We start from the raw sequence: 53,007 nt of genomic DNA, 5'->3' as shown, positions 1-53,007 counted from the left end.
AGCCTCGGTAAATCGGAATGTTACGTTTTAAGTCCCCTTGAAAGTCAGTCCTTTGAACTGGCGAAGCCTCAACTGAAGTGTCTTATCGCCAAGAAAAATGCTTGTTAAGAGAAATAGGGTTAAAGCATAGTACAGTGTGTAGGAGCGAAAACGTTTCGAAGTCTCGTTTTAAGAGTCCAGGATGAAAACATTTTCCACCATCGTTGGACCAAGAAAACATTCTGTCATCCTGATAAGCCATACCCTCTTCATTGCAAGTTTTTAAATTTTTCCAGGTGCACACGAACGTCTTGGCACAACGGATGTACAGCAGTCAATTAAAGTAAAGGCACTCTTTCCTCACGAGGGCTTCAGTATGCAACACTTAGCGAATGACATCGCCCTTTTACACCTTAGCACAACGGCCAAGATGAGCGACAAAGTCAACCCCGTTTGCCTTCCCGACCAAGGATCTCGAATTCCTGCCGGCTATCCTTGTTACATAACAGGTATGACTAGATCACAATGCAAGGTGTGATGTTAATTCGTTTTAGTTTTTTTTAATTTTTATTTTTAATCTTCTTATTTAGGCTGGGGTCGAACCGAAGGTGGAGGCAAAGTCGCAGACATCTTGCAACAAGCGATACTTCCCGTACAGAGCCACGACAATTGTTCCAAAGTAAACGACGACTTGGGACCGATAGACGAAACATCCATGATCTGTGGAGGAAGTGGTAAACCAGAACAGGCAGGTGGTTGCCAAGGTGATAGCGGTGGGCCATACGTATGCGCGGAATATGGCAAATGGGTGTTGCGCGGTGCTGTGAGTTGGGGTCATGGTTTGTGCAAGACGGAATACTTTTCTGTTTTCGCACGAATAAGCTCTTTCAGGGACTGGATTGACGCAAAGATTGAGAGTAAGAGAATGTCCTTTTCCGATAAAATAAACTCATTAAATGTATTAGACATTTACTCAGATAAAACACTTTTGCAACGACGGCTCCTCGTAACATTCTAACACAGGTACTTTTGAAATCTTACAGACAAACCAATTTTTTTTTTATTTATTTCCCCCTGAATCTAAACAATTAGAATTTTACGCTAATTTACGATAATACAAATCTCAGGCTAATATTTTTGATAAAGTGCTTTTTTTACGTAGAAATAACGATATTTGAAATGCCTCTCTGATAGATATATAATTTTCTGCTCATCATTTTCGAAGCGTATTCGAGGTGCGTGTAACAAATGGTCAACTCTAAAAACAACGTAAAAAAAATTAGTCTCTACAGGTGAAGCGGTGACAGTGGTTGGATATTTTGTGCAGAGAATTAGTAATCGCTCTTAGGGTTAATTATGTACGATCTTTGTTTATGAATGTTTTTTTTTTCTTGTATAAAGAGAGATCTGCTAGACAGGTAGCAGGATAACGTGTAGTTGAAATATTCACAGAGTATGAGGCCCAATTCAGGTTCTCGAGTTTTCCCAAATGTACAGGTCACATCCCTGTGAATAGTTGTGTGGTAGAGGTTAGATTTTTGGGCCACAAAACTTGCTATTTCTCTGTCTATCCATTACAGATATAATAAAGTTAACCTTTTTCCTAATTTCCTCTTCCCTTCTTTTATTTTTCTTTTATCAATTTAGGTGATGGAATGGGGTCCGGTGAGTCAACTTTTTCAGACACAATGATTAGATTTGCTTTAAAATATGACGAAGTTCCCAACCGGGCATTTTTTTCTTGTTTTGCAGGTATGGATTAAAAGGAGGTGTTCTTCGCAGCAGTATCTCAACAAACCGTAAAGAAAGGCAAAGACCAGTGATTTTTGTTAGATGTAGTAAAAGGGAAAAGTAAATTTGAGAAGGGTATTGGAAGTGCTGTTTTGTTATTTCATTTTGCATGTTTCTCAATTTCACCTTCGCTGAAACTGATGCGACTCTGATTTTTTTACCTACGCACTGGTTAAGTTTTACGGAGCCCTTAAGTTACAGGTAGCGAGAACCTCGAACCCTGCAGCCGAAAATTGTTTGCCATTCGTTATTCTCTGATTAATAACTTTGTTTCTCCTCACCACCCTACGGCCCAAAAATGAAGGGATATTTTAAGTCGAAATTCCTCTTTGCTTTTTTGGAGAATGAAAAGGTTAGTAGGTTGACCCTTGTATCAGATCTACAGATGGCATTGACGCCCTGCCACCTCAAGCCAAACAGTTTAAGGTAGCCACATACCATTACTTGAAGTGCTTCCATAATGATATTGTGATACCTTGATAATAGCCTGCACTTAAGTTCCTTGTAACAAAATGAAATCAACGTGCCCTTATGTTCCTAAAACTAGGTTAGACCAAGCTTCTCGATCTTCTGCCTTCGTGAAATAATCAAAATTTTCTTGGCCTGGCTTAATTAGACTAAAGTGTCTTAATAGGTCTCAATGTGGTTAACCGATAGCCCTAAAACGGTCCAAAGATTTAGCCGTTAGGCGCAAAAATTGATACATTTGAACCAATAGTCGTAAAAAAGTTGACCGTGAAAAAAGTTAGCCAAAAAAACAATTCTGGTGACAACAATGGAATGATATGAATCGTTATCTGTAAAATGACCAAAATTTTAACTGTTAGCTGTAAAAGCCATCACCCATTGAAATTCTCTCAGAGGTTGTACCCGAAGTATCTTCTAAAGTAACCATTCACTTTCAAGATTTCCAATTTCCCTGTCATTTAGTAAAATTATATTGAAAATCCGCCAACAGCAATCGCGAGAATGAACAAGGAATGACCATCATTTTTTTTTTTGGATTTAAACACCCAAATAAACGCTGATCTATAAGCTACTTGAAACCTTTAACGGCCCTCACTAATCGGTTAATGCTGGCTTTTTTAGGGAATTAAACAGTGCTGGTCAAGAGTAACGGAAAATTAAAAATATCTGATGACATTAGATATTTTGCCAGGAAAAACATCTTCATGTTTTGATATTAAGAACATTGTAAAATGTTAACGGTTGACAGCAAGAGAACATTTTAACGAACATACCAGGAGAAAAAATAAAACATTGTTTAGATTGGACGTAATGCGGAGTGCATTGACCTTCGTTCAGGTATACATAGAAGGATAGCAACCAGCTGCCTCAGATATGTCATTCTAAAGAAGCAGACTATCATTCAAAGTGCCTACGTGATCGGTTGTATAGACAAATTTGCTAATACTCTGCGTTCATGAGAACACAGGCAGCCCAAGCTCACTACTAGAAAAGCGGACGTGACTCTTACCGTGTTGCGCAACGTTTTATATTTATAAAGGTTTGTATGGGATGTTAGCGGTTTGCCTTAAAAGAGAGAAAAAAATGTCTTGTTTTGAAAAAAATAGACTTACCTTATTGCCTTGTTGTTTTCTTTGTTGATTCCTAGCATCTGAGGCCATTTTGAAGCGTTTTCGGCGAGTTAGCGCTATGTTGGTGTTCAACTGCTAAAATTGAGAACACCAACATTGCGCTAACTCGCCGAAAACGCTTCAAAATGACCTGAGACGCTAGGAATCAACAAAGAAAACAACAAAGCAATAAGGTAAGTCTATTTTATTTAAAAACAAGACATTTTTTTCTCTCTTTTAAGGCAAACCGATAACATCCCATACAAACCTTTATAAATATAAAACGTTGCGCAACACGGTAAGAGTCACGTCCGCTTTTCTAGTAGTGAGCTTGGGCTGCCTGTGGTGAGAATTATCGATTCGTGACTGTGAGCCTTTTTGTGCATGTAAACACCATTGTAAACATCTAACTAGAGTCCTTTGAAAACCATCATCGCTTCTTGCAAATCTCAATGCAAACATTTCAAGGAAATAGGAACGAATAAAAAGTGAAATATGCATGAAAAAGTTTTTGCCATGACATATCTGGAAGTGATTTGAATTAAATAAGACGATGGAATATGCTGGCGAAGAAATCTTCTTGAGATTCGCTGTGGTAGTGTTAAACAATGAAAACAGAAAACCTTAAATTTACTGAAAAAAACGTTCAGGACTGGTAAACATCGTTAATTAACAGAGAGCACAAAAAGCTTAGAAGGTGACGCTTAATGCGTTAACGTTGACTCAAATACACAGACAACATATACGTAGGGCCGACTTAGCCCAGACAACTTTAAAGAGTACAGTCCATTACTTTAAGTACTTTTATAATGATGTTTGGACACCTTGCAATTGCAACCGCACGTATGATCATGTATGTATAAACTTTACACGAAAGGGAATTTTGTCGAAGCCAGACGAAGCTTTTCGATAAGATGAAATTTCAGTTACAAGTTTTTGTAGCGGCTCTTCTCGTATAACTAGTACTTTCCCAAGGTACAATTTTTTAAGCCAAAAGTGTCAAATCATATCCCAATCTTTTCGCATTTTTTTTAGTTGGGTTCCATATGGAGAAGACTTGTTTGCATTTATGCATTTCCTCATTGTCTATTAATATTCAAGTTTTCGTTTCTCCAGAGTGCGGAAAACGCCACTTTCTCTCTCGAGTTGTGGGTGGGGAGGATGCACCGAGGCACTCGTGGCCCTGGCAGGTGTCCCTGCGAGTTCTCAGTCTAGGTGGAAGGCTGGTGCACATCTGCGGCGGTTCATTGATCAGAGACGAGTGGGCTGTGACGGCAGCGCACTGTGTGGTAGACCAGGATGATATTCCCCGAGATCCCTCTTTTTACACCGTTATTGTTGGTAAGGTTCAGCGCAGGTTCATCATCGGGTGAGATGCTACCATTTTTTTTTAATTTCAGGAGGCAAGGTTAAGTTAATCTATCAAGTTATGAAACTGTTCTCAATAAAGAAAGTAAAGGTACAATTTAAAAGCAAAAATTTGTCAAAAAGGTTGTAACTGCTGAACGAGTTTAGGATGTGAAATCCATTTTCCACGAGCGTTGGGCAAAAAGAGAGTAATGTTATTTCTTTGTGAGCTATCAACGATTTTTATTGCCTTATTTGCACGTATGTTGAACCACATTGTTGCACATTTGAAACCTCTCCAGGCGCACACGAACGTCTCGACACTACGGATGTACAGCAGACAATTAAAGTGAGAGCGCTCTTTTCTCACGAGGACTTCAGTATGCAACATCTAAAAAATGACATCGCACTTCTGCACCTAAGCCAACCAGCCAAGCTGAGCGACAAAGTCAATCCCGTCTGCCTTCCTGTCCATGAATCTGAAATTTCAGCTGGCCACCGGTGCTATATAACAGGTATTTACTATCTGGGGGTGCAAAAGGTGGGAGAGATAACACTTAGCAGTGACAGCTTTTGAAATTCTCTACCTAAATTCTTTCATTCAGGATGGGGTCTGACTGAAGGTGGAGGCAATGTCGCAGACACCTTGCAACAGGCAATGCTTCCCGTACAGAGCCACGAGCGATGTTCCAATGAGTGGGGTAGATTAGGGGTACCAATTGACAAGAAATCCATGATCTGTGCAGGGAGTGGTAAACCAGGACAAGCAGGTGGTTCTCAAGGTGATAGCGGTGGACCATACGTATGCGAGGAAAATGGTAAATGGGTTTTGCGTGGTGCTGTGAGCTGGGGTCATCGCATGTGCAGAACTGATTTATTTATTGTCTTTGCGCGAATAAGCTCTTTCAGGGACTGGATTGATGCAAAACTTAAGGGTGAGTAAATGTTTGTACGAGGTTTAACCTCACTCAGAAAAATAACAAATTTCAATCATTTCATTCCTTTGTCTTTTTTTTAGCCCAAGTACTTCAGAAAGTTTAGAAACAAACCTAGTAATATCTATTCTTTCTTCTCAGAACCTTGTTAAAACGTAGTCAGAGGGCTTATAGCTGGCCAGCTATTTTTCTCTCAAATGCACTCGATATAATTTACCATAATTGCACAATGGGTCAGCAGGTTTTGCTAAAATGTTAATTTCTACGAGCAATCGCATTTTTTGAATGTGTATCAATTACATTTTGATTTTGTCCGATGTTATCATTCCAAACTATATTCGAGTCTATATGTGCTCACTGATTTACTCTCCTTTTTTTTCAACCAATCTGCAGGTAACAGCGGTGGATGCGGTTAGTATATTCTTTTAGTAGGGTTAATAAAATTTCGAAGGATTGAGTGTAATCTTTGTTTTTAAAAATTGCTGTCTAAGAGGAGAAGCCTTTCAGATAAACTTTTAGCAAAAGTCCTGCAGAGTATACAATGCTATTCGTTTTCTCTGGCTTTGCCAGGGTTCAAATGCTAGTTCATTTTCTAAAAAATCACATTCCTCGAAAGAAGTGCCCAAGGTAAATATTCCAAACAGTTCACCTTTTTTTCCTTTTCTTTGTTTTTCATTTTTTGTTTTAAATTCTGAATTAAGTTAAATCGAAAGAGGAGTCGACCCTGAAAATTAGACCAAAATAATTGTTTAGTGGTAACCTTAGAAGAATAAGGATATGATAAAGCTTCACAGCACTTCTTCTGTATACCCTATTATTTTCCGATAGGTATGGCGTAAAGGAAGCTTGGTGACCGTCGATATCTCAAGAAATCCTACAGAGAGGCAAAGACCTGTGATTTGTATTAGAAATAGCAAAGGGGGAAAATAAAGTTTAGAAAGGGATCGAGAGTACCTTTTCATCATTTTGTTTGGAATGTTTCCGATAAATTAATGGTCTTTAATGCAAGTTTCCATCTGAAATTTCACCTTGAACAACTCAATTAAAATCTTGGTCATTGATTCTGCTGGAGGATTTTTCAAGGTAAACAAGAAATTTCGTGGCACATCGAATTTTGATCGATCTAGTGTTTCATAGAGACAATCGAAACGTTTTAATACTTACAAAACATAAAACTGTTTTTTTAATTGTACAGCTGACCTACCACTGACTTCTTCTGTGGATCAAACCCTGCTCCCACCTCCATTCCTGAGCTGTAACCCTTTACAAAATCAGTATGCAAGGTCTCCAAACTGTTCTCTATACATTTCATGGCACCTAGAAAGAGAACGTGTGTTACAGTCAAGACCTTCTTGAGTTAGTAGTGATCATTTCCTTTAGTGTCATGACCTTAATGTTTGATTTAGGGTGATACTGTCTAGAGAGAGACTAAATAATTTGGATATATCAACAAAGTTTAAACGGTAAATTGGCCACCGTAACAATTACAAAAGCTGAAGTTTCGAGCGTTAGCCCTTCGTCGGAGCAGTCGGAGCACCGACGCAGCCCCAAACAGTTTCTTTAGAAAATATCAGCCTTTATTCATTTGTAGAGAGAGACTAGATTGCTGTCAATCGTAAGGCCGGGTTCACGGCTTCAAAAGCTCCAAGAAATTTGTGCACACTGAGAAGACAATGGGTGTTCCTTCTAAAGCTAGGAATGCCGGAAGGAGTAGAAATTAGGAACCTTACGCAACCACGACGACGACGGCAACGAGGACGTGGAAAAACAAGAGATCTAATTGGCAGAACAATAGCTCAGCACGTGCATTTTGAAACTTTCTACATTTCTTAGCCGTCCTATGCAAAACAACAACGTGAAATCGCCAAAATTTGCGTCGTCTGCGAACCGAAACCGCGACGGCAAATTATTTTAATTTCCATGTGGAACTCAACGCTACTTTTATTCGTCACGCTGAAGTTGAGCTGTGGCGCTCTATGAGACAGTAAGCTCCTGCAGCCATTTTTTAAATTGTAACTAAGAGTAGAAATTAATTTTTTTAATCGAAGTCTTCCTTGGCGTTGCCGTCCTGATTGCGTAAGGTCCCTATTATCTTGGTCAAAGACACCCTCCGGTATCTTATTATTTAAACACTGTTTATGTAAAGGACATCAGTAGTGATTCACATGAATCACAAGTTTGTTTTATAATGCAATACCAGTTAATTTCTTTTCCATTAGATTTTTGTCTGAGTACAGAAGCCTCTATTATTAAAATGAAACGGTTGGATAGATTGTCAAAGCTCTTTTGCTTAGACTTCAGTTGACAACAGTACTTAATGAAGCAGGTACGTTTTTGAAGCTTGGGTAAATAGCATTGAAGAACATGATCGCAAAAGATGTCTTTTTTTGTTGTTAACGTCGCTCCATGTACTGTGCAGATAGTTATTGTTTACAGAACCACGCAAAAAGATGACAAACTTTCATATTAAATGTTTTTAGGACATCTTCTACGTAAATGAGTCTAGCAGAGTTTCGTAAGTTCCTTGCATCATGTAGATTGTTAGAAGTCACTTCCAATTTATTTTACGAAGAAATGGTCTTCAATGGCCATATCAACATTCTTACAAAGCTTATAAGAAATTTCTTGAATGTGATCAACATGTGATTGCTTTATCGACATAATTAAAAGTTTATTTTTATCTAGGATTTTGCATTTAAACGTAGTATGTCGGCAAAAAATGGAGTGCATTGGTAGGGAAATACAGGGTGACTGATTGCTCTCTGTCAACACTGCTGTTGTACTGAAAGTCGTTACAGCAATACACTCTTGGACGTATTTCAGGTTAATAAATAATCTCTACATCGCTTTTGCAGCCAAAAACCTATCAATATTGCCAGCGGATGAAACTTTGATTAGCACTAGTATGTCATCAGTCGAGGAATTTATCGAAAAAATTTCCATTTCATATCGTTTTTGTCAGCAATCAATAAAGCTGCAGTTTAAATGGATAATTGCAGAACACTTGTTTCTTAAAAGGGCCATTTCATAGAAAAATAAGTTGTGAATAAAAAAGATAACTGTTTCAAAATGACAATGGAAATTAAAAAGAGGCCGATGCCGTGCATCTGTCAGCTGAAAAAATGCCTTTCTTATAAAAGTAAAGGGTTCATGTCATCCCTCAGTTTCTGCTTTGGATAGAGTACCGCTATCATGATGTCGGTTTTCATCGCTTTCGTAGCCATTTGTATGCCCGCTCTTACTGAAGGTACGATAAATTTCATAGATTTTTCATTTTTCAATTCCCCATCCTTTTTATTTTTTATTGTAAGTTTACACATGCTAAAGCGAAGCATGATACAAAATTGATCTACGAAAGGCATTGTGTAACTAAGAGCGGCTTTTTTTGTCCGTACTCGCTGATGAGTAAATGTAAGAGTAATAGGTAACCATGTCAATATCTCTGTTTGAAGATGACAGGAAACATTTCCATTTTTCCGAAAAAAAAAAAAATTACAGAACAATGCAAATCATTTCTCTCTCGATCCACGAAACAAGTCCTAATCAGGTTATCTTGTCAATGACTAGTGACATCCTTAGCTCGGAGATAACTTTCATTTAGATCCACATGAATCTTAAGATAGGTATGTTGTGGTTTTGTTTGTTTGTTGGCTTCATAAAATGTAATCTACAAGTACTGATTAATTTCAGGGTGCGGTTCTCGTCCGCCTGGTGCCCGTGTGATTAACGGGGAAGATGCTGCGCCACGTTCATAGCCCTAGCAGATTTCTCTCAGAGTTAATGGACGACACATCTGCGGAGGGTCTCTGATCAAGTGCTACTGGGTTGTTACTGCTGGCCATTGCGTAGAAAGGAACCTAGATCCCCGAGGGTACACAGTGGTCGTTGGCAAGTGTGCATGTCGAATGATAAATTATCACTGCTAGGCCTCTTGAAATGCGAAAATAGCACTCATTATCAATTGCGGAAAAAATTTACTCGATTCCTTGAATCTTTCACTCGTATAAAGCAAATTTGTCATTCACACTCCTGAGGGACCAGCCACTATCTGTCGCCTGTGGGAGGGGGGAGGTCCTAGAATTCTGATTGTGACACGATAACATGAACCTGATCCCCCCTCAAGGCTCTGTAGTATTCTTTCGACTCCCCTCTGACAGTGAACTCTCTATAGTCCCCCTTATACTCAGCTAGCGACGACTGTTCCCCAGCCTCTCCCCCTGAAAACCATGTGATCACCCCAAAATCCTTCCCGCCCCCCTGCCAAGGGTAGCGATTAGTCACTAATATATTTCACTGTGTAGGGGCCCACATCAGAACCTGGACCACAGCTGTTCAACAAACATTCAATTTGAAAAAGCTTTTCAAACACGAAGGATTCTCGATGAGCCATCTAAAGAAAGACATTGCCCTGCTACAACTGGATGGCGAAGTTACACTCAGCGATAAAGTCAACTTGGTTTGTTTGCCAACTAAAGGAAGTAGAATTCTTGCTGTAACTGAGTGTTTTATCACTGGTAAGCTTGCTTTCCGGCTATAAACGTCTTTTTCTGTGGTATAAGTATTTGTCATCTTCATAGTTGTTAATTTAATATATTCATCGATGAGAGAATATTCCTCGTTTTCTACTATGCAGAGAGGCAGACTCTGACCTCTTAGTTCAAGTCAAAACGTTTCACAGGAATTCTGTTTTCATGACGATACCATAGCACCTTGGATTTCTGAAAATTCCAAATGTTTGAACATTTTTGGGAGAAGGGGTCGGGGGCAATCCTAAAAAATATCCATATGTTGTGAAACATCGATAGGCCGGTAAAGCTCAGAAAGAGTCAAATTCTAATCAGACGCTAATTAAATAGAACTTAGTCGGAAAAAGATGATTTTGGCATGATTTTCAAAATTTTAAAAATTCAGCCAACACTTGATGGCTGGTTTCTTCAAGACCGTATTATCTTTATTACCAGGATGAAGTAGGATCATTGGAGGTGGCCCAGCCGCAAACGCCCTGCAGCAAGCAAAACTTCCTGTTGTAGATCACAATACGTGCAACAGAACAAACGGTCAACTCGCTCCAGTCGAGGAATCAAGTATGCTCGGTGCAGGTAGTGGACAAGCAAACCAGGCAGATTGTTGCCAAGGAGATAGTGGAAGTCCGTTTGTTTGTAAAGAAAATGACGCATGGGTTTTACGAGACGCAGTCAGCTGGGGAAATGAAATGTGCAAGACTGATTTCTACAATGTGTTTGCCCGTGTCAGCAGTTTCACTGACCGACTCAATCAGAAAATGTGTAGAAGTGGGAGTAGTGGTGGCAATACCGGCAGAGGAGGTGGTAAGAATATCTGCTTCTACTGCTTTTACTACGAAAATATTTCTTTTAAAATTTACTGCTCCTCTTTTTTTAGTGTAATAGAAAAATCCGAGCCCCAGATGGGACTTGAACCCACGACCCTCCGTGATCTAGTCGGATGCGTGATCTAGTCGTGATCTAGTCAAGATGCGGATTCGCATCTTGATATGCCTTAATGTGACAGCGTGATGCTGTTAGTGAGTTTCACAGGTGCTTACCAATACTTGGCTGTGTAGCCGCGCGATGCGGTTCCAGTCGAGGCCCACAAATTGGCCCTTGCTCACCATAGAGTCTCCAGTAGCTCAGTGGTCAGAGCATCCGACTAGATCACGGAGGGTCGTGGGTTCAAGTCCCATCTGGGGCTCGGATTTTTCTAGTACACTAAAGATTGTTTCATCTTTACATCCTCTTTTTTTAAGAAGTTTTTTACGTAGTTTATGATGATTTTCTGTTTTTCCTCCCATTTAGACCAATAATTTTCAATGCTAACGCTTATCATCATCATTATTATTATTATTATTGGCAGTAAAAACTTCTGGATGCCCAGATATCCTAAACAATGATTGGGCGGCAAGCCGTAAGCAATCAATGCAACGACCAAAGTCCTTACAATTAAAATTCCTATAGCAATTCCTAATTATGAAACCCTAGTTATGAAAGTCCTAAACTTAATTGCTATTTAACAAAATCCTCAATCTGAATACTAAAAGATCTGCAACATCACTATGATAACGCTTAAATGTGATAAAACCTCTAATATCCCTTATCTCAAAATCTTAAAGCGCCTGGCAATATTGAGTGAACTTGGGATGACTGACTTCTGTATCTGCAGATTATTATGGTTATTACTATTATTATTATTATTATTATTATTACTATTATTATTATTATTATTATTATTATTATTTTTATTATTATTTCCAAAGCTAGCGCTATCCTCAGGCTCAGACATGCGCACAGCAGTCTGAAGTGACCTTTAAAAACCGGAATGATATGCAATGCTTATGAGGCCTAATCAAACGCTTAAGCAGTTACCGCTGATTGTTTGGGTTATGTTGTTGCCCAACGTGTGAAATGCAAGCTGCTGGAATGTGTCAATTTTTCTTTCATCTAGTTTTGTTTTGTTTTTGCCAGTTCTTTTTGCTCAAGAATTGTTGTTTTACTTTGTTATTTTGGTTTTGGTTTGCTTATTTTTTAAGGGAAAGTGTTGTATGTTTTTTTACATCTAAGCGATTCAAACTAATTGTTGAGTCCATCATCCTAACGGTTAAGTTCATGCCCATTCAAAGGAAAAAAAAAACAGTACGAATTTTAATCCTATATTTTCAGCATGTTGAGATGGCCACAAGAATTGTCCGTATCTAAAACAGTACTGTAGTACTTATCCGTACATCAAGTAACTATGTAAAAAGTCTTGCGGAATATGTAAGTTAATCAATATATGTACTTTACAAGAATGGGTGTAAAGGCAATAGTTTGATATTCAGATAACTCAGTGACCACTGAAATTATCAAATTATGATTCAAACCGCGACTTTGGATCAAATAATCGTTACTTTCCTCAAATAATTGAATAAAAATAGGGAAAAAAAACAGAAAAACGTGTAAAAAAGATGGTGAAACCCCAGGAATCACTTTTGATAAAAAGAAAAAAAAACTCCGAACCATCATCCCCTTACCTCTTTTCATATGTTTTCTCTCTATTTCGATATATGTTGTAATATTTCGTAACTAAGTGACTTAATAACCTTCTTGAGAACACCAATCGTGAAAAAAAAAAAGAGGTGGGGGTAAGGAAGTTCTTCACAAAACTTTTTGGCTACCATCACTTAACTCGAACAGCATTCGATGAACTCCATGAGACGGACTTAAAATCTAACCAAGGTTGTTGCAATTGCTGTCACATTTCTACGCCACGTGCAGATTGCAATTGTGTATGACACGATTCTCTTATCTACTGTCGATGACCAACGTCAAACGCTAAATAAACAAAGCAATGAAGTCCGTCCCTCGTTACTGGGTAGTTCACAACTGTACAAGACGTTCACCCATGCACATCTGACTTCGATATGATTTTATTGTTTGTCTTCAGGTGGTGCTGGTTGTATCGGGCGTGCTTATAAGGATAGCAGCAAGTACTGCCTAATATTTGCTGCGCAATGCTCAACTAACACTTACGTAAGACCGAGCTGAAATGCAAGAAGACATGTCGATTGTGCTGAGCATATGAAATCGGGTCACAGGTTAGTTAGTACTGCGGAGAGTCGTTTACTTGGCCCTCGAAAGAACAAAATAACTAACGACCAAACTTCTATTCAAAATAAGTCGGATGAACCCCTTTTTTGCTGTGTTTCAAATTTTTAAAACTACTTCTCACCAAAGGGTAGTATGTCACAAGGAGAGAAAAATTGTGGGTTATTCATTCTTTCTATACAGTTGGGGGACAGCTTACTTTATCCAAGATGGCGGACTACCTGTAGAAAAAGTATGGGGTTCCCATATTTTATACGCTGTTGGGAGTCACGTGAATTTATCCAAGATGGCAAATTTTCACTAGGTTATCATTAATCAGCCTGTTAAATTCTGTGTTTTATGTTTTAACGACTTTACCGGGTGTGACTAGACCCGAAGGTGTTAGTGCGAACGGAACACAAGGTCCATTCGAGGCACCACCCCTCCTCCCTAATTCACCCTGGATAGACACTGCACAAAGATAGACCACAACACCGGGCACTACGTGCCCTACTCTTTTCGAGGAGTGTGTGGGTTCTTTAACGTTCCACGATTTTAAATCATATATAAGGGCTTGTGAGACGGGACCTCCATTTATCGTCCCTATCCGAGAAGACTACAAAGTCTAACCGTTTGCAGATAATATTACAAATGCAGCACTTTCTACTCAGTTTCAGCCTTTACAAACTAGATTTCAAGCAAAAAACTGTTGTAAAGTGCGATCGAATTTATCTTATTATTTCAATACGGTATCTCCTATTTGATTAGGTATCCAAAAGTGGAGAGCTGTTTCGACATAAGGCCTCGTCTGGAGGAGCGAAAAATACAAGTATCTGACTCTGAACAGACAACCACTTTGCTTCGTGACACGATAAGGAAGGATTTGTTTACAACTGATATTCGTTATCATCTCCTTGCTTTGCAGGTTTCAGGACTCGATAAAAAAGTGCTATTGTGGGGTTGAAAAAATATGCAATGTGATTTCATGGTCGATTCATTATCAGTTTTGGTGTATCAATTGTGAAAATAAAGTTTGTCTTGAGGGAACTTTTATTTCTCAATTTTTATTTTATTTCTTCAGCAAACGGAACTACATAACATTTAAATCTGTGGAACTTTGAGCTCTTTACGTGAAACCAGAAAACATTCGCCGTTAACTTTAACATTGTCAAACCTTCGCTAAATTGTATAGCCCAGAAAGGTGGCGGCACTACTTTCTATTTCCCACTCCCATCCTACCCACTCCTTCTACCCGTTGAGATGTGCACGTTTATGTCAGCGTCTGTTTTGTAACACAACCATTTGGCCAGTTAGGATTTCAGAGAAGTTTCAGACCTCTGAAAAAGACGGCTTCTGAGGCGAAATACAAGTTAAATTAATAGAGTCTTTAACGGCCTTCGAAGAGTTGCACTCAACTTTACCGTCATTTGCCTTGTCTTGCAAATTGAATTCGTTGACACCTTTGCTGGAGGTGGAGCCGTAGCCTACTGAGAGGATACCTTGTGCTGGACCAACACTCAAGGTCTTAAAATAATTGAAAAGAATTTGCTACCTTTCTATAACATCAAGAAATGGTTAGATATTCTAGTCTTCTCGGATAGGGACGAATAAATGGAGGTCCCGTCTCCTGCAGGGTTGAGGTAGGAGACGTAAATTTCCCACACACGAGATTACTGTGAGATGGACGTCCTCCCCTGGGGTGGGATGGGTGGGAGGCAGGACTAGCACGAATGGTTCGTATGTTCCTTTATAGTCCTTCCCCACTGAAAATAATGTAGTGAAAATGGAGTAAATTAAGTTAAATTATTTTCAGGTTGTTTAGTAATCATTTCCTCAGTAAGGAAAGCGGTTTTAGTTTCCAAATCACGGCTTAAACCTCTTTTCCTAACATTTTGAAGTATTACCATTGGCTCCAAAATTTTGTTACACGTGTACAGGAAGATAGTTTGAGGATGCCAGGTAATGTACCATTGGAGTTTTGACTTCATCTTTTACGCGCTATCTGCAATACAGATAAAAAGTCGTCGTGAGCTTCAACAGGAATGAACTTTTTTTTCGTTATCGAGGCAATCTTCGAATTATACTTGTTGTCTATAGCCCTTGAAGCAATACTAGGAATTCCCGATAAAGTGAGGCGTCTTGATGTCGGACAAGTCAATTTGACAGCGAATGATAATTCAGTAACTAAAGCTTTATGCCAGTGATTTTTAACTTCTTAATTCAAATGTAACATTCGCTAAAGTATGTTAAACTTACAACTGAAACACTAATTTTCAAACCTGTTGCACATTCTATGTCCCCAACTCACTGCACCGCGAAGCACCCATTTACTATTATCTTTACAGAGAGATGGACCACCGCTGTCTTCTTGGCAACCACCAGGCTGATTTTTCTTTCCGCTTCCGGCACAAAGCATGCTTGTTTTGTCAACGGGGAGAATGCGGCCGTTCCTTTTTACAGAGAGATGGACCACCGCTGTCTCCTTGGCAACCACCAGGCTGATTTTTCTTTCCGCTTCCGGCACAAAGCATGCTTGTTTTGTCAACGGGGAGAATGCGGCCGTTCCTTTTCTGGCATCGGGCGTGTGTTACGATAGGTAGCATTCCTTTCTGAAAGATGTTAGCAGCAGATCTTCCCCAGCCTGTTGAAAAGCTAAAAAGATCGTAAAGCCTTTCGGTCTAGGGCGTGGGCGTACCCGGAGTATGGAAATTCTGAGTGATTCAAGTTGAATTCAAACATGGTAGGGGCCTTCCCACCTTTCAAGTTTTTGCTTTAAGTGCATTGCTTTATAACATGAAAGGGACTGTGCTTGTGGTTAAGTTGAAAGAGAGAGGAAATACCTTTTTATTGAGGTCAGGTCATTACCCTTGCTGTCGTATTAATTTCAGTTCATAACTGTTTATCTCTTACTAATAAAAGCTAATTGCTTTATTTCGCCCTGTGCTTGATCTGCAAAAATATCGCCCCCCTTTCAACCAAATGATATCAGCTGCAAAACTAGGACCAATCCTGACTTGGTCGTTCACGTTTTTTCCGCAATGGACAGGCAACACGAATTGGTTCCGCGTGCACATTTCGTTTGTTTTGATCTACTGTTGTGATTTGGACAAGAAACTCAATAAAATACTCATTGATAGGAGCAATACCTCCTTCGTTTATTAACTTATATATTTACCGGTGATATAACACTTTGATCCCACTACTGCGCTGCTTCCCTTCGGTGGGAGACAAACCAAGTTCACCTTGTCGCTCATCATTGCGGGTTGCTCCAACTCCAAAAGAGCGAGGTCATTTTTCAAATGACGCATACTGAATCCACTATGTGGGATGACCTTCTTTATCTTGTGTGATTTTTGGACAGAGGTCACACCTAACCTTTTATGTGCTCCTGAAACGCAATTAGATTGTGAGAGTCCGCTTCATTCCAAGTTTGATATTACCTCTTTCTAAAATGTGAGTGTTGAATTGACTCTTAAACTTGAAGCTGTATGCGGCAGATATTTGTTATTACTTTATTGACATGGCTTGCCATCAGAGATGTCGCTTTAAAAAAGTATTTTAAAATATTTAATGTTTAACAATTAAATGTGATAGTTGCTTTTAACATTCTGCTGATCTACAAACTGTCAACAATACAGAAGGCAAACATTATGGCATACTTTACTCGCCGACAACAACCGTATATCAACTTGGCCTGTGATCTCGGCCAACACAATGCGCAGCAGATATCACCCAGTTGCGTTTAATAAGGGAGCCCCCGCATATGTGAAATGTTCCACGGACCCTAAGGGATATCTGCCATTGCCATGAATGGGGAGCTGCGCCGTTGCCACCCAGCACACGGGCTCCTGAGATCCGAGTTCCACAACCTTAAGATATGAAAACAAAAAAGCAAACGAACCAATTAATAACTGTGCATTAATAATTTAAACCGGAAAATGAAGAAAGAGAAAAGAGTAATCACAGCTGCAAAGAGAGAAAATTAGATAATTGAATAGAATTAGGCTAGTTTTGAAATAAGGTATTAAGAAAACCATACCTTCAACAAAGGAAGCCGATCAAAGAGCTGAAGCAAAAGCCAATAATGCCAACATCGTTGTAAAGTGGGTTGTTCCACAAATGACTTTGTTAGAGATGCCGCTGTATTTTGTAGAGAAATTTCGTGTTCAGCTGACAGAGGTAGAGCATTCGCTGCATTAGCAACATGTGACTTGTCTAGACATCTTTTCAACCTTGCTTGCACCATGTGAATAAGAACTTTCCATCTTCCATTGTTATAGGTGGTTTGCACGTTACGTCATTGCCGCCATGTTGGTGGACGTAAACAGTAGATATCTCATTAGCTTCTTTTGTTCGTCCACCAGCATTTTTTCCTTTCACCATTGTTACCTGTGTATCTAGAGATTGGTTGCAAACCACCTATTGGTGTCCACAAGTACATGTTAAATTGCATTCCCGCGTTAGGCGACTAAGGTTTAAAAGCCACAGTTCAAGCGCATAAGTTTCTCTTTACTTTAAAAGGCAGGAAAGAAAGCAGAGAGGTCAATGAAGTCAGTTTTTCAACACATGAGCTTTCAAGTGCAAAATTGAAAATGTCGTTTCACGTAAGAATCAGTGTATCATTTTTTGGATGTGTAGGTTTAGATATCTGACAAAAATAGCGTCTTCTACAAATTTCTGTGCGCCAAAAAACCGTTTTTTTTTTCTATCTAACGTCTCTCCTTTGTATTTGGTGTTAGTTTGGCTTTATCACCTCAGCAGCTGTCTGTTAGATTTGTTTCTTATAGGGTCGTGTTAGCGATAGTAATCAAGTTAAATAACCTTTGTGTGCCGATGGAGACTTTTGAGATGTAATTGGACCGTGATGTTTCACCTGCTTGCCCTTTCAACCTCAAGATCCGATGAAACTCTCTTCTCTTTAGATGCCAATTTATTTAAACTAAATAAATTTTATTTGATTGGCAACTCTTAATATTGTTGTCATGAGTCTGAATAAAGGATTTCTTTTAATTTAACCGTGGTGTGAAATGTCACACCTGTCACGTGATCCACTATCAACCAATGGACTGTAAGCTTAGCCCAGAGAGCCACATGGCATAGATGCTGTAGATTTCATTTAGTCATTCTTGCTTGGATTTTCATAACCAAAATCCAAAATTTTGGCTATGAAAATCCAAGCAAGAATGACTTTGCATTTGTGGGGATAAAGTGCTCTTGTGTCACACTTTGGCCCCCATAGACTCGTTTTCTAGAGGCACTACTCCCTCATTTTAATACTGCTTGGACTTAGGTTTTCTCAGGAGGACTACTACCTCCTCTCTACCCAGCAGCACATTCATGTGGGGCATGCCGGGAAGCTCTACCTCTGCCTGCTGAGGAGCCGTCACTACCTCTGAGGAGCTATTACCTCTTTCGCATGACTGACTCTGGGCTTTAGTTTTTAGCTAGTTTATGCATGTCATATATCATGATCCAGCAGTATTTATATTGGGGCTAAAAGTGATCATTCATTTAAAATCACTGAGCTCTTTGTTACCCACTTCCCTGTTGTTTGTTTTTTCACTTACTACTTGTGTTTCATGCACCTAAGAGGAAGTCAATTAATTTTTATTTATAGTTCCTTCTATCATTTCTCTGCGAAAATTTGTACATGTATCAATTTTCTTCGGAGAAATTCCTTTCCGGCTTTTCCTAAGTCTTAAATGGTAAAATAAATGAGCTCACAAATACAAAATTGAAATTTTTTATGCCAAACACTAATCATCATAACAATTTTCACATATCTTAAGCCAGATATCTAAAAAAAAATGTAATAGCAATCTGTATTTCTGACTTAACTTCGTTCCTCATCCAACTCGAGTCTGTTTAGTTTTTTTGTGTAGAATCTTCTACAGTGTTCTTTAATAACACAAAAGGATTTTGATTTATGGAGGCAATCGGAGATGTATTAACACCAAGATCAATTGCCTCACGTTACATGTCTCTCCACTATATTTGGTGTTACTTTGCTTTAAAACCTGACCAGCTGTCTGGAATAAATTGCTTTGTTCCAATTGCTGTTCTCAATGGTTCAGCGGCTATTCTCAAGCTAAATAACCTTTTGTCCCGATGGAGACTGTAGAAATGTAAATGGTAGTGATGTTTTGCCCGCTTACCCTTTAACCCTCAAGTTTTTATACAACTCTCCTCATCTTCTGTAATAAATTTCTTATTATTTCATTCTTGAGAATTCTGTGTCAAATCATATAATGTTCTTTAGTTTGTATTTATCTTTCCTATCACCAGTTCTCTACTATTCGGCCTTTCCTTAAGGTAAAAATTGACCTTAAAATTCCATAATTCCAGAAAGTCGTAATGTGCAATGTTGCTGTCTTTGCTCGTTAAATTTACGACTCTAAACATTTAGTTAGACAGATTATTTTAAAAATCTTAGTGACCAAAAAAAAGCAAACAAACAAACAAACCGACGGTGGCACATTTATATTTGAAATTTTCTTTGAAAACTGTACGTGGAGAACAAAAATCAGCGCTGTAAAAAATTCAAGATACTACAAATTTATCATATATATTTCTCTCCTAATTTTCTTCCACTTTCTTACATTCTAAATGAGAGAGATTGACCTTTTATCTTCGTCATATACCGACTGTGTTCGTGGGCAGAGCTTTTGCGGGAAATAGTTATTCATGCCGATAGCCTCGCTTACTGAGGTTACATCACTGTGATAGTGATTGTTCAAGTTTTTACTTAAGAGCTCAACACTCATATACCAGAACTACCGTGATCCAAAAAGTTGGACGAATTATTTTATACGGTCATTTCTCGTACTAGTCGTCACGATATCACTGAATTACTGAGTTTTTTAAGACGTAGTGAATTTTTTCGCTCGTTGACAATTTCTCTTCCTGATTGTGTTATTGAAGAGATCTATATCAAATTATGTTTCTTTTCATCTCTTCAAAACAACGGTTTGTCTTCCAGATCGATTAAATCGTAGGTAGACTACATATTTTACAATGACATATATTTTAGCTAGCTATCTCTTTAATTCGCCGCAAGAAAATGTTCTGGTCAATCAAAGGCTTGTTAAAAGAACTGATCCGTCTTTTCTTTTCTGCGTTTGCTATTGCTGTTACTTCGCAAGCCCCTTCTAAGTTTGTCATGCAAATCGCTCCCTTACATCACTGGAGCGTTGCTAGACCAGCTCGAACAATATATTTGCGAAGGAAATGCATTTGCCGGCCAGTTCCAAAGGACTAGATAATTCAGATTAGCCAATAGTAAGCGCGCTCAAAAAAGGGTCTCGATGTTGTTAACTGTTAGCCGTAAAATGGCAAAATAATGTAGAGCCGGCACGCGTATGACTAATTGTAACCGTTAGTAAAAATTAGTCGTAAAATTTTTTCCTGCTAATCATAATAGAAATAAATTAAACTTTAGCCAAAAAGTGGCCAAGATTTTAACTGATAGCTGTAAAAGCCATTACTTCCATTGATACCCTCATGGTAAACTTCATATTGAGACCTGCCACGACTCTCTTAGTCAAATCTGCTTAAAAAATCCATGAAATGTTGAGCGGATGCAGTGATATTTGTTCGAGAAAATTTGGCTCTGAATTGACTAGTTTAATTTGCAGTGCAAGTGGCCTCTTTGAAAGCAAACAGTGATTTAGAGAAAAAAGAAAAGGTTGATTTGATTTTTTTTGTTTTAATATAATGAGCTTTTCAAACAAAAATATCATGATACAGATTGTAGAGCATTTGTGCGAGGCTCCAGCAATAATATCGCGTCCGCAGCTTTGTTTTTTTTAGTCGAGGATGGAGTAAGATAGATGTCACACGTTATTACACGACGTCTGCAATAGGCTGCATAGCGTCAATCAAAAACTGGCATTTTTTAATTTTACGCCATGCTTCTGGTTTAAACAGCCCTGTTCAAGGAGTATATTAGTTGTGGAAATATACACAGTTCTCACGAGAAAGTTGCAATGTATAAGCAGCTACACAGATGTTGCAAAACGATTTTGAGTAAAACCACAAGATTCTCCGCAGCAAAAGCAGCATATCGACTACGCTTCGACCGTCAACATGATATCCCTTAAGACGTATATGCTATTGGCTGTAACTTCTGTTCTTCTCGAACCTTCTTTTGGCCAAAGTAAGGGGCTACTTTAGCTTTCTTTAGTTAATCTTCCTACGAAGCACTAGCTCTTTTAGTGTCGTTGCCAAAAATTTCAGCTGAAGAAAATCTCTGGAAAAAAAAAACTTGAACTCCAAAGTTGCTCAAGTATAGGTACCAACTCTTAGATTTCAGGATATGTGCATTTAGAAGCACTGAACATGGAGCTTCTCTCAGCTAGATGGAATTTAGTACATACTAAAACAGTGGATAGCGTTGAAGGCGCGCTCTGATTTGCTAGTCAAACTCCGAATATCCTTTGCTATTTACCTCCGAGCAACTCGGGAAAAAATGGCGTCCCGGTTAACATCCGTGACAAGCGAAGAAATCACTCAAATCAATTTTTGGTGGTGCATATTATCTCACTGTTTCAGTATATACTAAAACAACTATTCCCCTCAGTGTCGGTGGTTAGTGGTGGATGTTTACCTCGCCGCTTCGCGGCTCGGTAAATATCCACCACTAACCACCTCCACTTCGGTGAATAGTTGTTAACTGTCATTTACTTCGTAGGTCACTATTTTACTTCCAAGGCAGTGACGGTTAGTTGTGGAAGTTTGTCGATAGTTTCAGTTACAGGGGTTATTTTCTTTGTTATATTTCTCATAACATTCCCTACTGTTAGGTTGCGGAGTGCGCATGGCATCTAGAGTGGTGAATGGACAGAATGCTCAGCGCCACGCTTGGCCTTGGCAGATCTCTCTACGGCACCGGGGTGGGCACATTTGCGGGGGATCAATCATAAGTAACTGGTGGATTCTGACTGCCTCTCACTGTGTCGAAAAGGATCGGAGCCCCTGGGGATACTCTGTTGTCGTAGGTAATTCAATCACTAAAATTAGCCATGAGCTAGTTATACTTAAATAACTTTTGAACTTGTCACAAATAGTACACAAAATACATCGCATTTTTACTAATCAGTAGCAAGAAGTAGCTAAAATTTGATTTTTAAGGGAGTTATTAATGCGTTCCCTTTGATAGCTCTAACGTCAGTTTGAGTCGAACACAAAAAGTTCCTATAATTTACAGGAACTAATGAAAAATTAAATTAAGTCTAGTTATTTCGAGCTGAAAACTAAAACACCTTGGAAGTCATTATTTGGTTTTCTATAAAACAATTTTAGAGTGAACTGTTCGCTGCCTTTAACTGTAGTCTGTGCTGAAGTTGATTTGAAAATTTTCTGCTTTGACAATCCTTTTAACCTGTCTGTAGAAGATATCCTTCTTTTTTCCATGGTTTTTAACAGATTTCATTTCATTTTGTTTGCAGGACTGCATGCCCAAAGGGAGCGGCCTCGTCAAGACCAAATATTTGGATTACGTCGAGTGATTATGCATGAGAGATATGGACAGTTGAATTTCGATGTGGCTCTTCTGCAGCTAAACAGGCCAATTCAGATGGGTTACATGGCAAAACCAGTTTGTCTGCCACAACAAAATAGTAGAGCTCCGGCTGGGTCGCGGTGTTACATTACAGGTACACTGACGCTGTAACCTGAACAATTGTATGACAAGTTTTCTCTTTTCTTTGAACCTAGCATCGTCTATAAACTTGAATAACTGAGTTCATTTTTGGTCTCTTTTTTTTTTTTTTTTTTTTGCCGTTCTTATAAGATTGGGACAAACGCTGTGTAACTTGTATCGCTGCCATTTGTTTTCATGCCTACACTGGCTTGTTAGATCAACCGAATTGATGAGCTTTTTTGTCTTTCGTTGAAAAAATAAGGATGGGGGCGAACAGTTGGAGGTGGATATGGAGCTAACATTCTTCAACAAGCAATGCTGCCAGTCGCTGATGACAGAAGGTGTGCTTCTGTTAACGGAAGACTCGGTCGTGTTTACAGTGATACCATGATCTGTGCCGGAGGACAGGGACGCGGAGGATGTCAGGTTACCACACAGAAACAGTTCTAACCAAGCGATAGATCGCATTATTTTAATATTTACTTACTGTATTGATCAGGTGGAAATGGCCGGATGGGCCCCATTTTTTTGGGAAATATTCAACTGGAGGTTATGACGTGTGCGCCGAGTGCAGGGAAGAAATCTCAACTTGTTCATCTGTTCATGTTGTCCTTCAGCAACATTGTTGAAATATATACAAATTAATCAAATGAAGCCTTACGCTGCTGTAAAAAGTAAAATTTTTCACAAATCCGAGCTTTCGCCGATCAAGAACATCATCACCGTTGATCGGCGTTGATCGGCATCATCGCCGTTGATCGGCGAAAGCTCGGATTTGTGAAACATTTTACTTTTTACAGCAGTGTAAGGCCTCATTAGATTAATTTGTATATATCTCAACTTATTAGTTGAAAGCGAGTTATTCTTTCGAATGCGCATGCCCAAATAGCAGCGAAGGAGGCTAACAAGTGCATGATGTGATTCCTCTTCGCAGTTTATTTTGTGTTTGTTCGTTTGTTTCTAATTGTTGTTCTGTGGGACCATAGCTGTGTTCTAGTTTTATTATAATTATTATTTTTTAAATTTCTTCATATATTTGCTCTCATTTTGTTCCTTTAAATATATATATATGTATATATTTTCAATAATTTTTTCCCAAAATCTGTAGGGAGACAGCGGTGGACCGTTTGTTTGCAACGAGGGCGGGCGATGGGTTCTCCGCGGAGCAGTAAGTTGGGGTCACGAACATTGCAGGACCGACTACTTTACTGTATTCGCCCGAGTCAGTACCTTTACCAACTGGATAAGGCAGAGGACTGGTTTATGATGGTAAGAGAACGAAGTGAAATATCTACCTGGCCTGAATAGATGTAATTTCGAACGAACTATGATGCTGAGAACTCCCAGAACTCTGCGCACCACTAGATCTCTCGCCCAATAAGTAACAGTTGAAACATAGAAGTCTTTCAGGCAACTCTTTTTCTTTAAGAGTCATATAAATAAGTTTCCGTGACAAATGACACTAATTTCATATTTATTTTGTCTCCTTTAGTTATGAACTGAAGAGGCCGAGGGTATCAGAGCAAGTAATTGTTAGTGAAAACAGGAAAGAAGAATAAAGTTTTAACCCTTTAACCTCAGTGTGCAAGTTCTCCATGCTTTTCCTTGGATACTTACAAGAAAAAATTGTCTAACAATCCAGAGACTCTTGAGTTCGCGATCATTTCCTTTATTCTCATGAAATTAATACGCATGTGCCTGGGATGTATTTGTTTTCTTTTCAGCCAGTCTCTTCCTAACGCGAAAAGAGAGCCTGGATGAGAAAAACTTATCACTGGCAATTAGATCCACCGTAAATGATGATAACATTTGGTTTTAAATTTTACCTTGGCATCTCATTGTCAAAGGTCTGAACCAGGCCCAAAGGAGTAGCGACAAAGACTAGTCCTCTGAGATGTGAGAAATGTCTTCTGTTCGGACTCTGAAAGAGGGGGTGGAATCCTTGGGTTTAGCTGTAGTTAACTAAAAAAAAAAAAAAAAATCTTGACTGATCAAGCCTCTTAGACAAGAAATGACTAACAACTAGAAATTTTCTGACGCGCGCTCGAAATAATCCTGATCATTTTTTAACGGGTGACATTTCTGCTTTTCATGAAGATTGATGAACATCGATGATAGAAAACGTTGTCATCTAGTTTACCTTAACACCTTATGCTGACTATTTTAGTTTACCTCAACACCTTCTGCTGACTATTTTAGATCAATCGTTGCGTTAATATGGGTCAATACCGGAACTCCACCTCGTACTCCGAAAACAAAGCGCCAATGCCAAATATTAGTACCTTTTGAATCAAAATGAAAATTTATTTCAGTGTGTCCTCCATGTCATTCATATGTATACAACTGTTATTACAAGCATAATAACAGAACCCAATGTTTTAGAGACATTTGTGAAAGAAGGAGCCCGGTCTACAAGGTAAAGAATGTTAACTGGATCATTGTGATAAGTCGAGAAATAGCCTTCCCTTAAAAGTAAACTATGGAATTAACAGTTCTTAAATCAATAAAGAATTTCCATTGTAGGACTCTGTTATACCTCAGTAAGTGAAAAATTTTCCCTAAGACCTTTGGTATATGCGGGCGACACTGAGAAATATATGAGACTGCGGTACTTCCTAAGAGGGTTACAGTAACACCAGCCTGACTTGCAGTGAGCGGGAAGCCTTACAACGGCAACAGCCACTGGTGACAACTATTTGAGAATTAGTAGGAGAAGCAGACATATATTGTGGACGCCTTGCGATCAACTACTTCCATTTAACATCTTTACAAATTAGGCAAAATATTCATCGATGTTTCATTTATTTATTAAGTTCGCATGATACGGAGAAAATGAATATCTAACTAGGTGTAACATTTACTATTGATATATTGTTCATTTCAGTTTTAATCTCTGTTTAACATAATGTTCAAAAAGTTACAAAGTATTCATCGATGTTTCATTTATTACCTAAGTTAACATGGAAAAGGGAAAATAAATGTTTAGCTAGATATGACATTTACTATTGATGTATCGTTCATTTCAGTTTAACTTTGGTTTCATACAATGTTCATAAAGTGACAAAATATTCGTCGATGTTACATTTATTATTTAAGTTTACATAGAACGAGGAAAATGACTATTCAACTAGCCATAACATTTGCTATTGATGTATCAGTTCAGTTTAATTTTAGTTTTATGTAATGTTCACAAAGTGGCACGTCGCGCAGCAACAAGTTATTCAGGCGAGATTGTGAGGAAGAAACTCAAATTCACGACATTTTTTGACACAATTATACCTTGAGCTCAAGCTGTGTTTGTTTAAAAGATATCAAAAACCTGTCTACCGGAAAATAACGCCTATATCATCCTGTAATTCGTGGTGCCATAACAATTCAGTTCATCGCCATGAAGATCATAATCTTTTTCTTGCTCTTTCTACTCCTGAACATGAGTTCTGGAACAGAAGGTAAGGCCAACAGACACCTTCAATGTGTCCCTTTTACATTCAAATTGAATTCTCCAGAATCAGCTCTTACGCAAACATTCGAAGGAAAATCAATTTGATACAAGCGTTATGACATGTTCAATGATTGTTTCAGAAAAGTTAACATAAAGCTCGAAAAAAAACACGGCTTATAAATACAAGTCTTGTGCCATATACATACCAAAATGTAATCGAGAAAGAAGAGCGCAATATCTCCGGCTTTCAGTGATAAGCCTTTTCCTTGAAGAGACTGTTTACTTATTGTGCACTCCTACATCATCTTGGTAGAAGAGATAACAATGGAAACCGAAATACTATGGACACATACGATCTACAGAGGTTATGAGAATTACATTGAGTAGCATATCAATCTAAGAGCGACTTACGTGTTTGCATCTTTTGTGTGGCTCTAAAAGACGAGAATTTCGTTCGATGGAAATTCTGGTGTGTTCACAAATGTACTCTACCTACTTTTAGCCTTCTTCTAAGGCCCTGAGCACACAAGTGCATTTTCAGAGGTGTCCGTTCAGTTCAGTTCTTAATTACAGGAAAACGAAGAAAGATATTGTCACCCACATCAACGTTTTCATTTTTTCTCAACTGTTCACACTAATTTCATTGCGTTTGAAACGCACACATATTTTATGAAGTCAGCGACGAAATTCTTCACAGTTTTAAATGCACCCACACTGGAAAGGGACCATTTGAAGAACAATCCTTTTCCAAAATGCTCCACTCTTGAAACCGTTTTGGAGAGTCTCCATTTTCATCAGCGTCTTCGGATGCCTTCGCGTGAATGATAGACATAAACGCATCGAAACGTTTTTTAAAAGGAAATGCATTGGTGTTGTTGCGGCCGATAAAGCACCTGCATGCCACGGACATATTTTCTGATAATTTATCTCTTGGTTTATAATGAAAACCTAGTCTGCACATAGCAATATTTTTTCACGAATTTCTCCCTAATGCTCGTTCTATTCGCTTTACCAATGATTATTTCCTGATTCTTTTGTGAGATAAATGAAAGTTAGAAGATTATCATGACTTTTTGTCAAAATTGAAACATTTTTCTGGCGAGCTCCGTGCTTAAATAAACAGTCTTTTTCTCCATAAGTGTATGCGCGCCAATGAAGCGAAAATCTTAGCTAAAAAAGAGTGTGACATACGAATCTGAGGAACATAATGACTTTCAAACGTATCAGATCTCAGTGTATGCGCATCAATCAAACGCAAATTTTAGCTAAAAGAAAAAATACGACACACCACTCTCAGGAACGTAATGACTTTCAAACATATCAGGTTTCAGTGTTATCATTGGCTTCATGTAGTCTTGGAAGGGAAAAATATTCTCGTGTCACAGCTGAACTCTCTTGGACTTTATTCTTTAGGAGAAAAGAAAATGAACAAAGGAACAATTCAGGTCAGCTGTGTTTACAATGATGAACGATTTTTCCAGAAGTGAAAATCCCACGAGTTTATTCATTTATGTCGCATCCAGTCTGCCGGACGCCTAAATGGACATTATTGAAACCCCGAGAAGTACTTCCTTTTAGTAACTTTTGAACCACCAGGTTTTTTTCCCTCTTGTCTTCCCTTAATCTTAATCTTTATTCTTTAATTCTGGTTATGTAGATGCAAATATTCGACAAATTCATTTTTTGAAAAAATCAAACATGCTAGTTTTTAAAGCAGCAGACTTGTCAAAGAACAACTCTCATTAGAAGAACGTAATTCTCTGGTGTGGAAAGTGCATGGAAATCTCTCTTCGGAAATGTGATCTGTCAGGGCTAGAAAGGTCGTCAGGAAATTTTTCTATAATTTAGAAGTTAAATCGTGTTTAGAGTAACGCTCCTACACTACGCCAATGACAATATGCCATAAAATACGTGTGTCTTAATTTCAGATCAATTTGAAGGTTTGTTTTTTTTTTCCTCTTCATTAAAAGATGTTTTTATTGGAATCTTTTGAAAGTAAATGATCGTTATCTTCTACAAAAATGCAAACATCAGTTACTTAATGTCCCATTTTAAACCATCCATCCAAAAGAAAGCTCTTGCATGCGTAACATCCCTATTTTTTTTAAGTACATTACACTCTGGTTGGTTCATTTCGCTGTTTAACTTTTAGATTATTATTTAGCGCGCTGTTCTCTACGCTGTTTGATTTTTTTGCGGTAATTTCTCGCGCACTGTTTCCTCTCTTTTGTAAGGATTGTGTCTTTAGCATCTAAACCCTTTTTGTTCCCTCTCCCGTTTGTTTGTTATTTTATCATCTCCTGCACCTGAGAACAGCTTTTTTTCCGCACTCTTTGATGATCACGTTTGCATGCTACGGGATAATTAAAAAATAAAATCATGGTGATGCTAGTCAAGGATTAATTTAGATTTTTGACGAAATTTTGCAGACATACTCATTTAGCTAATTTCCTACGTTCAATTTTTCGGTCCCAATTGTAATTTTAGTTCCGTATTGATATACCTAATAGATCTGACGGCTGAATTGCAGGTTTCACTGTCGCTCGCTTTCGATTAAACCGTATTTACGAAACCATGCAAAAACGACTTCTTGTCTTTAAAAAAAAAAAATTAAAAATTTCTACGCAAAGTAATACTAGTGTCCATTTAAAGACAATGTGCAGAAAGAAGAATCTTTGTGTAGGATCAGTCATCACTCTGTTCATTTCTTTGTCTCGTTGCTGTCCTCCTGAAGTTCTTCTTTCCTAAAAGAAGCACCATACATTTATCACCAGCTAGTTCAACTTTAAAGCAAACGTTATAGATTTCTTATAAAAAGAAATTAATCTCTACCTCAATGTCACTGGCTACGATTGTCCAACCTTTCCCAATTATTGGCGGACATACTATCCTCGATGTGAAAGTGACTTTAAGATTATTGAGATTATTATTGTTGTTGATCACGTTCACAAAATAAAGTTAACCTTTTTAGAGTTGGCTTTTTAAACGTTTCTCAAGCTACTTTTATCGTCATAACGTCTAGCAACGTATCGACCTTTGGAAATTATTTCTCAATATCACTCATGCCGAGAAATCGACGACAGTCAGCGGTTAATGTCGTGGGCGCTGCATATGCTAATGAGGGACTATCAATTCTCAAGTCCCACTTCAAAATTGCTTCTAACGGGGGTCTATCAAACATTTTTCAATTGAAATTAGCATTTCTGCAAATAAAAGATTACTATATTTTGGAAGTCAAAGGACTTTAAAGATATTATTGAGCAACAGGAAATGTAATTAACTAGAATTATGTCACTCATACATAATTCATAAGATCGTAATAAAAATTAGTGCAATACTCCATGCGATGAACAGCTTCAGTACAGGGGAAATCCTAAAAAAAACTAGGTTACAAAGCCCTTCGAAGTTGGCGACTATTTTTCTGGTGAGTTTCAATACTTCACCAAATTCGACTTTTTTTTTGCTTACACAAGCGCTCGTTTCCCCAAAGAAAAACATGTAATACGGGATTAAAACATGTAATAAGGAAAAACATGTAATACGGGATTTTGTCAGCTATTTCGGCCGAGAATAAACGGCTCTCTGTGCCTTGAAATATGTCTCAAATGGACGGTCGATCATCGTAGAAGACGTACTGACGTGGGAAATTTGAAGACACCACCTTACATCAGCGTGGTGAGACATGGATAATGGTAAACACAGGCGGATTTAATACATCTGAGAGACCATAGGAAGTAGGGACCGAACTGAGGTGCATCGGGGGATCGTAGGAATTCTTGTGAGTGTTGCCGTAGGTTGTTTTTGAATGATTTAGACGTGGGAATTTTGACTATCCACTTCATCTTCAAACGTATAGCCGTATTTTATTCATTTCTCACATAAAGCTTTGTACGGCAACCATATTTAAAGTCCGAAAATCTTTCACACTGCGCATGTTTCGCCGCCATTTCGTATTCGATTTCTCGGCATGTTCCATAGACAAGGCCAACTTTAGGAGGTTATTCATCGAAATCTTCCGGCTCCGAGCACTTGATAAAATCGTCTTATTTTCCTTAACGTTTTATGGATGAAGAACAAAAGACAAAAACAAATGAACAAGCAAACAAAAATTGACCCAAAAAAAAGCACTGAAGAAGTTAAGTGTGGTAATCGGTTTATTATGGAAAATTGCTCATTATAATCAGACTTACCCTTTTTCCATAAATTCAAATGTCACGTTATCCCCCATCAGCGCAAACGGATCCCATTGGGAAGCCATTGGTTCTCAACCATTGAACGGCCTGGTGAAGAGATTCACTAGCACCTACTCCTCGAACAAGGTGTTTATAGAAATGCTTCAATAGCTTCGCCGTTGTTTCGTTTTCTATGGCCCACGATGCTACCAACACTGAACGTGCACCGGATGCTAAGAATGCTCGAGCAATTCCAATAACTCCTTCCTTTTTAACCAATACACGCCCACTGTGACAACAGCTGAGTACTACCAGTTTAGCTCGCACTTGAACTGCTTGAATGTCGGACATAGTCAGAAGGTACTCTTCCTCTCGAGGAGTAGTATTATTAGTGCATTGAGGAGAGAGGGCAATCTCTCCTCTTTCGGCATTTCCATGTGCGGCTAGATGTACCAGACTCACTGAAGGTATTGCTTGAAGTACTGCCTTCTTTGTTGCACGACTTCCTGACAAAGGCTGAACGCGCAGCAGTCGACTAAAACATTTCTGCTTCTTTGCTTGCACAAAACAATGGTGTAATGTCAATGAGACGTCCATTGTAATGCACTTTGCCAACCATAGGATTACCCACAACCAGTGCACCAGTTGAGTTGTGATAGTGAGCTGGGCATTCTTGAATGAGCCGGAGAGTCGTCAAGGAAGGGACGATGCGTATTCTGTACTTCTCTGATAAGTACTTTCCGGCAGGTTCATCACGCAAGGCAGCAAATGGTACTCGATACGAAAAACGATCCGGCACAATAATGATTTCAGGCTCTGTAAGTAAATCTGCCACAGGTGCTAGGATCCATTTGTAGCACAAATAATGAATTCTTTCGGTATCTTTGGTTTGTTCACCTCGTAGATTTGCTCGGTTCTCTTCATGAAGAGATGTCACGTTGTCAACCAAAGATCGATCTTCACAGTTCGCTGTGGGTAAAACGTCAAAGCCAGCGGCGCGCTTTTTGAAAATTCCTTCCACATCGCAAACTTGCTCTGCAATAAATATAACTTATTAACCAAGCGCGAGGGCCGTACTGGGAGATTATCGGCCCGAGGTCTTGACAAAAAAGACCGAGGGCCGATATTATTCCAGTACGGTCCCGAGCAAGCTTGGTTAATAAGAGATTTATTATACGACTGAAGTTCAAAGGAACACAAGTGCGGTATCATTCGGGACCATTCGGGACAATGCCTGGTCCAATATTGAGAGAATATTGACCGGCAATAGAGCATTTTGATTGGTTGATTTTAGTTATTGGCCCTCTGACTGCCCGAGTCGTGTAATAAGAGTTTTTATCTCCATTTCGTCTGTTTTTCGAAAGCAAATGTCTCCATTTGCTTTCAATACCGAGAGAAGAACTTGGCGCTTTCTATACGAAATGTACAAAAAAAAAATACAGTTACTTCCTCTTTTCACCATGGATTTTCTCAATCCGACCAAATTATGATAGTGGATCAACTGAGATGTCGCTTTCCACGGAGTAATTGTCTGCCATTAATTCTGCGGGAACTCTTGCTCGTCCGAGTTCCTCAACATAGAGAGCATCTCGGCATTTTTTTCAGTATGGCAAAGCAAGAGAGCGAGTCACTGGTTGGGAAAAGTACCGTATTCCTCGAACAGAGACATTTTAAATTCATAGTTTCCCTTCAGAAAAGTTATAATTTGTTCAAATTTTCCAAAACATTGAAGGAGAAATTCCTTTGCCTCCAAAACCTCTGACTGCGAAATCTTAAACAGCGTAATACTGACAAGGCTTTGAAACTCAGTCATTTTGTTTCCAATTTGGCTGCTTGTGGGGTAGGCTTTCTCTAAGTAATCTTTTGCCTGGCCACATTCACCGAGCGATTGGTATTAATGGCCAAGGCTTTTATAAATTTGTGCTTTGACTTCTCTATGGCCACATTCTCTACTGATGTTCTTTCGCTTTCTGATTGTCATTCACGGAAGCAAAAACATCCGCCAAACCTTCAGTAGCAAGGGCTTCTAGTTGTCTGTCACCAATTACTGTACTGACGTCGACTGCTTTGTCCAAAATTTCTTTAGCTTGCAGATTTTTTCGAAGTCCAAAATAAACACTTCCAAGATAAAGGTAATGTCCACCTTCTCCTTGTCTGTCGGCAATTTCTATCGAGATGGCAAGTGCTTTCTCGTGATATTCTTTAGCCTTCTAGTATTCGCCAAGGGAAAAAACACAGTTCCGAGGTTCCCGCAGTTCCTTGTCTCCTAGTCTGTCGCCAATTTCTATCGCAAAGGCAAGTGCTTTCTCATAATTTTCTTTAGCCTTCTGATATTTGTCAAGGGAATAAAACACAGTTGTTAGGTTCCCGTTGATTGTTCCTTCTTCTCGTCTGTCGCCAATTTGTATTGCAATGGCAAGCGCTTTCTCGTGATATTCTTTAGCCTTCTGATATTCGCAAAGGAAACAAAACGCAGCTCCAAGCTTCCGTTTGATTGTTCCTTCTCCCTGTCTGACGCCAATTTCTATCGCAATGGCAAGTGCTTTCTCGTGATATTCTATAGCCTTCCGATATTCGCCAAGGGAACTAAACACAGTTCCGAGGTTACTGTTATTTAATTGTTTCTTCTCCTTGTCTGTCGCCAATTTCTATCGCGATGGCAAGAGCTTTCTTGTAATATTCTGTAGCCTTCTGATATTCGCAAAGGGAACTGAACACACCCCCGAGGTTCCCGTATCTTATTCCTTCTCCTTCTCGGTCGCCAATTTCTATCGCGGTGACAAGTGCTTTCTCGTGATATTCTACAGCCTTCCGATATTCGCCAAGGGAACAAAACAAAGTTCCGAGGTTACTGTTAGTTGTTCCTTCTCCTTTTCTGTCGCCAATTTCCATCGCAACGGCAAGTGCTTTCTCGTGATATTCTTTTGCCTTCCGATATTTAGCAAGGGAACCAAACACTGCTCCGAGGTTACCGTTATTTGCTGCTTCTCCCTGTCTGTCACCAGTTTCTATCACGATGGCAATTACTTTCTCGTAGTATTCTTTAACCTTCTGATATTCGCCAAGGGAACCAAACAAAGTTCCGAGACTTCCGTAACTTTGTCCTTTTCCTTGTCTGTCGCCGATTTCTATCGCGATGGCAAGTGCTTTCTCATGATATTCTATAGCCTTCTGATATTCGCCGAGTGAACGAAACACAACTCCGAGGTTCCCGTTGATTTTTTCTTCTCCTTGTCTGTCGCCAATTTCTATCACGAAGGCAAGTGCTTTCTCGTAATATTCTTTGGCCTTCTGATACTCGCCGAGGGAACGAAACACAGCCCAATTTCTATCGTAGTAGCAATCCTTTGTCGTAATTTTGTTTAGCCTTTTGATATTCGCCGAGGTAACCAAACACAGTTCCGAGGCACTCGTTTATTCTTCCCTCAACTTGTCTGTTACCAATTTCTTTCGCGATGGGAAGTGCTTTCTCGTGGTTTGCCTTTTGCATTTCGCTAAGGCTTTCACATACCATTCCAAGTCCACCATGAGCTATCATTTCTTCTATTTTGTGGCCAATCATTTGCATAATGGTGAGTGCGCTTTCGAAAAGTTTCTTTGCCTCTACAAACTGGCTCTGTGCTATTGACAAATTTGTAACCGAGTTGTATGGCTAGTTTTCCAGTGTGGTGGAACGTGTAAAGAAGTTTCTTGGCACATCTTTCTGCATTTGTGACACTAGAGATGGCGTAGTAGGCATTGAATATTAAATCAGGGGTATCAAGATGAACGCTAGAGTCAAGGTTTTGAAGAAGAATTGCACATTCATTGTATAACTCAGTCGCTTGTGGGCCACGACCAGTCTTGACAAGAAATATGGCGACTTCTAATAGGACTTCTGCAGCGCCACTCATTACGACTCTCTCCTGTTTGTTGTCGTGGGAAAGAATGAACAAAGAAGGAGACTTAAAAAAAGCAAAAGGAGTCCTTTTATAAGCCGGGAAGTGGTTGTATTCTACCTTTTCACAATTTTCTGAGGGTAACATTACTTTTCCACTCTTTCATTCAAACCAATCCTGAATAAATCAGTTAACTGAGTTGTTAACTGAATTCGAATCATTGTGGAGCAGATTTGGATATAACAATGGTTAATGTAACTATCGTGTTATATTTGTATTAAACTCTTTTTTATTTAACCTATTACATGGCACACAATTATTTATTGCTGAATCTGATGGCAATTTACTGCTTCAAAATCACTTCCACCGAGATTGTTAAAATAAGCAGAAAAATTCGGCAAACATTTAAATTCGACTTAAAGCATGTATTTAATTCGTTTTTATTGAATAAACGACAGGAAACATTTTGAATTTTCATCCACATAACTTTTTGACACTTCTATTGATCATAAGAGGATTGGACGTGCAAGGATCGTGGGAAGTCTTAATTAAATGGGCGCCTTCCACGCGTCTCGCACGTTGTTTTGGACAGATTCGCGCCGCTGCAGCTCGCTTAGTGGCCTGGTCACTGAGACAGGGAAGAACCGGTTTCTTAGACTTTTTAATTAAAAAAATGCCATTTATGTTATTCGTTCGTTTCAGTTTTAAGGTCATATTTGACTTTTCTCGAAGAAAATCATCTCATTCATTTCAATCAGGAGAGACGATGCAAACGCAAACTGTCACTTATTTCATTATGGATGGGAAATGGCGGCACCTTATTACTCGGTTTATAAAGGAGGTTCTTATTTTCCACTCATCCTGCACGCGCCCTTTTTCGCCCACACACACGAATTTTTCACTCGCTTCAGCTGAGTGAGCGGCTGAACTCGGAAGATTCAATATTGGATCTGATTTTCAGTTGAAAATTCAATACTGAAGATTTCTTTGAATAAATACAGTACGTATCGGCCCTCAACAATTGAAATATTAAGGTATCTGAGATGTTTCCTTTTTTTGGCATTTCTTCACCCTCTTTTGTCCAAATGAAAATTATATTAAGATTCCAAGAAACATCCTTCTCACTCTGTATAGTGGTCTTACCACCGGCCGTCGTGTTGATATTTGTTACCGGAGTCAGCAGGGTCAACTTGGAAGGAATTGGGTTTAACCTTTGTTTGACAAAACCGCGTTCTAGTCCGTCTTAAACTTAGCTATACCAAGAGATTATAATCAATCCGCTTTACCGAACCTTTTGTCTGAACATTGATTTGTAAACATTTTCGAGAGGGGCGAAAGCTAATGGTGAAAGAACTTACATTTATCTAATTAGATCAACTCTGTTATGGAGGAGTACTGAGGCCCACTATTTGGGTTAGACCTCCTGTAAATAACAGAAAATCTTTTACACCAGGAGAGAGATTTGAAATTTTGCCTTTTATACGCGTGACGCGTGAACTTTTATAAAAACTTATTGTGTGAAGTCCTGGCAGGATCGTCACACTTCCTTTGCTATCCTCAAAATCCAGGGACTAAGTTTGCTCTGATTTCCATTGTTTGATTCAGACTTGAAGCAAATCAAGATATCTTAAATCTATCCGGAGTTATAACCCAGCCATTAATTTTGGCGCGATTTTATTGGTTACTTTACGTCACGTGGTGAAAAATCACAGGACAGTTATCACGCAATAACCCCCGTCCGCGTCGATATTTGTCCTCCGATTCTTTCCGTGGAAAAGAAACATAGTCAACACAAGAGTTTCAACTTTTCCGTTCTCCTATTTACATAAAAGGAAACCAAACTGTTTTTTATTTTTTTGCCTGCTTGCGTCAATCACGCGCATTCGCCATCAGATCACCACTGGCTTTTTTTATTGTGTTTACGCGCAGTTTAATTGCGATGTGAAAATTAATGGGAGGTTTATAAAATAAATAAACCCCGTTCTGGTTTGCTTGTATGTCGGCTGATAATGTCCTTGGCTGAGAGATTGTCCTCAAAATTTCATATTTTCCCTCGAAGCTTCGCTTCTCGGCCAAATATTCATTTTTCGGACAATCTCTCAGCCGCGAACATTATCAGCCAACATACCAGCCACCCGAAGGGGTTTATTCACTAAATATCCATCTACACGACGTCGATCTTGTCAAGTTCGTTGCGATAAAGATAAAAGTGTGTCACTCGGTTTAAAAAAAAAAAAAAAAAAAAAAAACTCGCTTTATCAATTTGAGATGTATGAAATCAGAACATAAAAATGTTGCCAATGATTACTCGATAGTTATTCCACCCAGCGTTTGAACCGCTCACTCGTTATCAAAACGCTTTAAACCGCTCACTCGTTATCAAAACGCTTTAAACTGCTCACTCGTTATCAAAACGCTTTGGTTTTGAGACGAAGAAAAATCTTATTTCTTTCAAGTACATTCGTGTCACTACAGTAAGTCATATACCAAGTTCTCTCATTGTTTTGTTTGGTAAAATAATAAGAGCAATTTTATTTATGGAAAATGAAATTAAGAAGCAATGAAAATGTAGACATCGAAATTAAAAAGAAAAAAAAAACGAATTGCTCACCTTTGAAAACAGAATATGCCAGGTGTGACTAATGAAAACAAAAGTAAGAAAATGAAATGAGACTTTCCCTGGAAAACGAACGTAAATGCAAATTGTTGGTGTAAGATCGTGTTACTCACACCGTTGGTAAAAAGAAATCACCGATATATAAAAAAAGATTGTTTAGAACTAGAACTCTTTTATCAATGAATTTCCTCAAATTAAAAAAGAAAGGGATTGAAGAATTATTGTTATTTATTTTGGTTTTGCTAACCTTTTTAAAAATAAACACGTGTTGTTCAGAGTCCTTATCGTTTACGTGATGAGACCGAAAACCGCAAGAAACAAAAATGAATGCAAGCAGCCCGTGTGCGAACACAGTGCTGAGTTTGATCAGTTGAAAAAATCACTTAAAAATTTCTGCAACGAGATTTTAATAGGCAGTTGATAGCATCTTGGTCTAAGATGTATGTCGTCTTTGAACACGAATTTCGTTTCGCTTTCAATCCTCATTGAAAAAAAAATGATAGCTTCATCTTCTTTACATCAGAATTTGTTGTTCCTGAATTTGATTTCTCTCGCGCCTGATTCAAGGTGGCGACGACAATTTTTTTCAAAGTGGGGAAGGAATGATTTTTGTTATCAGTTTTGCTGCTTACCCTTGAACAAGGAAGTGTGTCTTGTTTAGTATTCTGATCCTACGACTGAGGAAGCCGAGAGTAAGAAACTGAACAAACGCTTTCCCTGCAAACAGAGATGAATGACAATATTTTAGTGGGCATATGGTATTTCGAAGACTGGACTGGACTGGACTGGACTAGTAAAACGCGGACTAGTAAAACGCGGACTAGTAAAGCGCGGACTAGTGAAGCGCGGACTAGTAAAACGAGGACTAGTAAAACGCGGGCTAGTAAAACGCGGACTAGTAAAACGTGGATTAGTAAAACGCGGACTAGTAAAACGCGGACTAATAAAACGCGGACTAGTAAAACGCGGACTAGTAAAAGGCGGACTAGTAAAACGCGGACTAGTAAAACGCTGACTGAACAACAACCACAACAAAAAAAACAATTTTATACGAAGGCGATCACAAGACTTGATGGCGAGCCAATGCAGTGAGTGACAATCTCTGTTTGACCTTTAAGCTACAAATGGGTTTGACATGCGCCAGATACAAACGATTTTATAAGTTTAGGCTAACAAAGAAAGAATTTTATTCAGCAGCAGTTCAAAATCTTAAAATACACTTTCGTCGTAAATTTCACGGCAGAAACACAGGAATTCGATGACTAAAAGTCGCCTTAAATCTCCTTGTGTCTAGGTAGAAAGAGTCTCATTGACCTCAGCTTTTCGGTGGAAGAAAAACCGATTTACACACGCCATTACAGAAAGCAAACAAGCAGACTGACAACTCCAAAACACATATTTGCATTCACTTACAATTTGACTTTCCGTGACATTTTAAAACGGAACAATAAAAATGTTTCGGCGAATGCTTTCTCTTTAATTTGAAGAATCCGAATGATTTAGAGCTACAATTACGAGTTTAATTACGGGAAAATCCTTCATGAACTTAACAATTTGATAGCGAGTGAGTTATAAAGAAAACAAACGTTATTCAAACATTTTTATTTGTAAAGGTAGTTAAAAGGCTTCCAAACAAATTTTCAAAAAATTTTTCTAAAAAGTAACTGTCATGATGTGACACCTGTCAAAGCATGAAACAGCAGTACTGGTGTGACAAACACACACGAGTTAACTGATCATGCGACGATTTTCTCGTAAAGAGAAAAACAGAGATCTTACGGAAAGTAGCTTTTATTTCCAACGACGATTAATCTTCAAAGATTTACCTCTGTTCCGTTTTAAAATGTCACGGAAAGTCAAATTGTAAGTGAATGCGAATATGTGTTTTGGAGTTGTCAGTCTGCTTGTTTGTTTTCTGTAATGGCGTGTGTAAATCGATTATTCTTCCACCGAAAAGCTGAAGTCAATGAGACTCTTTCTACCTAGACACAAGGAGATTTAATGCGACTTTTATTCATCGAATTCCTACGTTTCTGCCGTGAAATTTACGACCAAAGTGTATTTAGGATTTTGAACTGGTGCTGAATAAAATTCTTTCCTAGCCTAAACTTATAAATTCGTTTGTATCTGGCTCATGTCAAACCCATTTGTAGCTTAACGGTCAAAGAGGGATTGTCACTCACTAAATTGGCTCGCCATTAAGTCTTGTGATCGCCTTCGTATGAAATCGTTTTTTATGTTGTTGTTGTTAAGTCAGCGTTTTACTAGTCTGCGTTTTACTAGTCAGCGTTTTACTAGTCCGCGTTTTACTAGTCCGCCTTTTACTAGTCCGCGATTTACTAGTCCGCGTTTTACTAGTCCGCGTTTTACTAGTCTGCGTTCTACTAGTCCGCGTTTTACTAGTCCGCGTTTTACTAGTCCGCGCTTTACTATTCCGCGTTTTACTAGTCCAGTCCAGTCCTCGAAATACCATATGCCATTTTAGTGTTGATCGAAAAAGAAAAAACAAACAAGATCGTTTAGAACACCTAAACCACACGTGGCTTTCTAACTTCCCTGTAAATGCATTAAAAATATTGTATCTTTGCTCCTTTTATATAAGAAATCTCTTTCATACATCGTGTGGCTGAAACTTCTCCCTGCAGTCTCAAAACATTCTTTAGCCAACAGTTTTGGAGAAGAAAGAAACTGATCAGCTTGACGGTGTTAAAATTACGTAACACTTCGTTCTCTAAACATATTTACAGTGACAATTGTTACACACAGAAAGGAGATTTAGTAGTTTGATCATGGAAGTTGAAAAGGCCTTAAGTTGAGTCAATCATTTTAATTGGAAGACTATAAGTTAAAATTAAGTTTTAGGCAAACCTTTGCCAATATCTAAGATTATTTCGAGCTTTCTGCCACTGAATGTTTACTGGCAGTCCGAAACATTGTAGTTTCGTAAAGGGGGAAAATATCGTTTCTAAATTTTTTTTTTGACAACTAACCATTTAAAAAATTAATATTCTAGTTGTATGACTAATGAAACCAAAACTAAGAAACTGAAATAAAACTTTCTCTGCAAAACGAATACATGTGCAAATAGCTACTGTAAGAAAAACATGAAAACTTGTTGGGGGCATGAAAAAAAGAAGTTATAAATCAAAGATGGGACAAGGGACACTAAGTGTAAAGATTAAGCTCGATTTGTAAAGGGAAAAAAAATCCGTTTAGGAACCTGATAATGAATCGCACTCATCTTTCCCACAAATTACGCGTACAAAATGAACTTATGAAATAATAAATATAGATTTGTCCGCCTTGACTTAATTTGAATTGTAGTATAATACTGTGCGATTTTCATATACTCTGCGTTGCCAGTGAAAGCCTTAAGATGCTTAGGACGACCAAGGCAATAACATTAGACGTGACCAAACGGAGATTTTATGAGAAGAAGAATCTCTGTTCATGTATTGAACATTTTCATCAAAAAAATTTTCAATTTTGAATGGCTCTATCTTACCCTGTTTTATACATTGCGAACACTAACAAAGGTCTCCGTCTTTCTTAATCTGAAGACTTGTTTAGCCGAACTGACTGAATATCTGACCGTGCGCGCGACGCAATGTGTACAATTCACATTTGTAAACTTCTCAGGACGTTTTCGTGCACAGATTAGGCACCTCCATTTCATTAAATTTATGCAGGCGTTTTGATTGATATGGAGAGATAGAATGGATAGATATGAATGGATAGATATGAATAGATAGATATGAATGGATAGATATGAATGAAAAGAATTTGTACTGCGTTATCCACCGGACAGAGATTTTACCCAGTACTGCGCTATCGACCGGACAAAGATTTACCCAGTACTGCGCTATCCACCGGACAGAGATTTACCCAGTACTGTGCTATCAACCGGACAAAGATTTACCCAGTTCTGCGCTATCCACCGGACAAAGATTTACTCAGTACTGCGCTATCCACCGGACAAAGATGTACCCAGTACTGCGCTATCCCCCGGATAAAGATTTACCCAGTACTGCGCTATCCACCGGACAAAGATTTACCCAGTACTACGCTATCCACCGGACACTCAGTACTGCGCTATCCACCGGACAAAGATTTACCCAGTACTGCGCTATCCACCGCACAAAGATTTACCCAGTACTGCGCTATCCACTGTACAAAGATTTACCCAGTACTGCACTATCCACCGGACAAAGATTTACCCAGTGGATAGCGTTATCCACCTTTCGAACAACCGGATCCAGATAGTTACCCACCCATCCAAAAAAAATACCTCTTTTCTAATCCATTTTCACTGCATTACCGCAGTAGGGTAGGACTAAAACGGAACATATGCGATCCATGCGAGTAGTCCACCCCATAAATCCCACCCATCCCACCCCAGGGGAGGACATCCATCACACAGTAATCTCGTGCGTGGGAAATTAACGTCTCCTACCCCTAACCCTGTAGGAGACTGAACCTCCATTTATTCGTCCCTATCCGAGAAGACTAGATTATCTAATCATTTCTTGATGTTATAGGAAGGTAGCATATTCTTCTCAATTATCTTAAGACCTTGAGTGTTGGTCCGGCCGGGGCTTGAACCCTCGACCTCCCGCACAACAGTTCAGCGCTCTATTTATTGAGCTAACCGAGAGGCGGTTAGCTCATAGACACGCATGCGTGGCATGCATGTCTATGTTTAACACTTGTCTTCATCACCATCATTATCATTAATATCAGAATCATCAAGTTGTGGTCGTTATCGATATTATTATTATCAACCAGTATTACGGCTTCATGAGAGTTCGTTGTGCTTTTTTAAATCATATTTTATCCTCACTACAGTAATGATAAGGTTAAAAAAGAAAACAAGAGAGGATATGAACATTACCAGTTTCATTACTGACGTTTTTGCTCTTATCTCCAGGAACTGAAGATGGCTCACACAGGAGTGAACGCAGTGCAGGTTAAACCATGATCTATTTTTTTATAACAATGTATCACTCAACAAATGCTATAACATAACCAAAGTAAAGCGCGCGCTCTGATTGGTCAATTTAGCTTCCCCCATTTGCCCAGGGGTGTACGCTGCTGTCGTGAGCAAATGCAAAGACTATTTTTCCGCGCGCGCTTGTTTTTTTTCTGGTCGCGTAAGATTTGTTAAATAAAAGGGAACTCTTTAGCTACAACGTATCAATGTTATGTTGTAAAACAAATGGTAAACACCACAGCGTACACTATTGAGTTATGGATGCACTTGGGAGGTTTGCTAAACACTCAAGAAGCTAGAGTCGCTCTCGGCTATCGCCTCGAGCTACTCTTACGCTTCTTTCGTGCTTAGCAACCTCCCGCGTGCATCCATAACTTAATAGTGTACGCTGTGGTGTTTACCATTTGTTAATTAGTGTTATAAATATCAAGTGATACATCGAACAAAATATTTCAGAAATTTTTGTAAGCTAATAATGCTTCCCCACGTGGAGCAGGAGGTTTTTATGGGAAGTTTCCAGTCAATATTTTATCCATGTAAGTCTGCATGCATGAAACATGTATACTTGACGACTCCCCTTGAGAGGATTTTGAGGGCCACTGCAATTTCATTGGAAACAAATATTGTAAATAAACAAAGTGTTTTTAAAAATCCCAACTGGCAGGAGATAAACCAGTTGGCTATTCATTTAAGAACTGCAATAAAAGTGTTAAAATCGAGACACCCGAGAAAAAATCCAGTAAGTAGCATGGTGGAGGACTTGAACCTGGAACCAACAGATTACAAGCCCAGTGCCCTAACCACACATTGCTTTCTTCATGTGTCTGTAACATAATAATAAATAGTAATAATAAAGGTCTTTATTCTTATTCTTCATTAAGAATTATTATGCAAACAGACGTGCAACAATTAACATGACAATAACATGAAGAAGGGAATAAATTAGTTACTATTGAAAAGACATCTATTATTAAAAACTGATTTAAAACGACTTGTCTGAATCTTAGGTAGAATATAATTATGCGACCTAGTTTTCAGCTGCCGTGTTCTTTCACTCTCAAGATCTCGATCATTTGCATTAATCATTTCCCTGACTACTTGCCATAAAATTCTTATGATGTTCCTTTGGAGACTTTCTACTATTGGATCGACTAATAATTCTTTAATTCATTTGATTTTTTCTTCACTCTTATCACTTTTTCGCTCGATATTGTTTTGATTTTTTAAGGTAAAATTCTGTCTTGGTTAATCATGGGAGCCAAGTACATGTAAGGGTTAAATGTATCATGAAAAATGCGCAATTCTCATTGTTCGCTCATTTTCCATGCATGTCATTATCAATATTGTTTTCTTCTTGCTTCCATAAAGGCTGCTTCAATGAGTGGGGTTCCTATTGTCTAAGATGGAAGGGGATGTGTCATTATGATTCCGTGAACAAGGGGTGCAAAAAGTTTTGTGACAATTGTTGACCAGAGGTAAATAAACGCTTTCACTGCTAAGATCTCATAAGTAATGCTTCTTACTGTCTTTCGCACAATTCATATAATGTTAGTTCAAAGAATTTGGTATAAGAGCAACTAATTACCATATCAATTTTTTCTTTATTCTCATCATTTTTTTGCTTGATGTTGTATTGATATTATAAGGAGAAATTCTGTTGGGCACTTGTTAACAATTGGTTTAAGGTTTATCGTACACTATCGATTTATGGAGCACATGGGAAGTTTGGATAGCACGAAAGAAGCGTAAGATTTGCCTGAGGCCGAATGACCGAGGGCAACGCTAGCTTCTTTCGTGCTATCCAAACTTCCCACGTGCTCCATAATTCGATAGTGCGGAGCTAAAAGCGCGAACCAATTGTTTTATAACATAGCCGGTGGAATTGTGCATCAAATCCGACGCGAAAAACGGACAACAATATCAGAAGTGATTGTTCGCGGTAAGCGAAATATTAAGCAAAATAGGAATTGGTTTTATTTTAAATTTTCTGTTGAAAGCTCGAGTTTTATTTTCCTGCAGTTTAAATACAAAATTCAGTATTTTACTGTCATTTGTTCGGTTTTACCAGAGTGTCTTTCTGTCAAAATTTGTTGCATTTCACCCTCGGATAGTAAAGCGAATCATGACGGCGCTGATACCGAGTCTCCTTTACCGTTCTTTTTCTTTTTTTCTGCCTCATTTGAGAACTCTAGTCCATGGGAAAAGGTCGGAAAATTGTCTTCGTTTTGGGACTGGTGGGCCGAGTCTCTGTTTGTATCCATTATTGTCACGAAATATATTATTTTTCCCCGCGCTAACAATGACCGCTCGCGCGAAAAAAATAAATTTCTGGCGAATCGATTTGCTCACGCTATCAGCGTGTACTATCGGGATTTTGAGCACGCTTATGTATACTGGATTTGATTGCGCGGCTCTACTAGCTATGTTATAGTGGGAGTTGGAAATAATGTTAAAGGCAAACAACAGGTAGAGGGGAGAATATAAACTCAGTCGTAAGGCTCTACAGGGCCGTAGCTAGCACGAGGCAAGACGAGGCAATTGCCTCGTCTTATATTAATTTTGGCCTTTTTAAATTTTTTTCTTAAAAATTGACTTTTTAGAAGAAAAATGCCAAGGAAAATCCTTAAAAGAGCATTTCTAAATCTCTAAATTTCAAAGTTTTCTGGGGGGCATGCTCCCATACCCCTCTGGCAGCTCGCGCCTTCGGCGCTCGAAACTTGCCTCATCTTATCCTGAAATCTGGCTACAGCCCTGTTCTAGTCTACAAGAAATTGGTTTAACGGTTCAGGAAATGTGATGTATGGTCTAAGGTTCGAGTAGGCTACAAAATACGATAAAACGTTGAAATTCATCAAATGTCTGAGATCTTACCGTGCAAATCTTTTATGTTTAATCTCGTTTTCTATTCAAAGTCTTAAACACAGCAGTTTATAATGATGATTGAACTGAGTGGAGTGTAATTTGGTCTGAAATCTTAAATATGATTTCAAACCATAATTGCAAGACACGAAGTTCAATCACCACTTTATCACATCTCTTTTTGAAATCACAAAGTTCAGTCGTTCAAGTACAGGTTTTTCAAGTCTGTGCAACATTTTATTTTGATCCAGTATTGAGCTGGTTTGTAGAACGTTGCATGAGTTGTCTTTGACTTTTTAATTTTCCTAAAATTTGATTGGTTTCTTTGATAAAAAGCCTGAAATCTGAAACAAGCCGCAAATTGATGATAAACTGTCTTCATAAAATTGAGGCACAACAAAATTTCGCGGGGACGACGCCAGTTGATTTGTTCGTCCTGATTAAATAATTTACCAACCGTTAATATTGATTCAAGGGAGCTGATTTCACTAAGGTGTTCAAAAAAGCTAATTGAACCCTGAGAAAAATCGTGGACCTGAAAGTCTGAAATAAAACTTCTTACGACGAACGATTCGTGGGCAAAAAAATAGTTGAAAAATGTATTTATCAAAATGTGTGGAAATTGCTAGCCTCCTAACTTTTCGCGTTTTTATGTCACGAGGGTAAGGCTATCTTTTAGTTATAGGGGATAAAAACATGAAAAGAATATTATTCTCAAAACAGCTCATGGAAGAAAGTCCCCATCATTTACAACTTTGCCAAATATTAACCTACTAAAGATGCCTCACAAGGAAAAATGATCTTTATCTGAGAGAAACCTCTTGCAGTATTGAACCTTTCTCGCTCATTATTTTTTTTTCCTTTTTTTCCTTGTTATTCAGAACAATGTGCCTGTCATCAAGCCACAGTTTCAGTAGGTTGGAGAACTCACCAAACCCAGTGCGGTCTGAACATTATAAAGTTAATGGATGTTAATGTAATGACCACAAGTTAAAGGCAAATAAATGGAATAAGCATAAATGTTGCCGTTCTTCATGGACTTAAAGGAATTTCCGTGAGCGATTAAATGACTCTCTCCGATTTTCACATCACCTCGCATTTTCATGTTTTACTACTACAAAGAGTGCATGGTCGTAGTATCTCGCTACTATATTTCTTTCGGACTGGCTTAGAAGTTCACCTTTGCTGCACAAGAACCATAAATAAACGGCGAAAGGTAGACGTGAATTCAAATTTCTCTCCTCGAGACAGCTTGGTACAAAACTAGCAAAAATCAAAATCTTTTGTCTAAAGCTAACGTGTTCAATTGGATGAAAGCACAAGGCACGAAGTTTGATTTTGTCGTTTGCCGTTTTCGTTGAACTTTACTCTTAACTTTTTTATCTGGCATATTCTTGAAAAAAAAAAAAAGGTTAAATCGATAAACTGCACTCCACTTAACGACACACACCCTTTTTCAACGGCATCGGCTAAAATATCCCGCTCCAACCACCATGCTTTTAATGAAAATAAAAAAAACCACTTAACATTTTTCAAATAAAATTTTCAGGATGGACAAGATGAGGGGATCAGGCAACACTTTTCCAGGTGTAGTCCCATTTATTTCCCAGTTTGTTTCTATCTGGTTGTGTAGTTTATACTGAGTAACCGTTTTCGTTACTTTTTCAAAAGACCTTTCACATCAATATATCAATAGCCAGAGAGAAAAATTAAGAACATATACTTTTGCGAAAAAAGCCAATGAAGAGGAATAGTTATGGTTCCTTTGAGCGCGAATGGTGGGTAACGATGACTTTGTTCTTATAAAATCGCGTCAAGAATCAAACAATTGAAAATGGAACAAGCATAGCTGTCCTTTAGATTAAAGTTTCGATAAGCTGAAATGAAATAAGCCTATAAAGCTATTCGAGTTTGTTAAATTTCCATTTACGGTTTTGTACTTGTATTCAACTGCGTTCATAACCGATCTTTTGTTCACGACCACGCAAAAACCATTGTTTTAAGGGCATTTCGTAATTCTTTCACGTTTTTTAAGAAAGCAAAGACAGAATGTCCGGCCATGTTGAATATTTTTGCAGTTGAACAAATAGCATTTGCATTCAAACAAAATTTAACGATTACAAACAATATAAAATAAAAGGATATTCTTTAAAAAACTTCTCCACCTGAACCATCGATGACACCTGATAGAAAAGCGATTGCTGTCGAGTATACGATACAGCATTTATAAATATAACAATACAAATTGCATTCGAATTGAAATTTAGAAATAAAAGAAAAGAATGATCTTTTCCAAAACGTAGCCGCCACCTGAGTCATGGGATGTTCAAGTAGAATGATTCTTTAGAAATTCAAAAGACGTTCTGTTTGAGAAGGATTTCCAGGTGAGGGGCAGCAAAGTTGACATTGCGGTGCATAAAAAAAAGAATCAGTCTGAGCTTGGTATCAAATTGGAAAACACTTCAGTCAAGATGAATCTCTGGATCGGAGTAACGCTTTTGTTCCTTTCAACTTCAAATTCTCAAGGTAAGAATTATTGATGTTTTTACTTTGCATCTATCTGAGTTTGCTGGGCTGATTAACAACACATCTCACCAGTATGTTCATGAGTGAAAATCATTTTGACTCTAGTCAGTCATCTTCTGTGTTTTAGAGTGCTTATTAATACCCGAGGGATTAGGTATCTAATATCATAGGTGACAAATTACTCCTTAATTTTGGCGCGAAATTTCAGCGTTAATTTTTAATTTCATATGTGAAATTACAAAATTGCCTTGGTAACATCTCTTGTATCTCGATCAGAGCCAAGATGGCATCGAGATTTAAGACGGTGACCCTTGAAAGATTTGACAGTTGCCTTAATTTTAAAACATTATCAACAGGCACGAAGAATTCGAAAGGTATTTTTTGTGAAGAAACTCAGAAAATTACGAACTTTAACAATAATGTATGCTTTAAATGAAAACTATATTCTTCTTCATGTTTTCGGTTTTCGATAGAAAAACCAGTAAAAGCAATTACGGTTGTGAACGTAATTTGTCACCCACGATATTAAAAGGTAACCAAATGGTTTTCTTCTGAAATTAGGAAATAATTTCAATTGCGTTTTATCAAAATTCTGATAATTTCCCTCGCCTAAAGGCTCGGGAAATTATCAGAATTTTGACAAAACGCAAGTGAAATTATGTCCTAATTTCACTCGTCGCTATTTGATTACACATACTAACTCTGGTTATCCTTGCTCCTTGGCCAACTTAAACAACTAAAAGTCGTCTAAATGTTTTTGTGTTTTGCAGGTTGTGGAAACAAACCATTTTCGGCTAGAGTCGTTAATGGGGAAAATGCTTCTCCACACGCATGGCCCTGGCAGATTTCTCTCAGAGTAAATGGACGCCACATTTGTGGCGGATCTCTTATCGACAAAGACTGGGTAGTCACTGCCGCCCATTGTGTGAATAGAAACCCGCGCCCAAGTGGATACACTGTAGTCGTGGGTAAGTCGTTGAAATACAAAGAAAGGAAAAAAAAAAACAAATAAGCATGCAAAAACAAAAGAACGGTAAAAAAAAGGAGAAATTACACGCGTTGCTAATACTCTGTTTCCCACATTTTCAAAAGTAACAAACTTCGGTCATTCTGAAACTCCGTAACAGGAGAAAATCCTTTAAGATCTGGGAAAAATAGAGGATTAGAGAGAGAAAGATAAAATAGTAGTTGTAAAAGAGTTTTTCAATCACAATCACTGGTGCCACCATCCCCATTTCTTTTTGTTTTCAATCTCTCAGTTTAAACAGGGCTTGCTTACAATCTGTTAAAACCTTTTTATTTTGCAACAATGTCGTCTTTAGGAGCTCATCGTCGAACCGGATCAACAGCAGTGCAGCAGACCTTTCGTTTGAAACAATTGTTTAAACATGAAGGATTCAGTATGAGAAATCTGAGAAATGACGTTGCACTTCTTCAGCTTGAAAGGCCTATATCAGCCAGTTCCAGAGTCAACACGGTGTGTCTACCACGCTCTGGGAGTAGGATTCCAGCAAGAACACGATGCTATATTACTGGTAACTAGAATTCGTTTGAACGGATTGAACACAATTATTCCTAGACCAGATCTCTTACCTTCGTTTTACTGTGGGCCGTATTTATCAGCTTGTTTCCTTAGTAGGAGAGCGTTTCTACATGTGATGGTAGGGATTCCTCATGAAGAGCTGGTTGACTGCATTACCTTCTTGGTCTTCTCCTTTATAGATTTCTCACTTCGATTTAAGATGTCTTTTTGAAATTGGTATTTTCAAGTCTTGGATTTCAATTCTCTGAGTTATTGTTTGCACAGAAATTTTGTTTGGTGTTGCAGCATACCTCTTCTTCCAATTAAAATTATGAGAACTTTTCTATTTTGAGAGAAAATCTCTCAAAAAGTTCTCTTTCAAGCACTCGCTTTCCAAATGGGTCAAATGAAACTAAAACCATTGAACTTTTTATGAAGGAAATCAATATGGAAAGATGGCATCCTCGATTCGAATACAGGCCAGAAATAGCCTTTATTACAAATTATATGCCTCATCGAGAATAGCACATCGAATGGTTGCCATTAGAATACAAATGATTTAAGACTAACAGAATTAAATTCCCCCAACTTGACCTTGTTTCAAGATGTTGTATAAGGGAGCTCCTCAAAGTGGAGCGATTGGGTTACACGGCTGACGATATTTGTCAAAACCGTGTTGAGTGAGTCTGGATTTTAAAAACAATATACAACTGGATCTAAGGGAAATGGCTACAAATGAAAATAACGCCGTAAGCGTTTCCAAGCCGACGGGCGGTCTTTACCGTAGATTCATGATTTTCGAAATGCGGCGAAAATCACGTTAGGGAAAAGGTTCCGAAAATCGACAGCATCACAATCCCTTTCTCGATAGTTAATGAAACTTGACTGACAATTTTATCAATGCTTCATTTGTCGCTATTCAATTGCTGTTATGCTGCTTTTGCTGAGGCATCGATTTTTTTTTGAGATGTATGAGCATCGAATACTATTAAATTGAATACGTTATGAAAATTGAATAAACGCGTAATTTTTGCGTTTTTAGGCTGGGGAAGAACAATTGGAGGTGGAAATGCGGCGGACACACTCCAGCAGGCTATGCTGCCAGTGGCCTCACACAGTGAATGCAGCAGAATCAATGGACGACTGGGTCCTGTCGATGAGAGATCAATGATATGTGCTGGAGGCCAAGGAAAAGGAGGATGCCAGGTAATTGAAAAACGCATTGATCTTTATAATTTAGTAACACCGAGCACCCCAACATTAAAACTGTGGCCGAGCACAATTTTGACACAAACGAATGGCCTTTTTACCTCACACGATCGAAAGTGACTGGAAGCAAGCCTGTTAACTCTCGCTTTCATTGAGTTTTATTAGAAATTCATCATATTGATTATGAAATGTCATTATGTCCCCTGATGATATCCATTTTATCATTATATCTGTTGCTGCAACATTGCATAGGGTGACAGTGGCGGACCTTTTGTTTGCAATGAGGGTGGACGTTGGACATTAAGAGGTGCTGTGAGCTGGGGTCACTCACGGTGTAGGACAGATCACTTCACGGTGTTCGCTCGTATAAGCAGCTTCATTAACTGGATTAACCAAAAGAAGACAGGTAAACTTTCGTAACGTCTTGGAGTCCAGTCCAGAAGAATGTTAAATGATCAGTAAGAAATGTCGAGAAATTACAAACGAACGAATTATCGATCTCTTCTGAAGATATCATACAGAGCGTGATAAACGTCAGGTCGGAACGAGTTTTAAAGCATTCAAAGTCACGTAATTTTGAGTAATTGTTGCATTTTAAAGTATGATAATTATGATAGTGACGATGATGACTTTAATTATAGTGATAGTAATGATAATCGTGACATTAATTATAGCAAATGCAAGTAGTACTACTAAGTATTGTTTGGTAAGGGAAGTGGGATTTGTGATGGAAGAATGCTAAATAGTATCCAAACATACTTTCTACATAGACATAACGACATTCATATTAATAATATCAAAGTATGCCCGCCTATATTAGCATCATGAACGAGACTTTTTGTTACGTCACAAAACTTGCTAGGACTAAGAGAAGGCCACCCAGTTTTCATTTTCTTATCTTTACCTGTTATCGAGTATTTTGGCGACAATATTATTGCAGTATTTCATGAGGTGTTACGGGAATTGAAGGCGACACTAACAGAACCATCCCCTCTTTTATTTTCTTCAAGGTGGAGGTGGAGGCGGAGGTGGGGGTGGTGGAGGTGGAGGAAGTAAGTACCACATCATAAAACATCAAGAGAACAATTAGACAAAGGGTGGGATGTTTTTTTTTTTTTTTTCTGGTCATGGCCTCGAGATATGTTAATTTCAAGAAAGTACCTATAGATAGCTTGTTAAATGGATGCATGTTTCTCGGGACGTTCGCAGTAATGATAACACGACTTGTTCTTTCGAGTTAAATAAATGCGTGGACACTTGTGTGCTGACGAAGACGCTTTCGAAAGACAAGGGGAGTAGTAGCTTACATTACTTAATGGAAGCAAACTTCCGTTTTCATCCTCTAACTTGATTGAAATGGCCATAGGCGACGCCCTGATTAACTTCTCTGTTCCTTTAAGGTTACTGTCAACAAAATAGGGTGGCTTCCGGAAAAATCGTCCTGCGCTCGCACCTTTCATAGAAAACATAAAAACCATATAGCACTAGAAAGCTTATAAAGTAGTAATTATGAAAATAACAAAATGTTTCCGAGTTTTTGTCTTGATAGTCGCGCGCGAGCCTTTAAACAGAAACTGACGGTGGTTACTTTATTGCATTACCAGCCTTCGCGTTACCGTGGACCTCCCGAGAAAATATTTTTTGAAGTTGGACAATAGAAAATATTCCGGTTGTTTACACGCTCCGAGCGTCACGAGAGGAATAATTCGAATTTCTTAAAAGCCTCACATCCTTTAGTGCGTTAATATCTGACAAACACTCTGGCCAATTTTCATGAATATCTAACAGACAAATCTATATACCCAATCAACTCGTTTAAAGTATAGATAGCTCGCGTAAAAACAAATACATTATCAATATTATTACTATCACTATTACCATTATTATTCTTAATATCATTATTACTACCATTATAATCACTGTTATAATTATCATCATTCATTTTACTGAACCAAAATGTGCTAAATTAACCGGATCATTCACCTCAGTGAAGGTGATTAGTACTTACATGCTCATCTTTTCCCGAATCAGCCTATCAGCCAGCAGACATGAAAATCACTACTGAGCTGTGTGATATGTGCTAATTAATATAACTGCTGTCACTAGGTTGTCGCGATAAGGACCGAAGATGTCGATATTGGACTCGGTACTGCGCATCCCATCCGTATGTGAGGGCTAATTGCCAGAAGACATGCAAACTCTGCTAAATTCAGGTACCCACCAAAGTTTTTCTGTTGAAATTTATCCTCACTTAGTCTAGTTCGCAACTCGCAAGCCTCTCGTCGACCTTGGAAAAATCAAGCAAGGAAAGCTATTAAAAACATCAAAAGAACACTTCAATTCTCATCTATGAGAAGAAGAACTACCATCACAAGAATTATCGGGTAGTCACACGTTTAGCATAATCTCAGTGTTTACTTTCATCGGAAGTGGATTTGTCAAATACTTTTATCTAGAGGTGAACAATCATTTGAGTTTATATTTTGAAGTAACTAAAGCACTCACATAATTCGTAATATCTATGTACGTTTCTTTTCATTTCACAGCCACCAAAAACCGCAAGGTTCGAAGTGACCGGACTTAAAGGCAAAGCTCTCACTCATGCATTTGACAATGAGCAAATTAAAGCATTTTAAACAACAACCTGCGTAGCACCCAATATATGATTAAATAACTTAAAGACTAAAAGGGACAAGTAACGTAGTCTGTTCCTCAGAAAATTTTGAATGTATATATTCAAAGTGGGGTCATTAAGAAATTTAGAACCAATGAGGGGGCAGAACTCAAAATGTCAACATCATGTTCACATACAACCAATCACACGTCGCGTGCGGACAATGAAATCTCAAGTTTAACCCTTGAACCCGAAAGAGTGAAAAGTATCGTATTACCTCATAATAATATACATTAAAAAAATTCTCAGTTCTGATTGGTTAAGATGAATGC

At 38.4% G+C, this 53,007-nt stretch overlaps 3 protein-coding genes, 1 long non-coding RNA gene and 2 pseudogenes across 6 annotated transcripts in view; 5 read left to right on the top strand and 1 right to left on the bottom strand.

Moving 5' to 3' along the window:
• LOC111324577 (transmembrane protease serine 9) overlaps window positions 1-5,637 on the top strand; it is a 6,244-nt gene extending 607 nt beyond the window's left edge. The window contains exons 3-7 of the mRNA XM_088731902.1: window positions 276-488; window positions 570-896; window positions 4,464-4,688; window positions 4,997-5,209; window positions 5,300-5,637. Coding sequence (XP_088588028.1) covers window positions 276-488; window positions 570-896; window positions 4,464-4,688; window positions 4,997-5,209; window positions 5,300-5,637 — 1,316 coding nt within the window. The remainder of the gene's footprint in view (window positions 1-275; window positions 489-569; window positions 897-4,463; window positions 4,689-4,996; window positions 5,210-5,299) is intronic.
• Window positions 5,638-9,236: 3,599 nt separating this feature from the next.
• Window positions 9,237-13,167, top strand: LOC111324578 (chymotrypsin-C-like; annotated as a pseudogene). The gene is made up of 4 exons (XR_015991104.1): window positions 9,237-9,252; window positions 9,931-10,143; window positions 10,591-10,956; window positions 13,067-13,167. The product of XR_015991104.1 is annotated as a chymotrypsin-C-like (transcript).
• A 1,786-nt stretch (window positions 13,168-14,953) lies between these two features.
• On the bottom strand, window positions 14,954-17,452 carry LOC111341129 (chymotrypsinogen B-like; annotated as a pseudogene).
• A 3,751-nt stretch (window positions 17,453-21,203) lies between these two features.
• Window positions 21,204-24,426, top strand: LOC111341138 (chymotrypsin-like protease CTRL-1). Its single transcript, XM_022948089.2, has 6 exons — window positions 21,204-21,361; window positions 22,008-22,202; window positions 22,653-22,859; window positions 23,109-23,272; window positions 23,955-24,115; window positions 24,339-24,426. The coding sequence occupies exons 1-5, from the start codon at window positions 21,292-21,294 to the stop codon at window positions 24,111-24,113; spliced, it is 795 nt and encodes a 264-aa protein (XP_022803824.2). The 5' UTR covers window positions 21,204-21,291; the 3' UTR covers window positions 24,114-24,115; window positions 24,339-24,426.
• Window positions 24,427-26,140: 1,714 nt separating this feature from the next.
• LOC148725410 (uncharacterized) lies at window positions 26,141-45,824 on the top strand. Its single transcript, XR_015991245.1, has 4 exons — window positions 26,141-26,295; window positions 41,883-41,921; window positions 43,314-43,420; window positions 45,686-45,824. It is a non-coding gene; the product is annotated as an uncharacterized LOC148725410 (long non-coding RNA).
• Window positions 45,825-47,173: 1,349 nt separating this feature from the next.
• On the top strand, window positions 47,174-52,704 carry LOC111341125 (chymotrypsinogen B). Of its 2 annotated transcripts, XM_022948080.2 has the most exons (8): window positions 47,174-47,330; window positions 48,101-48,298; window positions 48,653-48,865; window positions 49,895-50,058; window positions 50,314-50,467; window positions 51,072-51,113; window positions 52,168-52,274; window positions 52,608-52,704. In XM_022948080.2, the coding sequence occupies exons 1-7, from the start codon at window positions 47,276-47,278 to the stop codon at window positions 52,266-52,268; spliced, it is 927 nt and encodes a 308-aa protein (XP_022803815.2). In that variant the 5' UTR covers window positions 47,174-47,275; the 3' UTR covers window positions 52,269-52,274; window positions 52,608-52,704. The 2 variants fall into 2 exon arrangements, with proteins under 2 accessions (XP_022803815.2, XP_088588027.1); XM_088731901.1 differs by lacking the exon at window positions 51,072-51,113.
• The last annotated feature ends 303 nt before the right edge of the window (window positions 52,705-53,007 follow it).

Source organism: Stylophora pistillata, chromosome 8 (assembly GCF_964205215.1).
Source record: "Stylophora pistillata chromosome 8, jaStyPist1.2, whole genome shotgun sequence".
NCBI lineage: Eukaryota > Metazoa > Cnidaria > Anthozoa > Scleractinia > Pocilloporidae > Stylophora > Stylophora pistillata.
Note: the sequence above shows the minus strand (reverse complement) of the source record. Positions and strands in the feature narration are given on the sequence as shown.

What these genes read in the sequence shown, in the direction of transcription:
- LOC111341138 (XM_022948089.2), top strand. Translation starts at nt 21,292, where the DNA reads ATGATATCCCTTAAGACGTATATGCTATTGGCTGTAACTTCTGTTCTT. An exon ending in GTCGCGGTGTTACATTACAG is followed by an intron (nt 22,860 to 23,108) that starts GTACACTGACGC and finishes TGAAAAAATAAG; the next exon opens with GATGGGGGCGAACAGTTGGA. An exon ending in AGGGACGCGGAGGATGTCAG is followed by an intron (nt 23,273 to 23,954) that starts GTTACCACACAG and finishes CAAAATCTGTAG; the next exon opens with GGAGACAGCGGTGGACCGTT.
- LOC111341125 (XM_022948080.2), top strand. Translation starts at nt 47,276, where the DNA reads ATGAATCTCTGGATCGGAGTAACGCTTTTGTTCCTTTCAACTTCAAAT. An exon ending in TTCAACTTCAAATTCTCAAG is followed by an intron (nt 47,331 to 48,100) that starts GTAAGAATTATT and finishes TGTGTTTTGCAG; the next exon opens with GTTGTGGAAACAAACCATTT. An exon ending in GGGTGGTGGAGGTGGAGGAA is followed by an intron (nt 51,114 to 52,167) that starts GTAAGTACCACA and finishes TGCTGTCACTAG; the next exon opens with GTTGTCGCGATAAGGACCGA.